The sequence below is a fragment of the Phragmites australis genome, chromosome 7 (assembly GCF_958298935.1).
Source record: "Phragmites australis chromosome 7, lpPhrAust1.1, whole genome shotgun sequence".
NCBI classification, from domain to species: Eukaryota; Viridiplantae; Streptophyta; class Magnoliopsida; order Poales; family Poaceae; genus Phragmites; species Phragmites australis.
This window is the reverse complement of record NC_084927.1, coordinates 5,889,881-5,961,969: the sequence shown is the minus strand read 5'-3', so window position 1 is coordinate 5,961,969 and position 72,089 is coordinate 5,889,881. Positions and strand designations below refer to the sequence as shown.

At 46.9% G+C, this 72,089-nt stretch overlaps 1 protein-coding gene, 1 long non-coding RNA gene and 2 other non-coding genes across 4 annotated transcripts; all 4 read left to right on the top strand.

Moving 5' to 3' along the window:
- Positions 1 to 34,946: 34,946 nt before the first annotated feature.
- Positions 34,947 to 38,639, top strand: LOC133923919 (LRR receptor-like serine/threonine-protein kinase EFR). Its single transcript, XM_062369230.1, has 2 exons — positions 34,947 to 38,013; positions 38,103 to 38,639. The coding sequence occupies exons 1-2, from the start codon at positions 35,025 to 35,027 to the stop codon at positions 38,447 to 38,449; spliced, it is 3,336 nt and encodes a 1,111-aa protein (XP_062225214.1). The 5' UTR covers positions 34,947 to 35,024; the 3' UTR covers positions 38,450 to 38,639.
- An 18,021-nt stretch (positions 38,640 to 56,660) lies between these two features.
- On the top strand, positions 56,661 to 58,423 carry LOC133923918 (uncharacterized). Its single transcript, XR_009910688.1, has 2 exons — positions 56,661 to 57,199; positions 57,897 to 58,423. It is a non-coding gene; the product is annotated as an uncharacterized LOC133923918 (long non-coding RNA).
- Positions 58,272 to 58,357, top strand: LOC133925737 (small nucleolar RNA SNORD34). Its single transcript, XR_009911004.1, has one exon. It is a non-coding gene; the product is annotated as a small nucleolar RNA SNORD34 (small nucleolar RNA).
- A 114-nt stretch (positions 58,424 to 58,537) lies between the features above and the next one.
- LOC133925736 (small nucleolar RNA SNORD34) lies at positions 58,538 to 58,621 on the top strand. The gene has a single exon (XR_009911003.1). It is a non-coding gene; the product is annotated as a small nucleolar RNA SNORD34 (small nucleolar RNA).
- Positions 58,622 to 72,089: the final 13,468 nt, after the last annotated feature.

The following is a 72,089-nucleotide window of genomic DNA, read 5'->3' as shown; positions in this document are numbered from 1 at the left end:
CTCTGCGAGGGTAAGAAGCTCCACATTCTTCTTGTCATTGGTTTGGTCATTGCGATACAAACCAAAAGTGTACCCTCTCTCCATCTCATATATTGTCTCACGTTCTTGCTACTATATATATTTTTTCTTTTTCACGAGGATATTGTACCCCTCTGTTTGATCTAGTTAGTGGATACAGGCTGAAAAGAGGCTTTAGTCTCGAAAGCTTCGTTCAGTCCTACGATGATACAAGAGGTTGTTGGTATGAGAGAGCTTCTGCAACATCAACTACTCATCGACAAGCAATCAAGGAGTGCCATCAGCGAGCAGCATCAGCGCAAGGCCTGCAGCGGGGAGGTGCTGAGAAGCGCAAAGCTTGCCACACGGGAGGCTCTGCGAGGGTAAGAAGCTCCACATTCTTCTTGCCATTGGTTTGGTCATCACGATACAAACCAAAAGTGCATCCTCTCTCCATCTCATATATTGTCTCGCGTTCTTGCTACTATATATATGTTTTTCTTTTTTATGAGGATATTATACCCCTCTATTTGGTCTAGTAGTGGATACAGGCTGAAGAGAGGCTTTAGTCTCGAAATCTTCATTCGGTCCCTACGATGATACAAACTGAGGCCCGAGCATAATGATTTCGTCACTTGAACTAGGTCCTCTATGTTAGATACAAGCCTAGGGTGTTCAATATTGTTCGTTCTCTCTACATTCATATGCATATATGATATTGTTATGCATTCATATATGATAAAGTACGCTTTGGCTGCCTCCATGCGTGGGTTCGAATACTAGGTTATGCATGGCACCAAATATTATAAAGAAAATTGCATCAAGTTAGTCTCTTAGGTCACACTACATGCATACATGCTACACTGCGCTAGTGTTAAAAACAAACATAAAGAAATAACCTTATTTTGGTCATGCTACATGCAACGCTCAACGTTCATGCACGATATACATGTTGGCAAAAAAAAAAAAAAAAAAAAAAAACGTATGCGAGATCAGTCATTAACAAATCATGCATAAAATCGCAAAGAGTTGTGCGCATGGTTTCTTAGAAAATGAATACCATGTCACGTTTTAAATAAATGGTAGATAAAAAATTATGGGTCAAGCATCCTGCATCTCAGTTTGCTAGGCAACTAAGCAATGCTGACAACGATACATGCGGTGCGAAACTTTAATAAATCACACATAAAGCACACAGACTGCATGCATGGGTTCTTTGACAAGGGAACACTTTGTCGCCCCAACATCTACATGTGCGAAGAGAAATTCTCTCCAAGTGACCGAGCATTCTTCATCGACGCCAAGATTGAAGACCAATTTTCTTTTACATCTTTGTAATAGCCATATGTTATAATCTTTCTTTTATATTTTCATGTTGGAATTCTTAATCAGGAGTTTTCTCTATAAAGATGTAATTAACTGAATTTCTATATAAATGTATGAATCCAGGAAGTAATGTACTCGCAATACCTGATTTCCTTTAATTTTTGTCTATGTTAAATTTGAATTAAAATCAAACTTGTCTCTTTTGTCCCCATCATCAACGACTTGTTACACTCTGAGCAAGAAAGAGAAACTCAGCATGTGTCGTTGCTTGCATAAAGTCAAAGTTCCGTCCGGTTACTTCGTCAATGTAAAGAGAATAGTATCGATAAAAGATTTAAAATTAGTGGGCATGAAGTTTCATGATTACCATGTGATGATGACACAGTTGCTTGCAGTTGCAATAAGGGGCGTTCTGTCAGAGAAAGTCCAAGATCCGATCATAAAGTTGTGTTCATTCTTCAACGTGATCTCACAGTAGGTCATCAATCCGTTAAAACTAGAAAAGCTGCAGGATGACGTGGTACATACTCTATGCCGGCTTGAGATGTGTTTCCCTCCATCTTTTTTTGATATCATGACCCATCTCATTGTTCACATCATAAGAGAGATAAAGATCATTGGCCCCATGTTTCTTCATCACACTACTACAAAAACTATTTTCAGAGGTGGGTGGTAACCCGTTTTCATAGACATTTAGCGCACCCGCCTGTGATCGAAGGCCTGTGGAAATGGATGGTTTCCACAGGCGGTTCCTTAAGCAGACCACCTGTGATAATTGATCCCCGAATCGCAAGTCACAAGTCACGCGTTTTTTCGCGCGAAATACGCACATGCGGTTCTTGGCACTCGAGCTTGAAACATCTCAGCTCGCGCGAACCCTCCTCACCATCCCACTACAGAACTATTACTGATCATAAGCATATGCATTACTTTTGATATCTTCTATCTGAAACTTCAAACGATTATTTGGGCATCTGAATGACTTCAAATGAAAAAAAATTCAACTCAAAGTTGTATATCTCGTCAAGGGCTACAATTTTCATATAAAGTTTGTCCACATCCGAATATGTATTAAAAAGTTATGAAGTTTTTAAGATAACATGTCATCCATTTTCAGAGGTGGTTCCTTATGTGAACCGCCTCTGAAAATAATCATTACCATATGCGGTTCCTTATGTGAACCGCATGTGTTAATTATCATATTTTCAAAGGCGGTTCATATAAGGAACCGCCTATGAAAATGATCATTTTTATAGGTGGTTCTGTCGGTGAATCAGGAACCGAGGGTCCCCGAACCCCGAGGCCGGGCCAGCATTCCGCCACGTGACGCCCTCCCGTGGGGTAATCTCCACGGGGTAAAAAAGACTAAGTCCCGGGAGAGGGCGCTCGGGGCCACAGTCGGTGGCCCCCGAGTACCCGGGTTCCCCGATGACCTGTGAAGACTAAGTGACCGGGAAGAAGGTGCTCGGGGAGGTGAACAGTGACCCCCGAGAACCCAAGTCCCCCGACAACCAGGAGAACCGAGTGCCGGGAAGAGTGTGCCCGGGGCTGCGAGCAGTGGCCCCCCGGGCATCCGAGTACCCCGAGGACCCAGAAAAGGTAGTTCCAGGAGAGAGTGCTCAGGGCTGCGAGCAGCGACCCCCGAGCACTCGGTTCCCCGAGGATCCATACAGTCAAGCCCGGGAGAGAGTGCTCGGGGAGGTGAACAGTGACCCTCCGAGCACTCGGTTCCCCGACGATCCAGGAAGCGCCCCGTTAGTGGCCCCCACAGGGGTCCAACGATGAGGTGTCAACCAGTGAAAGGTACGATGCCGCATTTAAGAGCGCGCGTGACCTGTCACCTCCAACTGCTCCCGCCACGTCCGGTGTCAGTTCCTGCCATATTCTGGCAGAAGGGCGTGGGGACATTTAATGCACGGGTCCCATCCCGTGCCATCCGGCGCGCCTCGGGATAGCATCGCGAGGCCCGAGGCGTTCCGTCTGCTGCGCTGCCATGGCAGGCGAACAAGACCGGGCGGGCACGCCGGGCAACTCTGCGGCTACCCGGTGGGCCCTCTCCACGGCGCCCATTGCCAGCGCCATCATGACGACTGAAGACCGAATGCGGGACGCATTTTTCAACCCCTGTCACTTCGCGCAGAGGCCATGATGATGCCCTTTTCCATTCATGGCACCTTGGAACTCGTGCCCTCCCATTCGGGGCACGCTAGCGCCAGCGGGTATGTAAAGCGGCCAGCAGCGCGGACAAAGACAAGCTCTGAGGGTCTGAAGTCGGAAGTCTGAAAGGATGAATGGAAAAGGCAATGCTCGAACTCTCAGACAGAGTCCAACAGAGATCGAAGAACACCTTCGTACGAGCATAGAAACCGAAGAACAAGGAGCCCCAGGCTCTAGGATAGACAGACATCCTTGTAACTAGCATATTCCTGGGAGACATTCTCAGGGCATTTATAGCATCCACACAGGAGTAGGGTGTTACACGCAGTGCGGCCCGAACCTGTCTAAAAATCCCCCAGCGCATTTACTCTTCTCTGCATTGGATCATTCCTCACCACCTGCCATTGCATTCACATCCATTTATCTCTCCCGCAAACATATTCAGAATCATTCCCCCGGCCGAATCTCTAAAAAGGGGTCCCTCAGGATCCCTGCGACAGGAGCTAACCCTCCGACAGCTGGCGCGCCAGGTAGGGGGGTTGCATCCCTGAATTTGTTTGTTTGCTTTCTCCTGCAGAAAAAATGGCGGGTGGCCATCGTCTCCGGCGCTCCGGCTCCAGCTCCAGTGAGGAAATGGAGCCCCTCGCTCAGGAGGCCCCAATCGCTGATGCTTCTCAACAGCAGCCGCGGTCTGCACGCACGGTGTTCCCCTCTCAGGGGGACCATGGCGCTGGGCCCAGCAGGGCTGCCGCCGCCGTCGCTGGTGCACCGTCCAACCCTCAGCAGGTGGCCGAAACTCCTGCCGCCAGATCCACGTCTGGGCAGCGCCGTGCGCCGTTGCGACATAGGCTCGCCTTCGGCGAGGCTAGTCCTGGGAGCGCGCTGCTTGCGGCGCAAGCTCTCCTCTGGTACCCGCCAGTCCAGGCGGCAGGGAAAACCCCGGAAGGCCGCTGGCTCCAGGAGGTGGCCGCCTTAGTCGGCACGGCTCACCGTCAGGTGCTGGCCGAAAGTTCCCGTGCCACGTCACACCACGGCGCAGCTAAGACCTGCCCATCGTCAGGTGGCGGTCGCGCTGGCCGGGGGGCCTCCAAGCGGAGCACCGCCCCCCTGGCCACTACCGGAGCTCAGGACCTCCGCTTACACCTCAATGAGCGGAGGGCCGTCGAAGACGCACGCGTCACCCTCGAGCTCCAGCGGGAGACCCGGCATGAGGCTGAAGCCGAGGACCAGGCCTCCTCTTTGCCGGCCCATGACCGTCGGAGCTCCCCGGCTCGTCGGCGTTCACCGCCTAAGGGCGCTGCCCGTGCCGCAGGATACGGCACAGGCTGCCGTGCCTTCACCAGCGAGCTCCGCCGGGTCAAATGGCCCACCAAGTTCCGGCCAGAGCTGCCGGAGAAGTACAACGGGTCCATCGACCCCGTCGAGTTCCTCCAGATATACACCACTGCTGTCCAAGCGGCTGGCGGCAGTGAAAAGGTGATGGCCAACTACTTTCATGTCGCCTTGAGGGGCTCTGCCCGCTGTTGGCTTATGAACTTACCCCCAGGATCCATCGGCTCCTGGGATGATCTTTGCCACCAGTTCGTGGCTAACTTTCAAGGCACCTTCACGCGCCCCGGCCTGGAGTGCGACCTTCACGCCGTCAAGCAGCAGGAAGGGGAGACGCTGCGGTGCTTCATACAGCGCTTCAGCCAGGTCCGCAACACCATCCCGTGGATAACCCCCCATGCTATCATTGTCGCGTTCCGGCAGGGTGTCCGCGACGAGCGGATGCTCGAGAAGCTGGGCACGCACGAGGTCGAAACCACCGCGGAGCTTTTCGCGCTGGCCGACAAGTGCGCCAAGGCGGCGGAAGCTCAGGCATGGCATGTTCTGCGCCCTGAGCATCCCGCCGCCGATCAGCCAGGTCCTTCCCGCTCCGACAGGCAGGAAAAGAAAAAGAGAAGGAGGCGCGAGGCTGTCCCCGTCGAGCCAGCCCAGGGCCCCGCCCATGGGTCGGCCCAGGAACCCGACCGCCGGCAAGCACGCCAGGCGGCCGCCGACACACGGCCTGCGCCCGCGAGGGCTCCGGCCCGAGCCCCTCCTAGGGCTCCGGCTCCCGCAAGGGCTCCAGCTCCTGCAAGGGCTCCCGCTCCGGCAAGGGCCCCAGCTCCCGCGAGGCCCGAGCCGGGGAAGTGGTGCCAGATCCACCATACCAGGTGGCATGACCTCACGGAGTGCCGCACGGTCAAAGGCCTCATTGAGCAGCGCCAGAGGGACCGCAAGGAGCCCCGCAGGGGCGGCGACGACAGACCCGCCCCCGACAACCAAGAGCTGGGCTTCCAGGAGCCTGAGCACACTGTCGCCTTCATCGACAGAGGCGCGTATACGCCCTCCTCCCGCCGTAGCATCAAGGTCATGCGGCGCGAGGTGTGCTCGGCGACCCCGAGCGAAGAGGCCGCGAGGCCCCTGAAGTGGTCGGACGCCCCGATCACATTCAGCTTGGCCAACCACCCTGCCAGTACTGCAGGCGTGGGGCGACTACCCCTGGTAGTGTCCCCCACCATCTGCAATGTGAAGGTCAGCAGAGTGCTGATCGACGGGGGTGCATGCCTTAACCTCCTCTCCAGGGAGGCCTTTGAGAAGCTGCAGGTGCCCTCCAGGCGCCTAAAGCCGTCGCTCCCCTTTTACGGGGTGACTCCCGGGCACTCCCTGCCCCTCGGGCAGGTCGAGCTACCCGTGACATTTGGGAGCCGGGACAACTTCCGGACGGAGAACGTCATCTTCGACGTCGTGGAGCTCCCCCTCCCCTACAACGCCATCCTCGGGCGCCCGGCGCTCGCTCGGTTCATGGTGGCCACGCACTACGCGTACCTCACGGTTAAGATGCCGGGCCCAGTGTGCCCCATCTCCGTGTCCACCAAGACTAGCAGCGCCGTCTCCTGCGCCGAGCAGTTATTCTCGGCCTTGGTCTCAGCTCGGGCCGAGGTCGAAGGTCATCCAGGGGGGCCGGGACCCTCTTCATCCAAACCCCGACTCGCTGCCGACGCCTCCGTTCCTACGAAGGAGGTCGTGGTGGGCGAAGACGCCTCCCAGGTCGTCCGAATCGGCGGTGACCTGGGTGGCAAATAGGAAAGCGCGCTCGTCACCTTCCTACGGGCTAACGTCGACGTGTTTGCATGGCAGCCGTCCGATATGCCCGGGATCCCTAGGGAGGTGATCGAGCACCACCTGGCTGTGCGCCCGGACGCACGCCCGGTGAAGCAGAAAGTCCGGCGGTAGGTGCCCGAGCGCCAGGAGTTCATCTGGGAGCAAGTCAGTAAGCTCCTTGACGCCGGATTCATCCGAGAAGTCCTCCATCCCGAGTGGCCGGCGAACCCAGTCATCGTCCCAAAGGCCAACGGCAAGCTCCGCATGTGCGTGGACTACACCAACCTAAACAAGGCTTGCCCAAAAGATCCCTTTCCTTTACCCCGCATAGATCAGATTGTAGATGCAACCGCGGGATGTGATCTTTTATATTTTCTAGATGCAAACTCTGGTTATCACCAAATTCGCATGGCCATAGAGGATGAAGAAAAAACTTCTTTTACCACTCCAGTGGGGACTTATTGCTATGTATCGATGCCTTTTGGTTTGCGCAACGCCGGGTCTTCTTTCCAGTGCGCTGTGTGCATTACCCTTGACTCGCAGGTTGGCCGCAACGTTGAGGCCTACATCGACGATCTCGTGGTCAAGTCCCGAGACCGCGCCACCCTGCTTGAAGATCTTGCCGAGACTTTCAATAGTCTCCGCACTACCCGCTTGAAGCTCAATCCCGAGAAATGCGTTTTTGGGGTACCTGCGGGCAAGCTCCTCGGTTTCTTGGTCTCCAGCCGAGGGATCGAGGCTAACCCAGAGAAGATCCGGGCCATCGAGCAGATGCGACCCCCGGCTCGACTCAAGGAAGTTCAGCGTCTCGCCAGCTGCATGGCGGCCCTCGGGCGCTTCATTTCCAAACTCGGGGAGCGAGGACTCCCCCTCTTCAAGCTCCTGAAGAACACCGTTCGCTTCGATTGGACGCTGGAGGCCGAGCAGGCCTTCCGCGATCTGAAGAAGTATCTCACCTAGCTGCCCGTACTGGTGGCTCCCTCCGAGGGTGAGCCACTACTGCTCTACGTCTCGGCCACTCCTCAGGTCGTGAGCATGTTACTGGTGGTGGAGCGCGATGAGTGCTCGGGGCAAGGTGCTGGGTCCCAGCTCCCGGCTGCCCCCGGGCACTCCCCAGTCCTTGCGGCTCCTCCCGAGCAGGGGGTCGAGCCCAAGCACTTGGCTCCTCCCGACCAGGGAGTCGAGCCCGAGCACCCGGCCAGCCCCGACCTCATCGCCGAGATCAGGGGCTGTGACAAGCCCTCGGGTGATGCCGCAGTCCAGGACCGCCGTGTGCAACAACCGGTGTACTTCGTCAGTGAAGTCCTCCGAGATGCCAAAACAAGATATCCCCAAGCCCAGAAGCTGCTCTACGCCGTGCTCGTTGCTTCTCGGAAGCTGCGCCACTACTTCCAGGCGCACAAGGTCTCGGTGGTTACCACTTACCCACTGGGGCCCATCCTCCAGAACCGAGAAGGCACTGGGCGCGTCGTCAAGTGGGCGGTGGAGCTGGCGGAGTTCGACCTGTACTTTGTCAGCCGCCAGGCGATCAAAAGCCAGGCGCTCTCTGACTTCGTGGCAGAGTGGACGCCCGTTCCCGAGATCGATCAAGAAGAATTTTCCGCATATCCCGGGCACGATGCGCCCGGGTACTGGATTATGCACTTCGACAGTTCCCTCACGCTGAAAGGCGCAGGGGCCGGAGTGGTTCTCACCTCCCCAACGGGTGAAGAACTCCGGTACGTTGTGCAGCTGCAGTTTCGAGCAACCAACAACATGGCGGAATATGAGGGCCTCATCACTGGCCTCCGGGCCGCGGTGGGCCTAGGGATTCGTCGCCTCCTGGTCAAGGGAGATTCCCAGCTGGTGGTCAACCAGGTGTCGAAAGAATACCAGTACACGGATCCTCAAATGGCGGCGTACGTGGCGGAAGTCAGGAAGCTGGAGAGGCACTTCGACGGCCTGGAGCTGTGGTACATCTCTCGCCACGACAATGCTCTGGCCGATGACCTTTCTCGCCTAGCCTCCTCCCATGCGCGCATCCCTGCTAGAGTCTTTGAAGAAAGGCACACACGGCCATCCGTCCTGCCTGCCGAACAGGACAAAGGGGAAACCTCGAGCCCAGTTTAGGGGACCCCGGCAACGCCCTCAGTGGGAAGCCTCGACAGGGTGCCACCGCCAGGTGAGTGCGCTGCGCTTGCTGGCTGTTCTCAAGATGCCTCGTGGATGGACGAGATCCGAGGGTACTTGAAAGAAAAGTTCCTCCTCGGGGATGATGCCTCTGCTGAAAGAATTGCTCGGCAGTCAAAACGCTATGCCATAGTAGATGGGGATCTCTACCGGCGCGGCGCAGGCGGCGTCCTCCTGAAATGCATCACCCGAGCAGAAGGCGGCGAGCTTCTCACTGAGGTCCACGAGGGCGAGTGCGGTGGCCATGCATCGTTCCGCACGTTGGTTGGGAAGGCCTTCCGGCAAGATTTCTACTGGCCTACAGCCCTCCAGGATGCTTCCGAGTTGGTTCAGCGCTGCAGGGCGTGCCAATTCCACGCAAAGTAGATTCACCAGCCAGTTCAGGCTCTCCAAACCATCCCCCTGTCATGGCCCTTCGTGGTCTGGGGGCTGGACATTCTGGGTCCATTCCCCCGAGCAATCGAGGGCTATGAGTACCTCTATGTCACCATCGACAAGTTTACCAAGTGGCCGGAGGCGGTTCCAGTTGTCAAGGTGATCAAGAATACGGCGCTTCAGTTCATCCGCGGTATCACCAGTCGCTTCGGCGTCCCGAACCGGATCATCACCGACAATGGCACTCAGTTCACAAGTGCCCTATTCGAGGACTACTGCGAGGACCTTGGCATCTAGCTCTGCTTCGCCTCTGTCGCTCATCCTTGGAGCAATGGGCAGGTCGAGCGCGCTAATGCGGAGATACTGAAGGGGCTCAAAACCCGGACCTACAACGTGCTCGCAAAGCACGGGAAAGGGTGGATCGACGAGCTGCCTGCTGTGTTATGGGCCAATCGGACCACGCCAAGTCGCGCTACCAGGGAGACTCCCTTCTTCCTTGTGTATGGCGCTGAGGCAGTCCTCCCCTCCGAGCTCACTCTAGGCTCCCCTCAGGTGCATGCCTACTCTGAAGGCGAACAGGAACAGCGAAGGCGCGATGATGTCGACTACTTGGAAGAGCGCCGACGGTGTGCCGCCGTCCGAGCAGCCCGCTACCAGCAAAGCCTGCGGTGCTATCATCAGCGTCACATCCGGGCCCAGTCTCTCGAGGTGGGGGATCTAGTTCTCCGATGCGTCCAACCGCGCGAAGGAAGGAATAAACTGTCCCCTATGTGGGAAGGCCCCTTTACCGTGATCGGTGTCCCGCGACAAGGCTCCTTTCGGCTGGCTGCAGAGGACGGGTAGCCGCTCCCCAATGCATGGAACATCGAGCATCTGCGCAAGTTCTTCCCGTAGATGGCATGTATGCGTGCTCAGGCCAACCAGGCCGGGGGCTCCCCCCCCCCCCGGCCCAAGTTGGTCGGGGGCTACCACTAACCGGGTAAGTCACCCAGTCTTGTAAAAATTGTCAATACAATATATATGTTATCAATGTTCAGTTCTTATGTCAAATTTTATTTTTTCTGGAAATCCATATGTTTAATCTATCTGGTGAGATGCTCAATTGTGTGAGAAAAACTTGCTCTCTCTTTTTCTCCGCTGATAAAAGAATCTCGATCTGTATGCGCGCGGGCAGTTGCCGCTGACCTATGTCTGTCGTGGTAGGCTGTGGTGTTCGGTGTCGTGGCAGTCCCCCGGGCATCACTGAGTCCCTGGGGTTCTCGGGTAATCCTATCGCTCGAGCAAAGAGTAGTCCGGAGCCTAGGCCCCAGGGACGGGCTATCGGTGCTCGGTCTGGTCTGTCATACCTGGGCGCCATCAAACCATAGGACCTCTGGGTTATGCCTCTGCCTGTATAGTCCGCCGGTCCCGGTATTCGAGAGGTCTCGGGTTGAAAACGAGAGCAGTCTATCATGAGTACCGCACTAACAGAGCGCACCAAGCAAGGAATCTTTCTATTTTCTCAAATCACAGATCAACAATCAAGAGCAAGAGCAGCTCGACCGCGAGGGTCTCAATGCCCAGGTCGCTGCTCGGGCCTGGGGGTCCTCGGGTGGTCCTACCGCTCAGGCATGAGTGGTCGGGATCACCTGGTCCTGGGCTCCCCATCACGCTCCCCCGTGCTCGGGCGCTCCAACCGAAGGAACCAAGTTCTCGAGCACCCCGAGCTCGGAGCGCATGCCTCTCCTGGATTGGTTGGTCGGAAGGCTGACAACTGTCCGGTGAGTGGTTAAAGTTATATGGATTTACATTCAGTAATCTACCGTTCCCGAGTTATCCTCGGGGCCCTCGCATTCTAATCTGTTCGGCGAGATGGTCTCCTCGTGCACAAAACCCTGCCCACGTGTCCGCTTTTCTCGGAACGACAGAACGGACAGTAGAAAGGTGTACCGTACTAACGGCGATATCTGACCGAAGTCCTTCATGGTGGTCGTGGTGTTCGGTCCGCTTAAAAGGCCCCGGGCACTACTGAGCCTCTAGGGTTCTCGGGTAATCTCACCGCTCGAGCAAAGAGCGGTCGGGAGCCTAGACCCTGGGGGCGGGCTGTCGGTGCTCGATCCGGTCCGTCCTAGCCTGGGCACCACCAAACCATGGGGACTCTTGGTCGCATTTCCGCCCGCATGCGTCTCCGGTCTACTTGTCTGAGTGGTCGCAAAATGGGAAAGTGTTCACTGGTCGTGGCGTGCCCCGTGCTGGATCGACATATCTCCCGAGCAAAGAAGTTCATGCCCTTGTCTCTTGACTTAGCCGCTGTGGACTCGCGAGGGCTTGGGGGCCGAACGCGCGAAGAAGCCTCACTACTCGGGCGATGAGTGGTCGAGGCAACTACGTTCTCGGGGAGGGAAAGGTCGGGCCCAGCCTGACTGAGTACTCCTCGGGACATCAAGAGAAAAGAACAGAGACTTCATCAAGCATTTGAGAGAACACTGGAGTTGCGACCCCAAAGAAAGGCTTCCATTATATTCAAAAGAAAGGACAGCTATTCTGAGGGATCACTCGCATATTTACATCAAGTCAAAGAAAAAGAAAATTACAAAAGCCTAATCTAAGTCTGAGTCATCGGGCTCGGAAGGTAGCGGGGACTCCTCGCCGCTGCTGCCAGCATCTGGCGACGGCGGCGGCTCCCACATGAAATAAGCCACCACCTCGGCGGCGACGCCCCGGACAGCTTCCCGGGCGGCCTCCTCCTCGGCCTCGACCACCCCTTCCCGAGCTGGCTCCAGCGAGAAGTTCGGATCCCGGCTCTGGTAGCAGGCCAGGATGTGCTCGGCCACCGCTTGGGCCAGGCCACGCCCTTCCCAGGCAGCTAGCTCCTGCACGGCCTGGGGAAGCGCCTTGAGTTGCTGGCTAATCTCCTCGAAGCCGAGGGCGATGTGGCCGATGGTAGCTCGCTCCATCCCCTTCTCACCCACGTGGACTCGCCCGAGCCCGACCACCCTCATGGACCTCCATGCCTGCCGAAGGATGTCTCCCATCATTAGCTTCACATTGGTCTGCTCGGCGCTAACGATCTCGAGCTCGTCCTTCAGGATCTGCAGCCGCTCCTCCAAGCTCAGTCCCTCGGCCGTGCTGGTCGGGACGACGCCAGGCGCCGAGACTTCGACTTGCTTCTTCACCTGCTCGGAGAGGGCAGAGAGGGCCTGCTCCCGAGTATTTAGGTCTGACTCCCACATGGTGGCCTGCTCCTCTCGAGCAGCTAAGGCCGCCGATGCCTCAGCAGCCTCCGCCTCCCGGCGAGTCAGTAGCTCCTCCCGGGCGTCCAGAGCCGTCGCCGTGATGCCGACGTCGGTCTCGCGAATCACGATGTCCTCCTCCCGACGCTGGAGCTCAGTGTGGCTCTGCTCAATATCGTCCTTCTGGCGGGCTATGTCAGCCTGGGAGGCCTCCACCGCCCTCTCGCGCGACAGGATCGCGTCCTCCCGAGCCCGCACCAATTTCTCCCTCGTGAGTACCTCGGCGGCCTACCGCCGCGAAATCTCACCCAGGCGGGCGGCTTCTTCTTGCTCAGTGACGGCCTCCGTGCGTATTTCCTCCAGGGCCTCCCGCTCCGCCTCTATCGTGCGCCGCTCATTCTCGTGGACGGCGCGCGCCGCAGCGACGCGGGCCTCCAAAAGGCGGCTGATCTCCGCCAGCCGCTCTCTCTCCTCAACAAGGGCGGCGCGGTCCGCCTCGAGTTGAGTCCTCTCCCCCGCCACGGCCGCCTCCAGCCGCTCGATCACCTCCCGGGCGATTCCTAGCACGTCTGGGAGTGGTTCTGCAGGCCGACTGGATGACGGCCGGGCGCTGGGTCCCCTTCGAGCCCTCTCCGAGGGGCTCGGGGTCCCCGAATACTGCCCCGCAGGCACCGCCCTCGACGAGGCCATCCGCCCCGCACTCGATGTGCTCAGGGCGGGCTCAGTAGGCGCCGGCTGCTCGGGCGCGGCCTCTGCCATCGGCTCGGGGCAGGGCGGCGCCTGCGGCTCTGGTTCGGCCGGCGCGCCCTGCGGCTCCGGCTCCACCGGTGCGCCCTGCAGCTCTGGCTCCACCTGCGCGCCCAGCTCAGGCGCGCTCAGCTCAGGGGCTGGAGCCAGCCTCGGTGCCTCCAGCCGTCCTTGGTCTCCAGCGGCGTCCTTAGGCGGCCTGCAAGAGAAAATAAGGTCAGTCTCCGAACTCACTCCGGGTAAGGCATGCTCGGGGAAAAGGAAGAACTTACGCAGTCTTCGGTCTTCGGTATTGCCATCGCGATCCCGGGATCTTGTATTCCAGGCCCGACAGCTTCGGCCTGGAATCTTCCCTCCTCCGCTTTGGTGGGGGGCTCTGCGGGGCCACCGTGGAATCCGTCTCTGGCGGCGGGCCGGCTTGGGCACTCGCTGTAGCCCCGCTCGAGTGCCGGCCTTGGTCTCCGAGTTCCAGAATCGCAGACCCCGCGCCGGACGATTGGCCGCCCCAGCCTCCCTCCTTCGCGCCGCCCGCCGGCGGCCGCTACCGCGGAGGAGACGGCGACGACGAGGACGTCGGTGCTTCCCTTTGTCCCCCGACGCTGTCGCCGCCCCACTGCCGGCGGCGCCTCCTCCACTGGCCTGGCGGCTGCTGCCTGCGGCTGCCCCACGGCCGGCCTGCGGCATACCGCCCGCGGCGCCCGTGCTGCTGGTCTGCGGCCTGCCGCCCGTGGCACCCGCGCCACTGGCTTGCGGCCCCCCACCCGTGGCGCTCGAGCCATCGGTCTACGCCGGGCTGCCTGCGACCCCCTTGCCGCTCGTCTGCGTCCTGCTTCTGGTGGCATCCCCGCCGGAGGCACTCGGAGCGCGGCCGGTCGCCTCATCCACCCCGGGAATCTGGATAGTCCCGGGGTTCTGGCGCCCTGGCTGGTCGACCAACCCCTGGGCGTCGAACTCGGGCAGCGTCGCTTGCAGCGCCACCCGGTTTGGGTCGACGCAGAGCGCCAGCTCCTTCCAGGGAAGCTCTGCCCGGGCCAGGTCATCCACGCCGGTCACCACCCGGAGCAGGCCCCTCAGCGCCGCCTTGTCCAGGTCCCACTCCGCGCCGATTTGGGTCCTGGTGATGTCCTGGGGGCCCGTGTACATCCAGCAGGGCCGGACCCACTCCAGCAGAGGCGCCAGGCGGCGGCGCAGGTAGTCCGCCACCACCATCACCGAAGTGAGGCCGGCCTGGCGCAGGAAGTCGATGCGGTCCAGGACCGGCTCCATCCGCTTGTCCGTCTGCGACGGCGCCTCCCAGATTGACCTCTGGGGCTCCGCCGCCGTCTCCGGCAGAGTAATGCGGTCGTGGGCACTGACGTCGACGTAGAACCAGTCGCGCCGCCAGTCTTCCCATTTGCTCTGCAGCACCTGGGGAATGTACTGCTCCGCCAGGCCGTCCCGCAGTCGGAAATTGCAGCAGCCGGCGACATCAGCGGTGGAGAAGCCCCTCTTCTTCCCGGCCGGCCGCAGCACGAAGAAGTGTCAGAAGAGTGACACCGACGGCGGCACCCCCACGAACATCTCACAGAAGTGGGCGAAGATCGCCAGGGCGACGACCGAGTTCGGGCTAAGGTGCGCCAGTTGGATCCCGTACGTGTTGAGGATCTGGAGGAAGAAGGTCGGGAACGGCGGCACCAGCCCGGCCGCCACGAAGGACGCGAAGAGGATGATGCGCCCCGGCTGGTCCGTCACCGACGGGAAGCTCGCCGGCTCACCACCGAGGCCTCCCGCTGGCCTTCGGGCACCATCAACTTCCGCACTTTATCCGCCGCCTCCTCGTTCAAGAACAGGGACTCCGGCAGCACGCTGTCGGGTGTCTTGTCACGACGGCTACCTCCCGCTCTCGGCATCTTGTCAGGGTGGGGGATGAGTTGGAACGATGGGGGAAGAGGGGTGCTCTGATCGCCTAAGGGAGGACGAGGGCTCAGGAGCGCAAGGAAGAAGAAGATTTGATCGCAAAGATGGCGTAAAGAGGGGGGCAGTTCGCTTCCCTCCTCCTTTTATACTCCAGGGAAATTCAAACGTTGCCTGCCGCGGCGCGCTCGGTGAGACGGTTTCCTCTGCCAGCGCAACCGCCAGGCGAATCTCCCTCCGACCGCGCGGTTGTCAGCGGTTGCCAGGCGCACTTTCCTCGATCAGCGCGGTTGCCACGCGCGCCGCCCGCCTCATTATCACGCGCCTCAGGAGTTGGCTGGACGCGCGTCTGCTCGACTCCCCGTTGGGCCGTACCAGAGGCCTGGGCCGGAGAGGCCAGCGCCTGGAAGCGCACCGCATGGCGTCGGTACTGGGTTCGGCCTCGATGACGGCGAAGGGCCCATCCGTAGTCTCTGGGCCATCGCCTGCCAATGGGCCCAAGGGCTGCTGTCGGTGAATTAGGAACCGGGGGTCCCCGAACCCCGAGGCCGGGCCAGCATTCCGCCACGTGGCGCCCTCCCGTGGGGTCATCTCCGCGGTGTAAAAAAGACTATGTCCCGGGAGAGGGCGCTCGGGGCCACAGTCGGTGGCCCCCGAGTACCCGGGTTCCCCGATGACCTGTGAAGACTAAGTGACCGGGAAGAAGGTACTCGGGGAGGTGAACAGTGACCCCCAAGCACCCAAGTCCCCCGACAACCAGGAGAACCGAGTGCCGGGAAGGGTGTGCCCGGGGCTGCGAGCAGTGGCCCCCCGGGCATCCGAGTACCACGAGGACCCAGGAAAGGTAGTTCCGGGAGAGAGTGCTCGGGGTTGCGAGCAGCGGCCCCCAGGCACTCGGTTCCCCGAGGATCTGTACAGTCAAGCCCGGGAGAGAGTGCTCGGGGAGGTGAACAGTGACCGCCGAGCACTCGGTTCCCCGACGATCCAGGAATCGCCCCGTCAGTGGCCCCCACAGGGGTCCAACGATGAGGTGTCAGCCAGTGAAAGGCCCGATGCCGCATTTAAGAGCGCGCGTGGCCTGTCACCTCCAACTGCTCCCGCCACGTCCGGTGTCAGTTCCTGCCATATTCTGGCAAAAGGGCGTGGGGATATTTAATGCACGGGTCCCATCCCGTGCCATCCGGCGCGCCTCGAGATAGCATCATGAGGCCCGAGGTGTTCCGTCTGCTGCGCTACCATGGCAGGCGAACAAGACCGGGCGGGCACGCCGGGCCGCTCTGTGGCTGCCCGGTGGGCCCTCTCCACGGCGCCCGTTGCCAGCGCCATCATGACGACTGAAGACCGGGCGCGGGACGCATTTTTCAACCCCCGTCACTTCACGTAGAGGCCATGATGACGCCATTTTCCATTCATGGTGCCTTGGAACTCGTGCCCTCCCATTCGGGGCACGCTACCGCCGGTGGGTATGTAAAGCGGCCAGCAGCGCGGACAAAGACAAGCTCTGAGGGTCTGAAGTCGGAAGTCTGAAAGGATGAATGGAAAAGGCAACGCTCGAACTCTCAGACAGAGTCCAACAGAGATCGAAGAACACCTTCGTACGAGCATAGAAACTGAAGAACAAGGAGCCCCAGGCTCTAGGATAGACAGACATCCTTGTAACTAGCACATTCCTGGGAGACATTCTCAGGGCATTTATAGCATCCACACAGGAGTAGGGTGTTACGCGCAGTGCGGCCCGAACCTGTCTAAAAATCCCCCAGCGCATTTACTCTTCTCTGCATTGGATCATTGCTCACCACCTGCCATTGCATTCACATCCATTTATCTCTCCCGCAAACATATTCAGAATCATCCCCCTGGCCGAATCTCTAAAAAGGGGTCACTCAGGATCCCTACGACAGGAGTTAACCCTCCGACAGGTTCCTTATGTGAACTTGTAGGATCAAGGATACCGACTAGAGGGGGGGGGGTGAATAGGCGGTTTTGAAACTAATTGCGATGCAATCAATAAAACTTGCGGAATTTAAACTAATGATCACAAAAGCAATAAGTAGAACAACTAGAGCTAAAGAGAAAGCTTGCACATATAAGAGACAAGCAACAATTCAATGTCTAGGAATAAGTTACTTAAGACAAATGCTTGAAAGAAGATATCACAACAAAAAGTAGAATTGCTCAAAGAACACAAAGGAATTTTTCCCGTGGTATCGGTGACTTGCCGATCACCCCTAATCCACGTTGAGGTGAGTTCAAGCTACAACCCGCTTCTCTATCAAGTGTCAAATCTCGCAAGAGAAAAGGCTCACTCCGAGCAACTTGATCTTAAGCCGAAATTGACAAGAACTACTCAAACCTCGTTAGCACTAGAGATGCACTTTGTCACTCCGACAAGGTGTGCTCAAACCTTTTACAACCACCACCGCAGCACCTTCACAATCTCCTTGAAGGGCTCAACGGTGCCACAACCTCCTAGCCGTCTAGGAGGCGGCAACCTCCAAGAGTAAAAAGCCGATGATGCTTGCTTGAAGATTCACTAGTGCCCAAATGCTCAAACCCTCAAGTTTATGCACTAGATTATCTCAAATCTCACAAGAATGCAAACTTAAAGCAAAGTGAGTTAGAGAGGAGAAACAAGAGCTCCAAGAATGAATATGAAGTGTTTTGAGTGCAAGAGAGAGGTCCAAATGACCAGCACACCTCATATTTATAGCCACCTCAATAAATTCGACCGTTACCGTACACTGACACGTGAAGGCTGACTCTGCCGGTCTGACCGAGCCCAATGTCGGTCAGACCGGCCGAGAAAACCGCTGACGTCCAACGGCTAACTTGACTTTGAAACACTGTGGGACGGTCTGACCGACAAAGTTCTAAGACAGACCGTCAACACTTAAAAGTTTCTGTACGCTCACGGTTAGACCGTGCAGTCCTTCCGGTCAGACCGAGCAAACAGAAAGGCTCAAAAGCTGCTCGGGGGGAAGACAGCGGTCAGACCGCCCAGAGGCGCGGTCTGACCGCCCAGAGGCACGGTCAGACTGCTAACAGAGAAAAATACAGAGATAGCCTTTTTCAAAGGATTTTTCTCTCAAACAGGTTTTTGTCGTATGTGTGAAAGCAAGTTTGAGCAAGTTGGCACTATAGAGGCTTCAAGTAACCAAACATCAACCCCTCTTTATAGTTCGGCATTTAACCTATAAATCCGGTCACTTTCTTCTCTAAACACCTTTGACCGGCAAAATTAAAATGCCCTAACATGTACCTTTGCCTTGAGCTAGCCTCTTACGCCTTCCATACATGCATCTTTCTAGCTCCGCAACGTCTTCGTGACTAACCTTTTCACAACTCAATTTAAACGAGTTAGTTCACAAAGATATATCGTCATTAATTACCAAAACCTATTTAGGGGCCTAGATGCTTTCAATCTCCCCCTTTTTGGTAATTGATGACAATATCTCAAAGAAGTGTTGTGTATAAGTTTTGAGCCCGCTTTTAGCATAAAGCATAAAGAAGACTCGAGGGTGAGTTTCCATAGCAAGAATTTCAAGGATGTGAGTTTTGAAGAAAAAGAAATACATGCTATACAAACTCATTGTAAGGTAAGCTCCCCCTACATATGTGCCCATAAGAATATGAGGAGAAAATGGCACATGACATGGATAGTAAATAGAATTTTGACGGAGTTTTACCTTACTTTCTTGGATCCGAGGAAGTGAAGATAACAAGGAGATTTCTAAGAAAGCATGTCAGCAAAGTGCTTCTTCCTCAAGATAGCCAATCAAGTATTGATGAATAAAAGATACGCAGAAGATTAAACGTAGTTCATCACATATTACAATAAACACATAGTTCAAACATAGTACTTATGCAATAATAATAAAAAAGAAATGCACAATGCGACTACCAAAGATATGTCAAATCATCACTTCATTTCTTCTCCCCCTTTGGCATCAAGTACCAAAAAGGTCTACTCATCACTCGGAGGAGGCCGTGGATATATGTTATAGAAGTGCTGGGAGAAGGAGGCAAAGCTGCTAGTAAAGTTATGAAGCTCATTCTGTAGATTCTGCTGCTCAAGAGACACATTGTTGAACATTTCAGTCAATTCCTTGTTCTAGGCTGCAATGTCTTCTCTAACAAGAGCAATATCATTCCGATTCGCTTGAATGACTGGCTGAAAGAAGGATGCAGGAGGATGAGCCTGAAAATCAGTGAATTGCTGTTGAAAACCTGTAAACTCCTGTCGAAAGTCCTGAAATTGCTGCTGGAAACCTAAGAACCATTGTGGTGCATCTGCTTGAGCTGCTTTGTGGACAGGATGTGCTGGAGGAGGGACATAATGCTGATGTTCACCGCCCTGTCCTTCCTGAGGTACATCTTGATCATCCAGGCCTCGACGAAGAATTTCTGGATTTACCTTGAAAGGCTGATAACCCAGATGTTTGCAAGTGCAAGATGATCCTGGGAAGTTAGTCTTTAGAAGCACAAGGGAAATAATATAAGGAGCAAAATATAGATTTAGCTTGATGCTCATAGTGATATGCTCAATTTCCTTTAGAATATACTTAACGACATTAATTCTATGCCTCTTCATGATATGATCAATAAGATTCCAATGTATATCCCGAATGGCTTCATTGTTCCCACTCTTAGGAGCAAAGGTGGCTCTCATTATTTTGTTAATTGCAGCCGGGAGCACTTTTAATCCTGTAACAGTTCCAAGAATAACTTTGGGAACAACTCCTTGTGCTTCATAGTAAATAACCCATTCATTTTCGGTTAGGACCACTTCTCTATGCACATCACGAGAATCAAAAGCTTCATCATAGGGAATTTTAGCAGCATTAGCAAACTCCTGAAAAGAAGCTTGATATTTGTTTGTCCCTGTCATCCATTCTATAAGCTGATGTTCAAAGGATATCTCGACTGTGGCATAAAACTGTTTGATGACACTTTCATTCCAAGGACATTTCAGATTTAGAAATTCATAAAGCCCTAACTCTTGAAAGATATTTTCTAGAGCCGCTAAGTTAGGTTGACTCCGAATGTATGTCCAATCAATCCATTTATGCTTAAACACTGGCTTTTCTTCAATAAGACCAAAGAAAGCATCTTGTTGGACCATGGTATAAAATTGAGGGATAGTGGCATCGTTTTCCAAGTCATACTGATATATACTTCGGGCTCTGGTGTATGCAGATGCAGTCCAATGTTTTCTATGACCAGTGTATTCTTTAAAGTTAAACTCATTATCTTCATCACTGGCATTTTCATTCATCTCATCTTCATAAAAATTACTCGCAAAGGAGGAAGCTCCCTCACCATATGTACTCTGAGAAGGCATTCAGTCTGAACCTTGATCATCATCATCATCATCTGTGGCCTCATGTCTCCTTCTTTTTACCTTGCTAGCCAAAACCTTCCTCCATCTTCTAAGTCCACTTGTTCCTTCACCTCTACTGAACATACAACAATCATAATGCATCAGAAAAACAAATTAGAACAAGCTAAAACAGAGACTTATTCAATGAAATTGTCATGGAGAGCACAGGAACACCCCCTTTGATTATGGAATTTTGAAGAAATTCGAACCCATTGAGGTTTCCATCGAACCAAAACATGAGAGTATCGTAGAATAGATGATAGATACACATTCCCATAATTTTTTCCCAAAATCCATTGCTGAAAATTGAATCCCCAATCTCAAACCCTAGGTATCAAAAATACCTTGAAATCCATGGCAAAGAGAGAGGGATTTGAGAAAATACCGAGAGGCCATGGAAGAGAAATCCTTGGTTAGACCGGAAAAGGTCTCGGATAGACCGGGAGCAAAGGGATTTGTTGTTCTTGGGTTTGGCTTTGGGCACGGTTGAGAGAGAAAGAGAGAGCTCGGTTTGGGGAAGAGACTAAAGAGCCCGAGAGGATAAGGTTGACCTGGGCTTATATTACCGTGGCGGTCAGACCGGGACTCCCATCGGTCAGACCGTGGTAGCGCAGAGATGAAATTGCTCTGACGGTTAGACCGTGATTCCCACCGGTCAGACCGTGGTGGCGCAGAGACGAAACTGCTCTGACGGTCAGACCGTGATTTCCCACCGGTCAGACCGTAGTGGGGCAGAGACGAAACTGCTCTGACGGTCAGACTGTGATTCCTACCGGTCAGACCGCTGGAGATACATCTTGCTGAATTCGACATTTAGGCATACAAACAAGGTTAGAAATATCAAAAGATCTTTAAGAAGATTTAAACGATGGATCCATATAAGTGGAAACATAAAGTATATGATCTTGAATTAAAAGATTAGAATAACCATATTTTTGAGTAAAAGAAATTTGTAGGATAAGGTGAATGTAGTAGCAAAGAAATACGAAAGGCATGAAATGAGACATTTTATTAGCTAAAAACAAGAATTATATGTGTTCGAATATTTCAAGCAACATTTGAGAAGTCGATGATGTTAAGCTCATTTCGCAATCTGCAAAAGCGACTTTCATCTAGAGGTTTGGTAAAGATGTCCGCTAGTTGATCTTCGGTCCGAACACTATCAACTATGATATCACCTTTGCTAACATGATCTCTGAGAAAATGATAACGAATATCTATATGCTTGGTTCTAGAGTGTTGGATCGGATTTGTGGCAATTTTTACAGCACTCTCATTGTCACACAAAAGAGACACTATATCGAACTTCACACCATAATCTAACAAGGTTTGCCTCATCCAAAGCAATTGGGCACAACAACTACCCGCAGAAACATATTCGGCTTCAGCAGTAGAAAGTGCTACGAAATTTTGTTTCTTGGAAGACCACGACACTAATGATCTTCCAAGGAATTGGCAACTACCGGAGGTGCTTTTTCTATCAACCTTGCAACCGGCATAATCGGAATCTGAATAACCGATCAGCTCAAACTTTGCACCTTTAGGATACCAAAGCCCTATGCTAGGTGAGAATTTCAAATATCTCAAAATGCGCTTAACAGCCATCAAATGACATTCTTTAGGGGATGCTTGAAACCGTGCACACATACAAACACTAAACATGATATCGGGCCTAGATGCAGTAAGATAAAGCAAGCTACCTATCATTGATCTATAAAGCTTTAGATCTACCAATTTACCTCCCTCATCAAGATCAAGATGACCATTTGTTGCCATAGGAGTCTTGATAGGCTTTGCATCTTCCATACCAAATTTCTTCAATAGATCCTTCAAATATTTAGATTGACTAATAAAAGTCCCATCTTTGAGTTGTTTGATTTGAAGTCCGAGGAAGAAACTTAATTCACCAATCATGGACATTTCAAATTCTCTTGACATCATTTCACCGAATTCCTTACAAAAATCTTTGTTAGTGGATCCAAATATGATGTCATCAACATAAATTTGACACACAAAGAAATCATTACCAATAGATTTAGTGAACAATGTAGTATCAACTTTCCCAATTTTGAAGCCCTTTGAAACAAGAAAATCTCTAAGCCTTTCATACCACGGACGTGGAGCTTGTTTAAGACCATAGAGGGCCTTAAAGAGTTTGTAAACATGACTAGGCTTCTTAGGATCTTCAAAACCGGGAGGTTGCTCAACAAATACAAGTTCACTAATTCTACCATTTAAGAAAGCACTTTTCATGTCCATTTGATATAACTTAATATTGTGAGATGAGGCAAAAGCAAGTAGAATTCTAATAGCCTCAAGTCTAGCTACAGGAGTATATCCTTGTGCAAACCAATCTTGCTTTGTTTCTCACAACAATTCCATCTTCATCTTGCTTATTTCGAAAAACCCATTTGGTGCCAATAACATTATGATCTCTTGGTCTTTCACCGAAATCCAAACCTTCGACTTGAGTATATCCTTGTGCAACCAATCTTGCTTTGTTTCTCACAACAATTCCATCTTCATCTTGCTTATTTCGAAAAACCCATTTGGTGCCAATAACATTATGATCTCTTGGTCTTTCAACCAATTCCCATACATCATTGAGAGCGAAGTTATTCAATTCCTCATGCATTGCATTCACCCAATCCGGATCACTTAGTGCTTCCTCTACATGATTAGGCTCAATAGAAGAAACAAAGGAGAAGTGTTCACAAAATGAAGCAATGCGAGAGCAAGTTTGAACACCCTTACTAAGATCACCAACAATTTGATCAACAGGATGATCCTTGGCAATGGAATGATGAATTCTTGGGTGAGTTACCAATTCTTGAGATGGAGTTGATGAAGTGGTCACTTGGGGCAATTGATTGTCCACATCTTCTACATTATGATCTTGAGCTTGATCATTTGTGGTAGAGGATGATGGAATAGCTTGAATAGAGATAGAGGGATCATCTTCTTGTTCGTCTTCTTCTTTTGGCTTGATGTCACCTATAGACATATTTTTTATAGCACTTCTCAAACCTTCATTACCTACATCATCCAAATTTTCTTGCTCTTCTTGAGAGCCATTAGTCTCATCAAATTCAACATCGTGTGTCTCTTCAACCAAGCAGGTATTTTGATTATAGACACGATATGCTTTACTATTTAAAGAATAACCAAGCAAGAAGCCTTCATCACATTTACTTTGAAATTTAGATAAGCGAGTGCTTTTCTTTAGAATATAACATTTGCATCCAAATACCCGAAAGTATGATATGTTGGGCTTTCTCCCAATTAGCAATTCATATGGAGTCTTTTTCAATAACCGATGACAATATAACTGATTTGAAGAATGACAAGCGGTATTGATAGCTTCGGCCCAAAAGTTGTCTGAGACATTATATTCTGAAAGCATAGACCTTGCCATATCAATAAGAGTTCGGTTCTTCCTTTCAACAACTCCATTTTGCTCTGGAGTGTATTTAGCCGAAAATTCATGTTTGATACCCTTATCATCACAAAAGTCCTCAACATTTGTATTCTTGAATTCGGAGCCATTATCACTTCTCACTCTCTTGATTTTGAACTCAAACTCATTCTCGACCCTTTTTGCAAAGCTTTTGAACACGTTAAATACAATAGATTTATCATGCAAAAAGAATACCCAAGTATACCTAGAGAAATCATCAACAATAACAAGACAATAGCTATTACCTCCAATACTTACATATGTAGTTGGTCCAAATAAGTCCATATGCAATAATTCCAATGGTCTTGAAGTTGACATTGAGCTTTTATAAGGATGTGAATTCCCCACTTGTTTTCCGGCTTGACAAGCGCTACATAACTTGTTCTTCTCAAATTTTACATCCTTTAAGCCAACTACAAGTTCATGCTTCAATAAACGATTTAGTTGACTCATACCAACATGACCAAGCCTTCTATGCCAAAGCCATCCTTTAGATGTTTTTGTAAATAGGCATGCGGTAAGGCTTGCATCGTTAGACGAGAAATCAATTAGATAGAGATTGCCATGTCTAAAACCTTTGAAAACAATAGTACTATTCTTTATGCTAGAAATAATCACATTACTTGGAGAAAAAGTGCATGTGAGATCGAGATCACATAATTGAGCTACAGATAATAAATTAAAATTCAAGGATTCTACTAGCAAAACATTAGAGATAGATAAATCATTTGAGATAGCAATCTTACCTAACCCTTTTACCTTTCCTTTGCTATTATCTCCAAAGGTGATCTTGTCATATTCCGATCCGTCGTTGCTCATAGAAGAGAACATCCTTTGATTTCCGGTCATATGTTGAGTGCATCCGCTATCTAGTACCCAATGTTTTCCACCGGACTTGTAGTTCACCTACAAAACAAAGTTAATTTCTTTTAGGTACCCAAATTTGTTTGGGTCCTTGGATGTTAGTAACCAAGGCTTTAGGCACCCAAATGGCTTTCTTTTTAGTACCGATTATAGGAGTGCAAATAAATCTAGCTTTAACACTACCATTAGAGCATCTTCTAAGAACATAGCATGAATCGAAAGAGGTATAAGAATTATCCTTAATATTTTTGCATTCCTTCTCAACATGCCCGGTTTTCTTGCACCTCATGCAATAGCTGTTACCTTTCACAAACATAGTTTTGTGATGCACAAAAGCTTTCCTACCCTTCTTGGGAACATACCCAAGGCCTTCTTTGTTGATGGAGAACCTTTGACTATCCAAAACTTGTCTAATTTTGGACTCTCTAACATAACATCTTGCAAGATCATGGGTTAACATTTCAACTTTTTCTTTCAACATGACATTCTCATTGATAATCAAAGAGTTATTGCAAGGTATGGCATTCGGCATAGCAAGAATATTATCATGCATGGTAGATGAGCTCGAAGTAGACACATCATCAAGGATATTGCAAGATATGCTCATATCTACTTTTGTTTTGTTGGCTTCATAAGCAACAAGAGAGTTATGAGCTTCCTTAAGCAACTCATGAGTCTCCTTTAGACCCTCATGAGCCGTCTTTAGCTCCTCATGGGATTCTTGAAGAGAGGTATACCTTTTCTTCAATTCCTTAAACTTAGCTCTTTCTTTGCTCATGAAATCATCAAAACCATTTATAAGCTCTACAAGATCATCATATGAATATTCATCTTCATCATTCAATACCTTTGAGTCACCTTTTGCCATAAGACAATGTGGAGTGGAGAAGAGTGAAGGCGCTTCTTTGATAGCGACACCGGCAAGGCCCTTTTGAGATGGCTTCTCATCTTCGGAGTCGGAGCTTGAGCTTGCATCCGAATCCCACTCAACATAGCAAGCTTGGCCATTCTTCTTCTTTTTGTAGTATTTCTTGAATACTTTCTTGCCATCACCTTCCTTCTTTTTCTTGAAAGATTTTTCTTCCTTGTTCTTGCAATTTGTAGCGATATGACCTTTCTCGCCACACTCAAAACACCTTCTTTCTTCAAAGGGGTTTCCTTTGGACGATTGCCCTTTCTTGTTGAATCCGCCTTGATACTTTTTCTTCTTCATGAATCTCTTGAATCTTCTCACGAAGAGAGCCATTTCTTCATCACTTTCATCGCAATCATCACTTTCTTCATGATCATTCTTATCTCTTGACGCTTGAGCCTTGAAAGCAACATTCTTCTTCTTGACATCCTTGGCGTCATCATAAAGATCTTCTTGAATATATCATGAGTAAGAATTTCGCTCAAGATTTGCATAGGTGATGTCTCCTTCAAATTTGACCTCACAAGCAAGGTAACAATTGTGTCATACTTGTTAGGCAATGCTCTAAGAAACTTATGAGAAAAATCAACATCGGAGACATCCATGCCAAGCCCCTTGAGCTCATTTATTATGTTATTCAAACGATTGAACATTTCTTCAATACTTTCGTTTGGTAGCATAGTAAATTTCTCAAGTTGCCCTTTATAAACAAAAAGCTTGGCATCTTTTACCATTGTAGTACCCTCATGAATCTCCTTAAGTCTTTCCCAAATCTCATGAGCGGTCTCAAGCTTGCAAATGCGATTGAATTCATTAAGATCAAGAGCACTATAAAGAACATTCATAGCTTGAGCATTAGCAAGAATATTTTCCTTATCAATATCGGTAGGATTAGTGGGATCAATAATCACATAATCATTATCAACAATCTCCCAAAGCTTACCGCCCATAGCCTTTAGGTAGACGGTCATTCTAGCCTTCCAATAGGCATAGTTTGACCCCTCGAAGAACGGAGGCTTCCCCACGTTAACATGAGCATCACTAGCCATAATCCTACTCCTGGATGGTTACTCCATAATAAAAAGGAGTCCTAGGCTCTGATACCACTTGTAGGATCAAGGATACCAACTAGAGGGGGGGTGAATAGGCGGTTTTGAAACTAATTACGATGCAATCAATAAAACTTGCGGAATTTAAACTAATGATCACAAAAGCAATAAGTAGAACAACTAGAGCTAAAGAGAAAGCTTGCACATATAAGAGACAAGCAACAATTCAATGTCTAGGAATAAGTTACTTAAGACAAATGCTTGAAAGAAGATATCACAACAAAAAGTAGAATTGCTCAAAGAACACAAAGGAATTTTTCCCGTGGTATCGGTGACTTGCCGATCACCCCTAATCCACGTTGAGGTGAGTTCAAGCTACAACCCGCTTCTCTATCAAGTGTCAAATCTCGCAAGAGAAAAGGCTCACTCCGAGCAACTTGATCTTAAGCCGAAATTGACAAGAACTACTCAAACCTCGTTAGCACTAGAGATGCACTTTGTCACTCCGACAAGGTGTGCTCAAACCTTTTACAACCACCACCGCGGCACCTTCACAATCTCCTTGAAGGGCTCAATGGTGCCACAACCTCCTAGCCGTCTAGGAGGCGGCAACCTCCAAGAGTAAAAAGCCGATGATGCTTGCTTGAAGATTCACTAGTGCCCAAATGCTCAAACCCTCAAGTTTATGCACTAGATTATCTCAAATCTCACAAGAATGCAAACTTAAAGCAAAGTGAGTTAGAGAGGAGAAACAAGAGCTCCAAGAATGAATATGAAGTGTTTTGAGTGCAAGAGAGAGGTCCAAATGACCAGCACACCTCATATTTATAGCCACCTCAATAAATTCGACCGTTACCGTACACTGACACGTGAAGGCTGACTCTGCCGGTCTGACCGAGCCCAATGTCGGTCAGACCGGCCGAGAAAACCGCTGACGTCCAACGGCTAACTTGACTTTGAAACACTGTGGGACGGTCTGACCGACAAAGTTCTAAGACAGACCGTCAGCACTTAAAAGTTTCGGTACGCTCACGGTTAGACCGTGTAGTCCTTCCGGTCAGACCGAGCAAACAGAAAGGCTCAAGAGCTGCTCGGGGGGAAGACAGCGGTCAGACCGCCCAGAGGCGCGGTCAGACCGCCAGAGGCACGGTCTGACCGCCCAGAGGCACGGTCAGACCGCTAACAGAGAAAAATACAGAGACAGCCTTTTTCAAAGGATTTTTCTCTCAAACAGGTTTTTGTCGTATGTGTGAAAGCAAGTTTGAGCAAGTTGGCACTATAGAGGCTTCAAGTAACCAAACATCAACCCCTCTTTATAGTTCGGCATTTAGCCTATAAATCCGGTCACTTTCTTCTCTAAACACCTTTGACTGGCAAAATTAAAATGCCCTAACATGTACCTTTGCCTTGAGCTAGCCTCTTACGCCTTCCATACATGCATCTTTCTAGCTCCGCAACGTCTTCGTGACTAACCTTTTCACAACTCAATTTAAACGAGTTAGTTCACAAAGATATATCGTCATTAATTACCAAAACCTATTTAGGGGCCTAGATGCTTTCAGAACTGCCTGTGGTAATGGTACGATTACCACAGGTGGTTCACGTAAGGAACCGTCTGTGGAAATGACCTTTACACAGGTGGCTTCTTATGTCGCCCGCTCTGAAAATCGCTCAGGCGGTTTGCCATATGACCCGCCTATGGAAAGACACCCTAGGTGTCTCGAAAAATAGTTTTTGTATTAGTGTCAGATGTACCCTTTCGAGAGGTTGATGGTGGTTCTGAAAAAATATGTTCGTAACTGAGGTCGGGCGAAAGGTTACATTGCTATAGGGTGGGGAACTGAGGAGGACGTTGAGTTCTGCATGGACTACATGAATCTCAATCCAATTGGTGTGTCTTTATCTCACCATGAGGGGAGGCTATAGGGGAAAGGGACGATATGTGAGAAATCAGTCCATACCAACAATTGTGTTTCATTCATTCAAGCACATTTTGTAGTTCTGCAACAATCAGCTATAGTTGGCCCATATGTTATTATGCACGTGAACATGCTACGCACCACAAATCCAATGAAGTCAGATGATTGGATCGCGAGAGAGCACATAGATCATTTCGATGATTGGTTACGTAGATATATGATGGGTAAGGATACATCAGATGCTCAGTTGAAACTGCTTGCCCATTGACCATCAACTACAATTTTGACATTCCAAGAATATGACATCAATGGCTATACATTTTATACGAGGGCACAAGAGATGACAAGAGCACATACCAAAATAGTAGTGTCCATATCAATGCCTACAATAGCAATAGCAATAGGGAGACCTACTATGAATTCATAGAGGAGATTTGGGAGCTGCAGTATGGACCATTGAATGTCCCTCTTTTTCAGTGCCAATGGGTCAGACTCCTAGGAGGGGAGAACATCGACAAGTACAGTATGACTACCATGGATCTCAAACTCATCGGTTACAGAGAAGAACCATTCATATTTTCCAATGATGTTACATGAGTCTTCTATGTAAAGGATCAGGTTGACAAGGAGCGCCACGTGGTTTTTTAAGGAAAAAGAAGGATTGTCGGAGTTGAAAATGTCATCGACAAGGAAGACTACAATAAATTCGATGACCTCCCTCCTTTTGGAGAGAGCGTCGACCTAAGTCAAATAGAAGATGCTAAGGAAGCTACTTACATACTCCGCGATCATAACGAACGTGTAATCGTTAACTGAAAAAAGTTTTGATGTATTCATGAAAGATTTAATGAAATTTGTATTATTTCAGGACATGTTGATTCATATTAATTAAGGATATGCTTTAATGTAAATACTATGATTTAATATACTACATGAATAAACTTCAAATATGGCTCTAAATACTATTTTAACCCTAGCTAAACTGTAATAAAAAATACAGCTGGTATCACTGTCAGTTGTAGAATAGAATCGGTAGTGATAACGTATCACTACCAGGTATATACTACAACCGGCGCTCGACCACCACCGTTGCCTCGATGCCCGAACGCTCGACGCCCCGACTCCCGCTACCCCGTGGCCCGCCTGCCGCCCCGACGCCCGCCCACTGTTGCTGCCCCGATGCTTGGACGCTCGATGCCCCGTGGTCCGGCCGCCGCCCCGATGCACGGCCGCCGCCGCTGCAGCCCTGAGGCCCCCCACCTTGCCGCATGGCCACCGCCTCGATTCCCGCCTCCCGTCACCCTGGTGCCCCACCACCCCGACGCCCGGCCACCGCCCTAGTGCCCTGCCAAGTCCGAGCCCCAAGGAGCAAGGAGGAGGCTACACCGAGCATCCCAGAGCTGCCGCCGCCCCAAGGTTTAGTGTGCACTCTAATTAGATCAGCACTGCACTGGCTTATCATTGTTGCTTCTAATGACTTTTTGTAAGCACTTGATTATCCATTGTCATAATATTTGACCAAATATGTTTGTATTCTTGTTTGAAATGTGGGTTGATTCAGCTCAGTTGGGATATGGTGGGGTTCCAGGCCATGTTTTAACAATGAGCTCAATTTTAACAATGAAATAATCCTTATGCATATGAGCTCAATTTGTTTATTCGGTTAACACCCAATTTTGTTGGTCTTGTAAAAATTGTACAGAAAATAATAAAAATGATTTAGAGATGAATTCACTTATAAAAATCTTCATTAGTGTAACCCTACACAGGAAAAATAATGGTTGGTATGTCATGTGTGTTCTTAACATCAAGTTTGTTAGTTCGCTCTCTTTTTAGGTAGATAGGGAGAAGGATGAGCTAGCCTTGGCACTGGGAAACAAGGAGCACCCTAGCCACACGCGAGGCAAAGGTTTGATGCCTTGGAAAGCCACCTTCGAAAAAGACTCCAAGAGTTATAGGAGTAGGAAGAGAAGTAAACAAGAAATGCAAGATATCTTGGCTCTTGTACAAGAAGAACTTCAACAAGAGAGACAGACAATGGAGGCCCGTATACAGCAAACGGTACAGGAAGCCCTCGGCTAGCAGCAAGTACAAGACAATATTGTTGTTCTTCACAACCCTGGTGCTCGTCGGAGTAGCTGCGCATCCACGGGCATTCCAAAAGAGGAATTATACCATTATCCCGTGGACGATATCAAATAAACCACACATTGCAAGCTTGTTGTGCCCACTTTGAACGTTACCCCAAGGTGGCTATGGGCTTGGCTTGGCCATGCGTGGAAGTTGGGGCTCTGTTCAACCTTCGCTTGATACCGCCGGGATATGCCAGGGTCTAAGTGGATAGCATACTTCTCAGGTACCGCAAAATAGAAATAGATATCCCCGGAGAGACGGGGCATAAGAAACTGGGAGCAAACATATGTAATTTTGTCCTACGGCGCAGACACTACATATTGTTTGATGACGAAAACACAGACGATAAAGAAGAGGAGCTGGACTACCGAACAGACCTCCCTTCACCAAGAAGACCTCCGACTCCTCAGTCGCCTCCACACAGAAGATCTCCAACTGCTCCGCCGCCAGCACTTGCACCAACTAGAGGTCCGAGTCCTCCACCGCCAGCACCCACACCATCTAAGAAGTTGATTTCATCTCACAAGCAGATGCCACCTAAGAAGTCGGCACCACCTCAGCAGTCAGAACTAATTTCTGAGGAATTGATGCAGATAGTGAACGCTAGTGTAACTGCACACTTCAAACCTACTGAACCAAAGAGGAAGGATCCAATCGATCCTTCAGTGCAGAATTTTTTCTTGTCCATGGCAAAACAAAATAGATGGGAGCGCCGGATCCAAAGCCTAAATCAGACTACGAGTGCATTAAGGGTAAGCCTTACCTTAAGCAGAGGGTGATCAATAAGTTTATTGCAGAAGCCGGACTTACATAATCCCAAGTTGCAGGGCAGGCCACGATTGAAAGTGCACCTCTTAAATGGCTATTTCAGTTGGGCAAACCGCTAGTCAAGGTAGATGTGATGGCCATCCTAACTTATCAAATGCGGAAATTCCATGACTGGTACATGACGGAATCGAGCCATGGTAGAACAATGTTTGCCGCCAAATTCAAACATGAAGATTTCCTCAACGGGGACGACATATTGTGGCTGAAATTCAAGGAAATTTATGACATGTACCAGCAAGACGCCCTCGACGTGTCTATCATGAGTTCCTAGACACTGTAAGTGTCTTATATGTATAACCCACGGTTCACATTCTTCTGCCATTAAATTGCGTCTCTAACTTGTTTCTAATGTAGAATAGAGGTACAAAATGTAGGAAAGAGTGCATTTTTAAAGTAGGATTCCTCGACCCAGTACTAGTCAATGAGAGGCTTGTCCAAGATAATCCAGACGAAATCAAGGACTATTTGTACAAGGTTATGCCCGAGCAACAATACAAGACATACATACTCCTATACTATAACTTTATGTATGTGTTTCCCTACATATAAGGTTGTTCTAATCTTTTATGTGCAACTTGTTGTTTGGACTAATTAGCTACGGTTATATATATATATATTGCTATTCTACACCCACACCAGGCCCAGCCCACCCCGTCACAGCAACCCACCCCGCCACAGCAGGCCGTTCGGCCCAGCCCGTGCGCGCGCAACCACAGTGCACCACATGACACCCTCACGCTCCCACGCGCTCGCGCTCGCGTGCCCGCGCGCCGGTGCGCGCCACGTGGCGTGACAACCGCACCTCGCGTGCCCGCCACGTGTCCCCACACGCAATTACTGACCACTGAAGGCGTGACCAGCTACTGAGAACTAATGAAACAACTACTGAAAAAACTACTTAAACTACTGAACAAATTATTGATACTACTGGCAACTACTGACAACTACTAATACTACTAAACAATTTTACTATAACTTGGAACTATGGAACAACTACTGACAACTACTGGCACTACTGAACAAACCTACTGAACAAAAACTACTGGCACTACTGAACAAACTACTGATACTACTGGTAACTACTGACAACTACTAACACTAATGACACAAACTACTAAACAAATGTACTATGACTTGGAACTCCTGACACTACTGACACAAACTACTTAACAATATTACTATGACTTGGAACTACTGAATATTGAACGACTAACAACTACTGAACACTACTGAACAATTTTTCGATGACTTAAAACTACTGGACAGCTACTAACATAACTACTGAACAAAACTACTGACAACTACTGAAGCATCAGAATCATAGTAAATTTAATTTCCGAGTCATAGTAAATTTAATTTCCGAATCATAGTAAATTTAATTTCCGAGTCATAGTACCCATAGCAAAATTACTGAAGAATCCAAGTCATAGTAAATTCTCACACTACTGACAACTACTGAAGCATCCGAGTCATAGTAATTTTCACACTTGTACTTGAAAGCATCCAATCCATAGCAAAAATTACAAAAAAAATTACTGGAGAATTACTGGATGATAGCTACTGGACAACTACTGAAGAATTACTGGATGACAACTACTGGACAACTACTGAAGAATTAATGGATGACAGTTACTAGACAACTATTGAACGTGCGCGGGTACGAGTGAGGTGGCGGCCACGTGGCGCGCATGAGCACGGCTGGGCGGACGCGAGCGAGGTGGGCGGCCATGTGGTGCGGCGCGGCTGGCCCGAGGGCGTGGGCGTGCAGCACGACTGGCTCGGCTAGCCCGCGGGCGTGGGCGCGCAGCGTGGCTGGGCTGGGCTGGGCTGACCCGAGGTGTAGAATACTATTCTACACCCCGGGTGTACAATAGCACTTATATATATATATATATATATATATATATATATATATATATATATATATTTGTAGATTTCACTGGATCCTCCTTGCCATCCAGGCCAAATATTAGCAATATTATTGTATGGGACTCACAAAGGAGACCACAAATATAATTTCATCCTGTCATAGACTTGCTAAATCGGTAAAGTCGATCATTTCGTTATTTGATGTCCAAACCAACTTTTCGGTACGTACGTACGGAAGTTTCACGGAAGATTGTTCTACATAATTTGTTATTTGCCATCCAGGCCAAATATTAGCAAGATTGTTGTACGGAATTCAATATCCAAACCAACTCTTCGGTACGTACATAATTTTCAGTGTAATAGGCAGGAATCGGGCAATAATTTATATGGCTTCTATGTATGTGAGTTCATTCATGGATTCACGGGAGACAATATGCTCCAAGATGATGTAGTGGTATGTAAATACATATTCATGCATGCCTACTTCTCAGTTTCCATACGTGTTCAAGGATTGATTTCTTCAATTCTTCTAATGACAGGTAATCAAGTTCAAAACAGTTAAACTCCTGCAACATTACATCAACGCACTTCAAGAATAAATCATCGGGTTCATCAATAATGAAGTCATAAGTGCAAACGGGGAGTTTTATGAGCCGTCATATAGAGCGAATCCTTCAATAAGCACTTGGGACTTGCCGAGTTTGACAGTTTCGGGTAGCAAGAGAGCTTAAACTACTTATCGTTCTTGTATATTCTTATTCCAAACTTGATGTAAAACTGTTGTCAATGACATGTAAATTATGTATGTATAAGTGATTTGTGAATGAAATGTATCGAACTAGAAAGATTTGTGATGAATTATGTATGTATATATGCTTTGTGTATATGTGTTGTTGTCGGCAATAGCCAAATTTGAGAGGGAATGGTCACTACCGGTTCAAGACATTAATTGGTAGTGATAATTCAATTATCACTGTCGGTTTATTACATGAACCAGCAGTGACAGTAGGGTTATCACTGCCGGTTTGTACAATAAACTGGTAGTAAAACTTATTATCAGTGCTGGTTCCCGAACCTTAGATTATCACTATCGCTTAATCATTATTGGTTCAAAAATCGGTAGTAAAACAGTTTTTAAACTGACGGTGACGAGGGGTTCTGTAGTAGTGCTGCACGCCCAGCGTCGTGTGAAAAGCTAATAAGCGCCGTGTGAAAAGCTAATAGAGTTGAAAAGTCTGTGAACGCGGGAGGGCAACCGGATATCCAGCGGATGGTTGATCCGAGCATAGATGCCGCGTGACAAACACATGCACACTCGAAATTTAGATTTTACCTATATCAAAAGTATGGAAAATAACCAATCCATTTTCTTCGTCCCAGTCTCTTTCCTGAACGGTGTTGGAAAGTGACCGAAACCAAGAACCTTTCCATGCCGGCTAAGCAAACCACATTGTCAACACAACAAATGTTTTGTGCGCTTGCCACTCAAAGATTTCCACGGATTCATCGAGTCAAGTCATCAATTCCTGGCCTGTTATCCTTTCAGAGTCGGAGCACAGGTACTAGTTGAGACCAGCTGTCCTGCACTCCTGCTTACACGGTGAGCGATGCTTCACTCTCTTGTTCTTGGTACTGCACCACACCACTCCATTACCACCAGCATGGCCATCGTCCCCATCGCCAAGCTGCTGCTTCTACTGGCCGTCGGCTTGCCGGCGTCCGGTACAAGTGCAGCCGCTTCTCCCCCTGTCAGAAGCTCCACCATCAACGGCAGTGATACCGATGTTGCTGCGCTGCTCGCTTTCAAAGCACAGCTCTCCGACCCTCTCGGCGTCCTTCGCGCCAACTGGACTGCCACCACTTCCTTCTGCCACTGGTTCGGCGTTTCATGCAGCCGCCGCCGCCAGCGAGTCACCGCCCTTGTGCTGAACGACGTGCCCCTCCGAGGACCCATCTCCCCTCACCTCGGTAACCTCTCTTTCCTTTCTGTGCTCAACCTCACCGGCATGGAGCTCACGGGCTCCATCCCATCTGACCTTGGGAGGCTGCGCCGCCTAAAATTTCTTGCACTGGGCAACAACACCTTGTCCGGCGCCATTCCATCGACACTAGGGAACCTCACAAGGCTCGAGTTCATTAATCTGTGGCACAATAACCTCTCGGGACAAATCCCCCAAGAGCTGCAGAATTTGCGCAATCTCAAGCACATAGATCTTCTAAAGAATTACTTAACCGGGCAAGTGCCGCATGATCTGTTCAACAACACTTCTCTGCTGAGATCTCTAAACTTTGGGAACAATAGCTTGTCAGGAACAATCCCGCATGCCATTGGCTACTTACCCATGCTCCAATACCTGAACCTGCAAGCAAACCACTTCTCTGGCCCGGTACCTCCGACGATTTTCAACATGTCCAGGCTCCAGTACATGTATCTTTTAGGAAACTATAATCTAAATGGCACAATCCCTGGAAGCAACAACAGCTTTATCCTCCCCATGCTACAAGTGCTCTCCCTCTCGGAGAACAGGTTCTCAGGTGAGATCCCATTGGGGCTTTCGCAATGCCCATATCTCTGGGGACTTTCCCTATCATTAAATTTGTTCGAGGGGCCAGTGCCGGCATGGTTAGGCAAATTGCTAAACCTCATTATCATTTACTTAGGCCATAACAATTTTGAAGGACCTATCCCAAGTGCTCTTGGCAATCTCACCAATCTTATGTCTCTGGACCTTTCAGCTTGCATGGTAACAGGACAGATTCCAGCTGAACTCAGCGGGGCGAGGCAAATCAACCAATTATTTCTCGACGATAATCAATTCACAGGACCTTTCCCAACTTTTGTTGCCAATTTATCAGATCTGTCCCTCCTCCTGTTGGGCAATAACATTTTCACTGGTTTGGTACCACTGTCACTTGGTACCGCTGGAGCATTTGAGATTCTTGGTGTTGAGGGAAACCACCTACAGGGGAATCTCAACTTCTTAGCCACTCTTTCAAATTGTAGGCAACTCCGATATCTTAACCTCGAATCGAATCAATTCACTGGCGGCCTCCCTGAATATGTAGGAAACCTCTCTAGTCAGCTTCAAAATTTCTTTGCCGCTCAAAACGAGTTAACTGGTCAACTTCCCGCTACCCTGTCAAATTTAAGCAACCTCAATGCGCTAGACCTTTCGGAAAACCAATTGAGTAGCACAATCCCAGAATCAATTCTGATGATGGACAAGCTCCTAATTCTTCGCCTCTCAAGAAATGCCATATCTGGCCCTATCCCATATCGGATTTCTACGCTAAGTAACCTAGAAAAACTAATCCTCAACAGCAACAACTTGTCTCATGCCATACCGAATGATATTGGAAACCTCACCAAGTTACAATACCTTATCGTATCTCAGAACAAGATATCATCAACTATACCAGCAAGCGTATTTCAACTTGAGAGTCTGATAGCCCTTGATCTGTCCCAAAACTCATTGGAAGGAGAATTACCGGCAGATATAGGCCAGTTGAAACAAATTAACTCGATAGATCTCTCCACCAACCTCTTGGTTGGTATGCTCCCAACATCCTTTGGACAGCTGCAAACGGTAACCTATCTTAACCTGTCCCATAACTCATTCAATGGTTCGTTTCCAGACCCATTGGACAAGTTAACCAACATGGAATCACTAGACGTGTCCTACAATGACCTCTCCGGTACAATCCCGCAGTACTTGGCCAATTTTACCTATCTCACTAGCTTGAATCTTTCTTTCAATAAATTTTACGGCCGAATACCCGAAGGAGGTGTCTTCCTAAACATCACCCAGCAATCTTTGCTGGGGAACACAGCTCTCTGTGGTGGCGTTTCACGTCTGGGATTTTCACAATGTCAAAGCAATCATCGTCCAACTAATCGTCATATTTTGAAGTTCTTGCTCCCTACTGTTATCATAGTAGTTGGAGCTGTCGCTACCGGCGTGTACATGATGACAAGGAAGAAATTCAGGAAGCAGGAAGAGAGGGTGGTTTCTCCTGACATAGTTGGAACGCTCAACCATAGGGTATTCTCGTACCATGAGATTGTTCGCGCCACAGATAATTTCAGTGAGACTAACCTGCTGGGGGCTGGAAGCTTTGGAAAAGTTTACAAGGGTCAACTGAGCAATGGCATGGTGATTGCAATAAAAGTTCTAAACATGCAGCTGGAACAAGCTGTGAGAAGCTTCGATTCTGAGTGTCGTGTCCTGCGCATGGCTCGACATCGCAACTTGATAATAGTACTTAGCACCTGTTCAAACCTGGACTTCAAAGCTTTGGTGCTTCAGTATATGCCTCATGGAAGCTTAGAAACACTCCTACACGCTGAAGGTAGAGTGCATTTGGGATACCATCAGAGGTTGGACATTATGTTGGATGTGTCCATGGCAATGGAGTATCTACACTATCATCACTTTGAGGTAGTCCTGCACTGTGACTTAAAGCCTAGCAATGTTCTATTTGACGAAGACATGGTAGGGCATGTGGCAGACTTCGGAATTGCAAAATTGTTATATGGAGATGACAACTCCGTGGTTTCTGCAAGCATGCCTGGGACAATTGGGTACATGGCACCAGGTACTTCGACACACTTGATCTAGTTTTCGGTATATCATCTACTACTATCGCTAATCATTTCCTTCTCTGTTTCGAAATTTGTGGGACAGAGTACGGATCAGTTGGAAGAGCGTCAAGAAGAAGTGATGCATTCAGCTACGGGATCATGCTTCTTGAAGTATTCACAGGAAAGAAGCCCACGGACCCTATGTTTGTTGGAGAGCTAACCCTTAGGAGGTGGGTTAATCAAGCATTTCCAACAAATTTAATGGATATTGTGGATGACCGGCTACCGCAAGATTCTTCTAATTCCCTCAATAACCTTTTAGTGCCAATATTTGAGATAGGTTTACTGTGCTCAAATGACTTGCCAGACCAAAGAATGACGATGACTGATGTGGTCGTGAGACTGACGAAGATCAAGAAGGACTACATAGCTTACGCAGAAATGATGTAGTGTGCCAGGTTGTAGATTTTGATAGAATGCTCGCATCTTGGTCAAATACATTAGCATCTTCTCTGATATATTTTCCCTGGCGTGCGTTTGGCTATATAACTCTGAGTGATGATAATTTGTGTATATAGCTCATGCTTGTGATACAGTTTAATTGATGTAGAGAAAAGAGCAGATGTTTTGATTGCCAAATAATGTGATAAACTGGAAGAATCACCTCGTGGATATAGCTAAAAGGTACGGATCATCCCAGATGGCCAGATAAGATTCAATGAAGAGTTTCTGGACGCTCACGAACCTTAAAAAATTGGTTGACTTTATTAACTGTTGATTTTTTTGTTCAACCATTGAACCCATTTCTCATGGCCAAAAATTTCTAAGGGTCGAGACCTCGAGAAGAGTTTTTTTTTTGGCAAGGGTAAGAGAGATGTATGGTTATGAAGCAACCACGAGGTGCATTACAATCTCTAAAGTAATTAAGTCACTGTATGTTTACAACGGCATGAATCTATTTTGCATTATATCCACTATTTATTCGTAAGATTAAATTCCACAGCAAATGTTACAACTTGCACTGTGAGTGTAATTAAGCCACTGTAGGATCAAAAACGGCGACTAGGGAGGGTGAATAGGTATCTCAACAAATTTCTTTCAAAATCGATAATCTTCTCCTATTTTAATCACCCAACGCATCTTAAAACTCAAGCGAAAGCAAAACACTTAGAGAGACTGTTCAAAAAAGAAAGTTCCGAGGCAACATAACTCCACGGATGGAATATGAACTCTAGGTTCCATTCAAGACCATTCTATGTGTCTTAGCACTCGAAAGCTTGCAACTTTGAAAAAGAACTAAAACAAAAGAGAAGATCACCGGGTGAAAAAACACTCCAAGTTGATAGTTTAAAGGTAAGGGAATTCAATATCCACTTGTACACATATGTGCGCGAATTTTATACCTCTAACAATAAGAAGAATCGCTCCAACAAAGTAAAAAATTTCAGCTCAAAAAGAAAAATGAAAATCACAACAAAAAAAGGAAAAACTTGCAAGAAAAACAAGAGAACCAATAAAAGGAAACTAGAAGGAGTGGAATTCAAGCATATGCAAGAATATTAATTTCATTTCTCGCAGAGGTCAACCTTATTTTAGACGGATTATAAAAATTTTACATATAAAAGCTCACACATAATACATAGGCTAAGTACCCCTAACACAAGGCTCTCATATGTGTGCCACAAATGGCTCAAATGCCTGGTTCAAACTCTCCCATAGTCCTACCCCTCTATTTATATGCTTAGAAAATTTGATCCCTAAGTTTCCTAACTTGTTACCAAAATACCGCTATCATGTAGTACACTCCTACCTACCACCGAGGACATTTTGGTCCATTTCTTGCTCCGTTCATCGAACGGTCGCGGCGCCTTCACGACTTAGCTTCGTCTTGATGTAAGTTTTGTGATGGTGCCACATACTCCTCCAATCGTCCCACGGTTTTAAGGTCCAACCGTGAAACCCTCTGCACGCTTCTCAAAGTGTGACTCGCTACTTGCTTACACCTTAAGCAAGTGCTCTGATGTTGACATGTGTACTCCGTCTTGCGATCCTGATCACCGGCAAGTCTCTCTCGCTTCCAATCCCTTGGGCTACCTTGTTACTTATACCGGCATCTCTTTCGCTTGACTTTGTCAACACGCCGTCTTCATCTTCCGTTTCATACTTTGCTTGACCTCCACGTGTACAGCTAGGATCACCCTTGACTCCGCCTGGCCTCCTTGATCGTCCAGCACTAAGTACCCACTTAACCCCGATCACCCACCATCGACCGTCAAGTTGCATCCGTCACCTGCACACCATGAGACAAGCAAACATATTTCTCCAACTCCAACTCCAGTTAGTTCATAATTAAAATGCTCAAACCAAGCTCAAGCAATCCAAAACTCGACAAACCAAATCGACAACCTTATCAATCACTCATCACATATAATCCAATGCACATTTCAACTTAATTTCTCAGTCACACTTCTTACCAAAATGCTCAAATAAAGTCACAGATATTGTTTAAGTTGTGTATTTGATTGCACCGTGCAAGGTTTCGTACCTGCCGTTTCATTTACTCTATCCGTAATCAGATAGTTAGATTGTAATCTCCCAAGTAAGAACTTTGAGTTAATGTTACCACATCAACTATCCTCACAATATCCAGATTTTGCCCTGAACTCGCAACCTCCTTCCCAACCGCATGCCAACGGCTTTTTTCTTTATTTCCCACCTCTTATTTTTTTCCCTTCCCTCTGCGGCTTAGAGCATCTCCATCAGTCTCTTCATCCCACCCGATAGCTAAAACTGTTGGCCACCAATCCTTTCCAAGCACACATGAGTACTACTCGGAGAACACACAGGACCACTCTACCAGCACTCACGACCAAACACGACCACTCACGAGCACGTTCGAGCACGCACGAGGACGTTGGAAGAACACGGGAGCACTCAGATGCGAGAAAGAGTTTTGCTCCGCCTAAAACCACCGTGACTTTTCTGTTTTCTTCACCGTTTATTTATAATACAAGAGCTCCTAAACCTGCCTACTTGGACTCCTAAACGCGCGGCACGACTTGCAGTTCGTGCGCATGAATGCGTGAGACTCGGCTGGCCATTTGATACACGTGACACGGCTGAAACTAACTGTGACACAACCACAACTTTAACTGAAAAACTGAAAAACCAGCGAACTACAAGCTTGAGCAACAAATTAAACTAACAAACTCCCCCTAATCCTGTTGCTCCTTCCTGATCTCGATTACACCGATCTTGTTGCGCATCTTAGCGAACCGAACTCGCCCAAGACATTTGGTGAGGATGCCCGCGACTTGCCGTTCAGTCTTAGTAAACTCGAGGTTGATCTGTCCTCCATTGACACAATCATGAATGAAATGATAATGTGTGTCAATGTGCTTACTCCTGTCATGGAGGACTGGATTCTTGCTAAGTGAGATGGCATACTTGTTGTCCACCAACAATGCCGATGCCCGGAGTTCTTCGCCGGTGAGCTCACGCAGCAACCAAACGAGCCAAACTCCCTAACATGCCATCATAGCTGCAGCTATATACTCTGCTTCACTTGTGGAGAGTGCGACCACTCTCTGCTTCTGCGATTGCTAGAAGATGGGACTATGGCCGAGGAGAAAGAGGACACTGGTCGTGCTCTTGCGGCCATCAAGGTCGCTAGCCATGTCACTGTCGCTGTACCCAGTCAGCGCTAGTGCGGCTCCTCCTTCCTTCTTGTAAATGATGCCATAGCCACGAGTACCATCCACGTAGCGAAGGAGATGCTTGACCACCGCGTAGTGATCTTCCCGTGGATCCTCCATGTACCGGCTGACATACCCCACGGCGAACGCGATGTCCGGCCGTGTATGCACCAGACAGCGTAGACCACCGACGATGCTCCAGTAGTGCGTCGCGTTAGCTAGTGGTGCTATGCTCACCTTGGAGAGTTTCAACCGCTCCTCCATCGGTGCAAGACACGGGTTGCACCCCACCATGCCTCTTCTCTTCGGGAGCTTTCTATCATAAGCACTCTAGCAGAGTGTGATGCCGCCCTAGCCCTGACTCACCTCAATGCCTAGATAGTAGGTGAGCAGGCTAAGGTCACTCATGCCAAACATCGATGTCATCTCGCACTTGAACTTGTCAATGTCACCATGGCTTGGCCCGGCGATGATAAAATCATCAACGTAGACGCTGACGATCAGCAGACCCAGTCCGGCATGGCGCGTGTACGGAACATGCTCGCTAGCGCACTTGACGAAGCCCAGTGTGGTGAGGCTCACGTCTAGTTTGGTGTTCCAGGCATGGGGCGCCTGATTCAGCCCGTACAAAGTTGTAACAGCCCAAATTCCTAAGAACAAAGAGAATTAAAAACTTTTCAAAGAAAATAAAAGAGTTTTCCAAAAACTAAATAAAATTCCTAAGTGTGTATGTGTGCCTTTATACATATACACATATATGTGAGTATGTGTGTGTTATATGTATAAATACATATACACATTGAGGGCTATTTTCGTATAAAAGAATATTTGTAGATATCTATGTGCATATATATATTTGATTGCTTGATTGATTGTATGATTATATGAGCTAATATATATATATATATATATGGTATATATGCTGTATGTATAAATATATATGTGTATATACATGAGAGGAATAGAATAGAAATAGAAAAGCCTTTTGAGTTATTAGGCCGAAGCCCATCTCTCTTCCGGCCCGCCTAGCCTTCCCCTCTCTCTTCCCTCTCCTTCCCTCGGCCTGGACCAAGCCGAGCCAGCCAGCTCTCTCCGCTCTCTCCCTGCCTGGGCTGGAGCTAGCCCACCGCTCCCGCCTCCCTTTAGGTCGCCCGTGTGCGCCCAGCCCTGTTGGCCCAGTGCAAGCCAGCCGCCTTCACCGCCCCGCCTTCCGCGTCCCGCTACCGAACGCGCCCACGCCAATCCAGCTCCATTCCGCGCCGCTGCCATGCAGGTCCCGCCTGTCAGATTCATCTCCGACCCGGAGTCTGCCGCGCTGCCGGAGTCTGAATAGAGCCCGAGCGCCGCCGCACAAATCAGCGCCTCACCCGAACGATAGACCATCTAGAAGCTCCCCGCATCGAATCCTTGAGAGCCCCGCGACCCATTGCCAGCCTTATCTCCAACCAAATCGTGATTAAACGAGGAGATCGAGTTCAGGATTTAGCCGCCACCGCCATAACCCTAGTCGCCTCCCTCCCGGACTCTCTAGCCCTCCTCGCCTATATATATCCGCCCCTACATCATCCCCAGAAGATCCCAAACCTTTTCCCTAACTCACCGATGCAAGAGCGATGCTGTAGTGCTCTAGCTCCGACAACGAGCCACCATTGCTGCTCCTCGGCCGAGCTCACTGACTCGTCGTCTCCGTGCCACAATGCCATCACCGAACCACTCCAGAGCATCACCCTCGCCCCTGGGGTCCAGACGTAGCCTCGCCCTTACTTCCCGGCTGCCGGAGCGTTGTCGCCAACGAGACCCAAAGGTCGTCGCTGTTGTACGCCGTTGTCAGGCCGTCTCTCCACCTCTCCGACCTCTCTGTTGCCCGAGGTGAGATCGTCATCTACTCCTGATGCTGTTCTACCGCTCACCGTCACCGCCGACGAGCCGGAGCTCAAGTCCGGTGAAACTCTGGCCGTGCGCCGCCGCACTCGAGCTTTCACCGCCGTCGGTCGCCCTCTCTCCGGCTACCTCACCTTCCCAGCTGTCCGATCTAGATTGAACAACCACAATTAGATGTATTGCATACTTCTTCACCAGCCAATCCAGAGTCGACACGTGTCCACCATATCCCAAGTCAGTACTGCTATGCCACCTTAGCCTGCCACATCAGCGCTTTCGTCTGATGTGTCAAGCCACGTCAGCGTTAGCGGCTGAGTCAGCAAACCCAGTCAGCGTTTCTTTTCTTTTTATTTGTTTTATTGATGTGCTGACGTAAATATTGATGTATATTGCGCAATAAATAGATTTTCAGTGTAAAAATAATTCCAAAATTAGGATAAACATTTGTAAAATAGTTTTCATGATGTTTATAGTATTTCTGTAATGTTATATAGTTTTATAATTCGAATAAATGTTTGTTAATTCTGTTTAATGTTTTTATATAGTTTAATAATTAAAGTAAATGATAATAAATACTAGTAAATCTTAGAAAATCCCAGAAAACTATAGATGACGTTGGAAAAATTATAAAAAATTCTTAGCAACATAATTTCATCTGTAGTTAATCTTTTTAGTTCTGTTTTGATCATTATAAAATTATAACTTGTCAACCATAGCTCTATTTTGACCATTTTTTTGCTGGATTATCTGGATAAGCGTGATCTTGTATGTGATGATGTTTGTTGTGTGATATTTGGTTCTTTTTGTATCTTGGTGTTTATAGGTTGCCTTTTTTCTTATTTTCGCGAGTAGATGCCGACGTTCCGGAGGAGCTAGAAGGACTTCAAGACCAAGACTTCGCTGAAGACCCAACTGAGTCGAGTGAAGGCAAGTTGTGTTCTTAAACATATTTATCCAAGTTTTTAAATATTTTGTTTTACAAACATGCATGGTAATAATATCTTGGGAATCCCAAGAGTTAGGTTTTACTCTAGTTTTCCCTTATCATCCTTGTCGCCATAGTATGGTTTTGGGTTATGAAAATGTAGGTGATGCTTAGCCTTGCTTTGGGATGGTAATCATGATAATTGTTCCACGAATTTGATAATGGTCCTATGCAACAATGATAAAATATGATGGAATAATTTTTGTAGCAACATGGTATATGGATTTGAGCAGGTGGTATGATGAGATGTATGGTTGGAAAAGTAGTAGTCTTGCTCAAATCTAAGGACCGGTTCGTAGGGTGACCTTTCTGTGTTTACAGTACAACCATAAGCCTGTTATAGGACGGGCCTAGCTAAGTAATTTGCTTACTCTCAGCATAGTGTAGACCAGGTAGAAGAGCGATGAATGGACGATGTCTTGGGATCTGAAAGGCGCAAAATGGGGCTTCCGTTGTTGAGGTGGAATCACGCGGCAGTGAAACCTTAGCGGGTAGATATGTGCTGAGAGGGGCATTATAAATGATTTGTAGTGATCTCCTGGCCACACACCTCAGTAGTGTGCAGTGTGCCTGATCAGCACGGACAAAATGGAGACTTAGTCACCCGCTTGCGGGAGATGAAATCACGACTTGTGGGTAAAGTACAACCTCTGCAGAGTTAAAACTGAATATTCAGCCGTGCTCACAGTCACGAGTGGCATGAAAAACCTATCATGATTATAATTTTATATTTTGGTTAGTAGGGTCAACTGTGGTGGTGGGAACCATAGTTGAGGTGTGGGTCAATCACGATGGTGGAAAACGTGGTTGAGGCTGGTTTGTCAGTGGTTCAACCTTGGCGGTGGGAGCCATGGTTGAGGTGATGGTTGTTCAGCCTTGGTGGTTAGAACCTTGGTTGAGGTGGTCAGTTGGTTAAGTCAGGATGGATGGAATCTTGAGGTGGTTTGTCATTCACTTAATTATTACCGCTTTTCAAATTGTTTTACTTAAATGCTGTTTTATGCAATAGAGCTATTTTGCCATATTCTTGTTAAAGCCTTCATATGCATACTATTTCCTTCACAACTTGCTGAGTACGATATGTGCCCATACTTGCTATAACCAAACACTCAGTTGGGAAAGAATTCGAAGATCTCGTGGAGGGTGCATTCTAGGGAGCTGTTCTACATCGATTTTCCCTGTGGAGTTATCGGTGAAGATGAAGACTACGTTTAGGATCTGCTGCAGAGTTTTATTTGGTTCTTCGACCTTTGGAGGTCTTTTGTAAGATGATTTGTCAATTAAGGTATGGATATTGTAATGATTATCATCAATGAAATCACTGTGTGTTGAGATTGATTCCTGAGCTCAGCAGATAGATGAGATTGATTTGTTTCTTGAACCGGTCTCGACAGAGGTGGTATCAGAGCTTTATCGACCTAGAACGCAACCCTAGATAGTCTGTTCAGCCCTAAAACAAGAGAAACTTAAATCTTAAAAGATATGCTTGAAGACTCCTCTTCCTAATCCTTCTTTCACTTCCCTAACCCTCTTTACACCTGGGAAGCCAGAGCTATGCTGCTGCTGCTTTAGGGAGGAATGACGTCTTGAAGACTCGAGAAGATGCCACTTTACAAGATTCCAGTATGAACCTACCTGGTTGCGGGGGACAACCGTGCAGAAGAGGCAAATGCAAGAACACCAGCTGAAAGGAGCCCCATCATCGCCACTCCCTATCCAGAGCAACAAGGATCTAAAGTTAAGCCTTCCCTACTTCTGGCATTATCACCTTAGGCTTTAAAAGCAATTCACCCTTGGGTTATGCCCTATATACCCATACTTTTATGAGCTAGGTTGGACCTTTAAGCCAATGATCGATTAGTGAACGCTTTAGGTCATTTTGCTGCTTTTGGTTTCTCTTGGTTTCTTGATAGTGAGTGATAGATGTGGGTTGTCAGAACGCCTGTGGGCACTCTGTCTGCAATCGCATCTTAGAAGTTAGGGAAGCAAAGATAATAACTGAACAAACCGAAGTTTTGAAAATCAAGTTTATCCAATCCTTCCCTCTTCAAAATTTCATATCCCTATACCTAGCCCAAAATCCCCTACCTAAACCAAATGGTGAACACAAGGAAACAACTCCAGGAACAACAACAAATGCGCTTCACCTCCACCCTAATGAGCATGGAGCAACTTATAGTGATGCAGACTCAGAACTCTCAAAGAGTGTCACAGACAATGACCAACAATCGGGAACCGTCACAGTCTCAGCCCCAGCCACAATCACAATCACACAATCACCACAACCAGTCCAAGTTGGAGGAATTCATGGGGACAAAGCCACCAATGTTCTCCTACACCACTAAACTACTAGTTACTGATGTTTGGAGAAAGAGCTATTGAGAAGAAGCAAACACTATGATAAGGAGGAAGTTCCATAAATGGAGGAAGGGAGTTAAGTTAGTCAATGATTACAGGAATAAGGTCAATGGGTGGAGAAATGAGAACCACACTTGTTGCCTCAAGGAAAACCTTAAATAAGGGAGGTAGACTTCTCTGCAAATCTGGCAATACAAGAACCTGTTATCCTTGGAATGGATTGATTAGCCAGGCTCAAAGGAGTGATAGCGAGCACCTGACAAACAAACACCATGATTAAAAAAAAATAGTCAAGGATGAGCTTATGGCAGACAAATCAATAATAGCGGGGACAATACTAATACGAATGGAAGGATCAACATTGGAGCAGGTTTAAACAGACTGAGAATTCCCTGACGTATTGCCTGAAGAAAGATGGAAGTCAAAGGTTGCACATAGATTGCAAAGCACTTAACGACATTATCATCAAGAATAAGTGTCCTACACCAAGGATTGAAGATTCGTTTGATCCACTCACGGGAGCCTGAGTCTTTCAAGGATAGATCTATGGCCAAGTATCATCAGTCAAAGATGGGAGCATCGGATATACTCAAAATAACACTTATCACCCAATATGGATTATATGAGCTTGCAGCCATGTCATATGGATTGACTAACAACTTGGCTTATTTTCCGTACCTCATGAACAAAGTTTTCATGGAGTATTTGGATAATTTTGTGGTAGTGTCCATTAATGATATACTAGTTGCTCTAAGAGTGAAAAAGAACATCAGGGTTATCTAAGAAAAAAATCTGGGGAAAAGCTTAGAGAGCATCAACTGTATGCTAAGTTCAGCCAGTGTGAGTTTTGGTTAACAAAGGTGCCATGTCTTGGACACATTCTATCTTCCGAAGGAGTCGCAGTAGATCCAAGTAAGGTGAAAGATGTGCTGAATTGGAAATCACCTACCAGCGTTACCGAAGTAAGAAGTTTCCTTGATCCAGCAGGCTATTACCGTCGTTTCATAGAAGGATTCTCTAAGATAGCCAAAACTTCTCACGGGGTTACTTAAAGAAGGAAAATGAGTATGTATGGACTGTTACTTGTGAGGCAAGTTTCAATGAGCTTAAGAAAGAGTTAGCCATAGCCCCAGTGCTAGTGTTGCCGAATATCCAGAAGAATTTTGACATATATTGCAATGCGTCCCGATAAGTATCTGAGTAAGTTTTGATGCAAGAAAGACAAGTGGTAGCGTACGCTTCGAGAAAGCTAAGGACTCACGAGAAGAAATACCCGACTCATGACTTGGAAGTAGCAGCAGTGGTACATGCTTTAAATATATGGAGGCATTATCTCCTAGGGAAAAGATGTGAGATATATACGGATCATAAGAGCTTGAAGTATATACTCAAGCAAACGGATCTCAGCTTAAGAGAATCCAGATGGTTGAGGGAATCCATTACCACCGGGAAAGGCAAACATGGTTGCAGACGTGTTAAGTCATTTTGTTGCGGACTTAGAGGCAGTAACCATGGAAGTGGAACCTACCTTGGATGAGAACATTCGAAAAGGACAGGCAAGAGAAGAAAATGTCAAGGAGATCAAGCAAAATAACAAAGTGAGAAAGGCCCAAAAATTCTTGGATGACGAGAAAGGCATAATATGGTTTGGCAAGTGCATCTGTGTACGAGATCAGAAAGGGTTTAAGGAGATAATCTTAAGGGAAGCTCATGAGTCGGCTTACTCTATCCACCCAGGCAGTACCAAGATATACCAAGATCTGAGGGACCGTTATTGGTGGTCCGGTATGAAGCGAGAAATAAGTCGAGTATATGGCAGTATGTGGTTCATGTCAGCATGTGAAAGCAGAACATCGGAAACTAGCATGATTGTTATAGCCTCTGAAGAGATTTAAATGGAAATTTGGAAGAAATTGGTATGGATTTTATAGTCAGATTACCTCGTATCAAATCAGGCTATGATTCAATATGGGTCATTGAGGATCGTCTCATGAAGGGAGTTCCAAAGAGAATAGTGTCAGATCGAGGAACCCAATTTACCCCCAAGATTTTGGCAGCAACCCAATGAGTCGCTAGACATGAAGTTGAATTTTAGCTTAGCATATCACCCACAAACAGATGGATAGACAGAAAGAATAAACCAGTTACTTGAGGATATGCTGCGATCACAATAGTTGGGACAAGAACGTGTCATATGCAGAGTTTGGTATAACAACAGTTATCAATCTAGTTTATAGATGACCCCATCCGAGGCATTATATGAAAGGAAGTGTAGAACATCTCTGCATTGGAGTGAGACTGGAGAAGGTCAAGTTTTTGGACCGAATATACTCAAGGAAGCGAAGGAACAAGTCAGGGCAATACGAGAAAAGTTAAAGATAGCCCAATCTAGACAGAAGAGTTATGCGGATAACCATCGCCGAGAGTTAACCTTCAAGGTAGGAGGTTATGTGTATCTCAAGGTCTCACCTTTAAGAAGACTTCGTCATTTTAAGATTAGAGGCAAGTTGGCACCCAGGTACAATGGACCGTTTAAGTGAGTGCTAAACGCGGAGAAGTGGCTTGCCAGTTGGAATTGCAACCTAAGCTGGAAGATGTGCACAATGTGTTTCATATATCACAGCTGAAGAAGTGTTTGCGAGTACCAGAGGTGCAGTTACACCTAGAAGAAGTGGAACCGCAAGAGGATTTGACTTATTCAGAATACCCGGTCAAGATTCTGGAAACAGCAGAGCAAGTGACTCGGAGGAAGGTCATATGTATGTGTAAAGCACAATGGAGTCACCATACTGAAGATAAATCAACCAGGGAATAAGAAGAAGAGCTAAAGGCAGAGTATCCTCACCTGTTTGGAGATCAACCCGAATCTCGGGGACGAGATTCCGTTAAGGGGGGTAGGTTTTGTAAGAGCCCAAATTCCTAAAAACCAAGAGAATTAAAAACTTTTCAAAGAAAATAAAAGAGTTTTCCAAAAAGTAAATAAAATTCCTAAGTGTGTATGTGTGCCTTTATACATATAATCATATATGTTAGTATGTGTGTGTTATATGTATAAATACATATACACATTGAGGGCTATTTTCTTATAAAAGAATATTTGTAGATATGTATGTGCATATATATATTTGATTGCTTTATTGATTGTATGATTATGTGAGCTAATATATATATATATATACATATATGTTGTATGTATAAATATACATGTGTATATATATGGGAGGAATAGAATAGAAATAGAAAAACCTTTTGAGTTATTAGGCCGAAGCCCATCTCTCTTCTGGCCCGCCTAGCCTTCCCCTCTCTCTTCCCTCTCCTTCCCTCGGCCTGGACCAAGCCGAGCTAGCCGGGTCTCTCCGCTCTATCCCTCCCTGGGCTGGAGCAGCCCACTGCTCCCGCCTCCCTTTGGGTCGCCCGCGTGCGCCCAGCCCTGTCGGCCCAGTGCAAGCCAGCCGCCTTCACCGCCCCACCTTCCGCGTCCTGCTGCTGAACACACCCACGCCAATCTAGCTCCATTCCGCGCCGCTGCCATGCAGGTCCCGCCTGTCAGATTTGTCTCCAACCCGGAGTCTGCCGTGCCGTCGGAGTCTGACTCGAGCCCGAGCGCCACCGCAGAAATCAGCGCCTCACCCGAACGATAGACCATCTAGAAGCTCCCCGAATCGAATCCCTAAGAGCCCCGTGACCCATTGCCAGCCTTATCTCCAACCAAATCATGATTAAACGAGGAGATCGAGTTCGGGATTTAGCTGCTGCCGCCATAACCCTAGTCGCCCTCCTCCCGGACTCTCTAGCCCTCCTCGCCTAAATATATCCGCCCTTACGCCATCCCCAATAGATCCCAAACCTTTTTCCTAACTCACCAATGAAAGAGCGATGCTGTAGCGCTCTAGCTCTGACGACGAGCCGCCATTGCCGCTCCTCGGCAGAGCTCACCGACTCGTCATCTCTGTGCCGCAATGCCATCACCGAACCACTCCAGAGCATCGCCCTCGCCCCTGGAGTCCAGACGTAGCTTCGCCCTTGCTTCCCGGCTGCCGGAGCGCCGTCACCAAAGAGACCCGAAGGACGTCGCTGTTGTACGCCATTACCAGGCCATCTCTCCACCTCTCCGACCTCTCTGTTGCCCGAGGTGAGATCGTCATCTACTCCTGATGTCGTTCCGCTGCTCACCGTCGCCGCCGGCTAGCCAAAGCTCAAGTCCGGTGAAACTCCGGCCGTGCGCCCTCTCTCCGGCCACCTCACCTTCCCATCCGTTCGATCTAGATTGAACAGCCACGATTAGATCTATTGCATAACTCTTCGCCAGCCAATCCAGAGCCGACAGGTGTCCACGATAACCCCAGTCAGCACTGCTATGCCACCTCAGCCTACCACGTCAGCGCTTTCGTCTGATGTGTCAAGCCACACCAGCATTAGCGGCTGAGTCAGCAAGCCCAGTCAGCATTTATTTTCTTTTTATTGGTTTTATTGATGTGCTGACGTCATAATTGATGTATATTGCGCAATAAATAGATTTTCAGTTTTAAAAATAATTCCAAAATTAGGATAAACATTTGTAAAATAGTTTTCATGATGTTTATAGTATTTCTGTAATGTTATATAGTTTTGTAATTTGAATAAATGTTTGTTAATTCTGTTTAATGTTGTTATATACTTTAATAATTAAATTAAATGATAATAAATACCAGTAAATCCTAGAACATCCTAGAAAATTATAGATGACGTTGGAAAAATTATAGAAAATTCTTAGCAACATAATTTCATCTGTAGTTAATCTTTTTAGTTCTGTTTTGATCATTATAAAATTATAACTTGTCAACCGTAGCTCTGTTTTGACCCGTTCTTTCGCCGGATTATCCGGATAAGTGTGATCTTGTATGTGATGATATTTGTTGTGTGATATTTTGTTCTTTTTGGATCTTGATATTTATGTGTTCCCTTTTTACTTATTTTCACGAGTAGACACCAACGTTCCGGAGGAGCTAGAAGGACTTCAAGACCAAGACTTCGCTGAAGACCTAACTGAGTCGAGTGAAGTCAAGTTGTTTTCTTGAACATATTTATCCCAATTTTTAAATGTTTTGTTTTACAAACATGCATGCTAATAATATGTTAGGAATCCCAAGAGTTAGGTTTTACCCTAGTTTTCCCTTATCATCCTTGTCGCCATAGTATGATTTTGGGTTATGAAAGGGTAGGTTATGCTTAGCCTTGCTTTGGGATGGTAATCATGATAATTATTCCACGACCTTGATAATGGTACTATGCAACAATGATAAAATATGATGGAATAATTTTTGTAGCAATATGGTATAGGGATTTGAGTAGGTGGTATGATGAGATGTATGGTTGGGAAAGTGGTAGTCTTGCTCAAATCTAAGGACCGGTTCGTGGGGTGATCTTTCTGTGTTTACAGTACAACCACAAGCCTGTTATGGGATGGGCCTAGCTAAGTAATTTGCTTACTCTCAGTATAGTGTAGACCAGGCAAAAGAGCGGTGAATGGATGATGTTTTGGGATCCGAAAGACGCAAGAGGGGGCTTCCGTTATTGAGGTGGAATCACACGGCAGTGAAACCTTAGCGGGTAGATATGTGTTGAGAGGGGCATTGTAAAGGCTTTGTAGTGATCTCCTGGCCACACACCTCGGTAGTGTGCAGTGTGCCTGATCATTACGGGCAAAATGGAGACTTAGTCACCCGCTTGCGGGAGATGAAATCACGACTTGTGGGTAAAGTACAACCTCTGCAGAGTTAAAACTGAATATTCAGCCATGCTCACGGTCACGAGCGGCATGGAAAACCTACCATGATTATAATTTGATGTTTTGGTTAGTAGGATCAACTGTGGTGGTTAGAACCATAGTTGAGGTGTGGGTCAATCACGATGGTGGGAATCGTGGTTGAGGTTGGTTTGTCAGTGGTTCAACCTTGGCGGTGGGAGCTATGGTTGAGGTGTTGGTTGTTCAGCCTTGGTGGTTAGAACCTTGGTTGAGGTGGTCAGTTGGTTAAGTCAGGATGGATGGAATGTTGAGGTGGTTTATCATTCACTTAATTATTACCGCTTTTCAAATTGTTTTACTTAAATGCTATTTGATGCAATAGAGCCATTTCACCATATTCTTTCTAAAGCCTTCATATGCATACTATTTTCTTCACAACATGTTGAGTACGACATGTGCTCACACTTTCTATAACTAAACACTCAGTTGGGAAAGAATTCGAAGACCTCGTGGAGGGTGCATTCTAGGGAGGTGTTCTACATCGATTTTCCCTGTGGAGTTATTGGTGAAAATGAAGACTACGCTTAGGATCCGCTGCAGAGTTTTATTTGATTCTTCGACCTTTGGAGGTCTTTTGTAAGACGATTTGTCAATTAAGGTATGGATATTGTAATGATTATCATCAATAAAGTCACTATGTGTTGAGATTGATTCCTGGGCTCAGCACATAGATGAGATTGGTTTGTTTCTTGAACCGATCTCGACAGGAGCCTTGCGCAGCCACAACACCTTGTTCTCTTGATGCTCGATGATGAAACCTAGTGGCTACTGCACATTGACTTCTTCGGCGAGCTCCGCATTCAGGAACGCCAACTTCACGTCCATGTAATGGATGGACCAATCCTCGTGTGCCGCCAGTGCCAGCACCGTGTGCACCAATTCTTCAAAGTCGATGCCCTCGTGTTGCATGTAGCCTTTCGCCACTAGTCACGCCTTGTGCTTCACCAGCTCACCATTCTCGTCGCACTTGACCTTGAACACCCACTTCAACCTGATCGGTCGGCATCCAATCGGTGGGTCGATGAGCTCCCATGTATCATTGTCCTCGATCGACCACATCTCCTCCAACATCGCGTGGCGCCAGCACGGCTCACACTCAGCCTCTGCGAAGGTTGTCGGCACCTCTGCACTCACCAAGTGCAGCTCGCGCTCGTCGAGTTCTCAGGCCACTTGCCCATGTGGCGTGGCGTCGCCCAAGATGCCCTCTACGGTGAAGAAACAGAGCGGTCCATCTTCGTGCTCGGCGTCGAGGTACTGGGATGCATCAGCTGGTGGGGTTTTGAAGCGAGTCGATGCTGGTTGCCCTGGTGTCGCAGCATGCAGACTTATTATCAGAGCATACGGCACCGCCTCTGATCTCCGGTACTCTGTATACTCAACGGTGAAGTTGCTATTGAGACCTGTGGTCATCGGCTTGTCTGTCATCTCCCAGTCCCATCACCCCTTCTCGTCGAAGACCACATCACGGGAGACGTGAACGCGGCATGTGCGCGGGTTGAACAGCCTGTAAGCCTTGGTCCCCAGCTCGTATCCGAGAAATACCATTGGAATGCTGCGATCATCAAGCTTCTGTAGGTTCAGCTTGGTTACCTTGACATGCATCACGTAGCTAAATGTGCGCAGGAATGAGACATCGGGCTTCCTCCCATGCCATGCTTCTAACGGTGTCACGTCGCTAAGACTCTTGGTCAACGACCGGTTGAGGAGGAAGACCGCAGTGATCACCGCCTGTCCCCAAAACATCACTGTCATCTTCTTCGCTTTGAGCAGACAGTGTGCCATCCCAACGATGGTCTGGTTGCACCGCTCCACAACACCATTTTTTGTGGCGAGTACGGTGCTGTGAGGTGGCACTCGACTCCCTGCTCGGCGCAGTACCGCTCGAACTCAACCGAGGTGAACTCACCACCCCAATCTTTCCTCAGCACATGAAGTCACCGCCCGGTCTCTGTCTCGACTTGTGCCTAGAACTCCTTGATCGCCATGGCCACCTCGTCCTTGCTGGTCAGCAGACGCAGCCACATGTAGTGGCTATGGTCATCCACTAGCAATAGGAAGTAGCACCGCCTGTCGTGTGTCACCAGAGTGATGGGCCCGCACAGATCACCGTGCACGAGGTCCAGAAGACCCTCGGTGCGGTAGTTCGCCTCCAGCGGGAACACAACATGTCGTTGCTTACTAGCGAGACAGCTATCGCGGTTGCTGATGTTGATGATAGAGCCATCCCCAAACTTGATCGAGCTGATGATGCTGGTGTTGAGCTCTGTGAACACGTCTCCGTTGCCAGTCATGTGATTTCTAACGCCAGTGTCTATATACCACACGTCGCTCCGGCCCTCACTTTCACAGCCAAGGTTCACCCGCGTGTGTGTCTCGTCGAGCTTGATGCACCCGGGGCATGCTAGCTTCATCGCGTCGGTGATGGCGCACACCTGTGCCATCAGCAGGGCTGGCTCGCCATCGTCACCTTGTGCGAGGTGAGCTTGCTCATTGCGCTTCGGCTACCGGCAATCCTTAGCCCAATGACCAAGTTTGCCACAGTTGCAGTACTTGTCATTGCTAACGTCGCGCCCAGACTCTTGCTTGCCGTCGCGGCCGTTAGAGTTGCCCTTCTTCTGGCTCGGCTTGCCGCCACGGTGTCCGTGGCCACCACCCTTGTTTGAGTAGGAGGAGCTCTCCCCCGACTGTTGATTCTTTAGCCACGCCATCCACTCTGCCTCGGTGAACAGGAGTTGCCCGCTCGCATTTGTAGGAGCGGCTGGTGTGCAACGGTCCTTGACGGCCTTCAAACGACCGGTCACCTCCTCGATGGATAGTGTGGACAGATCAAGCAGGGTCTCAATGGACAAGGCAATTTGCGCAAACCTGGGAGGCACCACACGCAGGTACTTCTTGACAACAGCCGTGTCATCGATGTCCTCACCGATGGTCGCCATCTTGTTCACCAGACTACTCAGGCGTAGAGAAAAATCCTCCACCACCTTGCCATCAAGAAACTCGATAGCCTCATACTCCTTGCGAAGCTGCTGGGGTTTCACTTTCTGCACGTGGCCGGTGCTAACGCGCATGGCCTTGAGGCTGTCCCAAGCCTTCTTGGCAGTGCGCTTTGTCGCCAATGTGGAGATCATCTCCGGTGGGACCGCACAGAGAATGGCCTCGAGCGCCATCCGATCTTCTTGCTCCTCAGCGGCGCCGATGTCGATGGTATCCTAGAGCCCACGAGCTTGGAGCATCACCTTCATCATCAGCGACAAGTCACCGTAGTCGTTCGAGTGAGTGTTGGATACGACGCCAAGCCTCTAACCTCTCGTATCGTCCGCTACACCACAAGCGCATAGCCATTGTCGTTACGGTTCTGTCCTCGGCGCGGAGGGGGAGAGGGAGACCCGCGACATCCCCATTGCGGTGGAGTCCGGGAAAGCCTTGAGCCTTCCAGAGCCCATGATTCCAACATGGTGCAGGAGCGGTTTACACCAGGCTCTGATGCCACTTGTTGGCCTCCAATCCTTGCTGAGCACACACGAGCACTACTCGGAGAACACACATGACCACTCCACAAGCACTCATGACCACACACGATCACTCCACGAGGACTTACAATAGCACACAAGCACGCATGAGCACATTTGAGCATGCACGAGCACATTGAAAGAACACGGGAGCACTCAGATGTGAGAGAGAGTTTTGTGCCACTCAAAACCACCGTGATTTTTTAGTTTTCTTCACCGTTTATTTATAATACAAGAGCTCCTAAATGTGCCTACTTGACTCCTAAACATGTGGCACTACCTGCAGTTTGTGCGCATGAATGTGGGAGACTCGGCTAGCCATTTGCTGCGCATGACCCGGCTGAAACTAACTATGACACAACCACGACTAACTGAAAAATCGAAAAACTAGCAAACTACGAGCTTGAGCAACGGATTAAACTAACAAAAACCAGCAAAAATCCATCTCTAGCAGATGTTTCATCGTCCACACTATTTTGCCTGGCACGCTATCCCCTCCCTTCCGCACACCAGTTCTAGCATGTCTCTCCCCCACACCATCCTCCAACCATCGCTCGCCCGTGCGCTCCCGCCACCATCCGATGCCCATTACTTCCCGCCGTTTCTGCTGCTCCTCCTCCATCTCCCGTCGTCCCCTGTCCCGGTGCCTCTCCTTCTCGAGGCTCGATGGCATGTTGGGCTGTGACGATGTGGTCCGCGGCCGTAGCCCAGCGGTGCTCCTGCACCTCCTCCCACGGTCGGAGCAGCGGCAGAGGCGGGAGGGATGCCGCCAAGGCCATGGCCATCGATGAGGAGGCGCTGGCCACCGTGGCAAGGCTCGTGCTGGGGCAGCGGGGCGTCGGTGGCGTGGGGGTGTTCGAGAGGTCGGCGTCGGTGCGGTACGCCGCGAAGTGGTAGAGCCAGGGCCCACCGCTGCCCAGGAGTTGTATCACGCTCCCGCGGTCGCTCGCCGACCCCGAGCTCCATCCGCAGCAGCTCCTCACCAAGGTAAAAACCTGAGGCCTCCCTCCCTCGCTTGCCCATCTCTGAAATTGCAGAGCAATGCTGTAGAACGGTGCGACCTTTGGTGATTTAGATTCCTTTCCTGGTTTGCTCAATTTGTTTGGGCTCGGTTGTAGAACTTAAGCTTGGAACTTGTCCATTCTCAATTTCTCCGGTCCATGTGGATGGGAGTTGAATTATTCCAACATTTTCACCCTCCCTTCCCCACCACTCACTTTATCTCCTGTGAAATGCATGATATTGCTGCCACTGTATAGCTAAGCTACCTGCATCACAGTCAGAGCACAAAGCAGGCCTCCTCCAAGTTCTGTCCTGTTCCTCCTGTTTAGCTAGCTGCCTCCTCACCCCAACAGCCACTTCTTGAGATCTTTTTCCATCACCAGGAGAGGAGAGGTGCAGAGGGCTTCTGCTCTGCATTTCTTGATTCGATCCAAGTGCCAGAAACCTATAAGTTCTGCTGCCTCTTCTCTTCCCTGTTTTCTTCCCTTCTACCACCATCTGTATGTATGTTATGTACTGTGTGATCTGTTCCTTTTCCATTAAATTAGATGGTGTTTTCTATGTGCCAAAAGCTATTTTGGGCTTGTGCTGATTGTTTCAGCTAGAGTTACTTGTGTTCTTTTTGTTTTTTGAAAGCCATGTTACTTCTGTTATTTGACGTGATCTTTTTTTTCCCTCTTAGGGTTTCCATTCAATCTTATGCACCCCTAGAGTTTCTGCAACCTCCATTGTTCTTGCTAGTTCTTGATTTCTGCCCCCCCCCCCCCCCCCGGAAAAGTTATTGCCCAATTGGTGGGATATGCTCCAATATGTTAGTCTAAGAAGTAGACAATTCCATTTCGTGGTGTCATCTGAATCCCCATTCTAGTTTGAGCAATGCTGACAGATCATGCAATTGGCTTGCTAAACTGTTTATTGATAGAGATTTGTGCAGTTAGCCAGTGCAGCAGGAACAATGCCTGAAATGGAGTTTGCATCGATCTCCAGAGTGCGTAATTGGTGAAGAATAGGTAGTTTTGTGGATAGAGATTCATCCCAGTTGGATAGGTAGTTTTGTGGATCCTTCAGATGAGTTGCAGAATTATTTGCCTACATTGTTTGAGTGAAAGAGTGTGATAGTATCCGCAAAATTCTTAGGCTACCTTTCTTTTTTTTTATCATATTGGAAAGACTGAATGCTCTCTCACTATCAATTATTTTGCATTTCTAGATATTTTTGTATGCAAATCCTGGATTGTTTCTTGATTTTTCCTTTACAAATGAAACATTTGCTGTGCTGTGCTGAAATATGCCACCTCATTTTCGCTTACCGCTGCCTATTCTTTTAGGCTATGATGAGTTGCAGAATTATTTGCCTACATTGTTTGAGTGAAAGTGTGACAGTATCTGCAAAATTCTGAGGCAGCAAGCACAGTTCACTTCCATCGAACATTATAGTGATATTTTCACAAATACCAGCTATTAATTTCTAGAGCGGCTGAGTACCTGTTTCACAAATACATTGATTATGCATGAACCCGTTCAACAAATATTTGACATTTGTTGATATTTGAATGCAAGGTGTTTCAATGGATAGTTATATAAACTTGTTGAATCCAGGAATGATGGCACAACTTGGGAGGACACTCAAAATTTTAGCCCAATTAGGAGCAACCACCGCGAATTGAAGCTACTGCCTCCGTGAGACCAAACAATAAGAGATCAATTTTTTTTTCCGAGAATTAGGACAATCTACTGGTGTCAACATGGCTAAATACCAGTTTGAATGCAGCAATAGAGAATGAACAAACTCGTGATTCTTATTTTACCAAACAATAAATTTGTCCTCGATTTGCAGGACGTGATTGCAACGACTCATTGCGATGTGGTAGAGGAGACACAAATATATGTATAAAGAGATACAACCAGGAATAGAGGGTGGACTTACATATATAGACCCTCGAAATATAGCCGATGAAAATATAGCCGTTAGAAATATAGTCGTTACAAATATAGCCATTAGAAATATAACCGTTACAAATATAGCCGTTAGAAATATAGCCGTTACAAATGTAATGTTAGTTACAAGATATTGTTAAAATATAGGAGAGTAGAATATAAAAGATGAAATATGAATAGTCTTTTGAAGTGCAAAAAGATATAGAGATAGTCCTCTATATAAAAATATAACAGATATAATTTAGCTAGTCTGTTAGAGGTGATCTTATATGATTTTTTTTCCTTACACAAAGGCTGCACGTGAAGCAGTCTTACATTTTCCCCGAGAAGCTATAGGCCCAGACTGCAGCAACCTTTTTACTTGTTCATCTTACTACTATTCTCATGCAGAGCAGCACCTGCCTCTAATACAAAACGACAAAGACTAGGCTACTAGATACAAGCAGTGTCATGTCTCAACAAATTTGTTTTTGTATTTCGGTTCGGGATGGCCCTATAAATTGTTACACACAAAGCGAAACCTAACTCCAAAATTTAAAAAGATTTGATTCAACAATCTATGAAAGCTTATTAAACAATTTGCAAAAAGAACAGGTTCAACATTTTAAATTACTGAGTTAACAAATTGTTACATACAATAATATACACCCAACAATTTATTTTCACAAAAAAGCATTGACTCACATTTTGCGGAAACCTAATTCAACATTTTTGCGAAAATACATTCGAATTTTACATGTGATATTCTGAAGCACTTTTTGTATGCACTCTACAATTTAAAAGACCCTATCCAATAATTCATCATTTTGCAAAACATGTTCAACATTTTATATGTGATTTGTTGAAACACCTTTCATCTACGCTCACCAATTTAAAAGATTTCATTCAACAATTTGCAAAACCTAATTATTAAACATTTTGAATTTCAACATTTTATTTGTCATTCTTGAAACACCTTTCAAATGCCCGCAACATTTTAAAAAGACTTGATTCAACAAAACCTAATTTGATATTTTGCAAACATGTTCGACCTTTTATATATGATTCTTGAAACATCTTTCATATGCACTTAAAATTTTAAAAATACTCATTTCAACAATTTACAAAAGTAACGAAACCTAATTGCGGCAAAACATATGGAAGAAAGTAAAGCCAAAGTAACGCACGGACCCTACATATTCTTGTTCAACTAAAACAGGATAAAAGAAGAAGGCCCAGGTCATGTGAACACAGTAAAACAAACATTTTTGTGCAGTTGTGGCACCACGTGAATACAAGAGATTGCTACCTTATCTACTCTACAGGAATGACCCAGGCCAAGACAAACACAAAAAAGACGTCATAGTTGGGCTGACGTGGGCTGGAGGTGGGATGAACTCACGCCCTGAGAAAAGAAAGAAACAGCATTTGTGAATATATTCAGGTTACATCTTAATCTGAAATGAAGTGCACAGAACAAAATTTAGTTTTATTCTGTAAAAAATAATAATAATTCAGAAAACAAATATGAATGCATGATACCCCACGCTAGATAATGGAGATACAAAACATTCATTTTTTTCTTTCAAAAAGGAGGTTCACACTCACATAGCTGCGCAGGAGCTGCACGAGCGCCTGGGGGGGAGCGCCGGGGCTCGAACCCACATCGCTCCCCCGAGAGCTGCCTCCAGGAACCAAGGGGAAACATTCATAGAACAGAATTAGCTTTACAGCTCATGTAGCTTAGAATAATATTAGCAGTGTTGTTTAATTAAGAAGCAAATCTTCTCTTCTTTAGTGGGACTTAACCGACAGCATAAATTGAGTCAACTGATATGCTTCCTGAAAGAACCTGCAAGAAGAAGGCCAGAGGAGGAGAAGAAGATTCGATTGTCAGAAAGACATGATTGAAAATTCAGCAAATTATAAATTTGGTCCCTAGGTAAATCGGGCATTGGCATCGACAAAACAAACGTTTGTAAAGTGGAGCGAAATATTCTGAAAATCCTAGTTTGCGGCACATCCTTACACAATTAATCATCTCCCTCTACCGTGAGAAAATCGCACCAGCATCCACCATAGGGGTCAAAAGCCATAGAACTAAGCATACATATTTATGATGTTATACTAGGCCAAATGTAGGATGGATTACGCTTTAATATCGTAGTTAGAGAGGAGTGAATTATTACGGAAGCATCCTAATAAAAAATCTAAATTAATTGTGTATTCCGTTCTAGATATATAAACTGCAATCATGTCACTAAAAATGATGTATAAAAAGATTCGCATATCTGATTACCCTTAAATTTTAATAGTATAAACCAGACAATGTTAAGAAACTAACACAACAAGAATCAGTTAAATTGGATCTCGAGAACAAGAGTTATGACCCTCACAAGCAGACTGTGATTGATGGTGATGAAAATTGATTAAACCCTTATTTCACGATTATATAAGAATTACGAAAATCAACCAATCAAACTTTTCAAAAACTTACCTAGATGTTCTAAGATGATTTTAGATGGATCAATATAAGACAAATTACGTCAAACCAAAAGATCCATTGAAACCTAAAACCAGAAGACAAGAATGAAGAATGCGGAGAAAAACGATATCAGTAACTCATCGATTTATAAAATTTGATTTTTATTACATAGATGAGTTTACAAGATACATCCATATAATATTCCTAGAAGGATTTTTATGAAATCTCAAAACCTAGATTTTCTCGAAATCTCAAATCTTAGATTTTCTCTAATCTCTCTCCTTATCAGAACTGTCTGTTGATCTGTTATTCTGGGAGACCCTCAGGATCCTTTTATATGGCAGCACCTCTGGCCATGACCGAGTCCAACACGTGCACAACAGACCAGCCCTCTTGCGCCTAACAAAGGACGTGGGCCTCACCTGCCTCTACGTGGAATACACCTTCGCGTCATACATCTTGTGACGCGATGTTTTCAGGGGCGAAGCCAGCATTAGAGAGAGGAGTCCAGGGCTCTTTACTGTTCATCGGAGCTACAGTAATATACTATTTATCAGAGCTAATTTTAGTAGTATTTTTGATAAAAGGGGGGGTGCATGTGCACCCACACTCCATCACGTAGCTCCGCCCCTGGATGTTTTACAGCATAGACTATGCATCTCTCGTATACTTTTCATTGTACAATCTATCTTCATCACATCATAACCTATACATCTCACAGTGTGATGGTCTTCATATGCACAGTTTTCTAGTCTGAACGTCCCGCATAACCTCCTGACCGCCTTGACCTCAGTTCCTTCCTAAATCTAGTCTCGGTCCACTACAACAGAAACAGTCATCCAAGCTGGGTTATCAGTACCGGCTAGGATAGAACCGGCATTGATGAAGGATCAGTGCCGGTTCATACCTTCCCGCGCTCGATCATCGATTAAGAAGGGTTGAACAGGCGCTGATACTCAGTATCAGCGCCGGTTCATGGAACAAACCGGTATTGATTCTTCAGTGCTGGCTGGTAACTATGAGCTGGCACTGATACTCGATCCGTATATACATGAGGACTTAGCTGCAGCCTCTCAATCCCTTGCGCGCCTGCCGATTCCACTGCCTCCTCGACGCCGCCATCCTCGGAGCCCTGCTGTCTCCCCAACACCGCCGTCCTCATTCCCGTCGCCGTCCCTGCCCCCATCGCCATCCCCAGAGCCCCGCCGTCCTCGTCCTCGGAGCTCTGCCGTCCCCATCCTCGTCCTCGGAGCTCCGTCATCCCCGTCCTCGTCCCCGTTGCAAACGCTGCCTCCCCACCGTCCCTGACGTCGGTGAGCGCTGTTGCTCCTTTCTCCCTCCCTGCCGTAGCCCCTGCAGCCGCCGCCGTAGCCCGCACGGACTTCGCCGTCGTAGCCCGTAGCCCGCACACGCAGACGTAGCCCCTGCCGAGTCCAAAACGCCCCCCACGCTCCGGGCCTGCTCCGCCCCTCCTCGGTTAGGGCCACGACCGAGGGCCGCTGGCAGCCCGTGCCCCAGGGCCGGCCTCCAGAGAAGTAAAATTTGTTGGTTTACATATACCTTACTCTTTGTAGATGCCACGTGGATCTAGCAGGTATCGTGGATGTATCTGAAATAGCGTCGACATCCCGCCGTGTGGTGCCCCCCCGCATCCTCCTGGCGTATTCCTCTACGAACTCGACGCCCCACCCTCCCCGACGCCCTTAGGGATGATCAAAATGGTATACCTCGCATCTATTTTGGTTGGACAACTGATAATTGAAAAATGTGTAGTTGTTAAATATATGCATGCATTGATGTAGGTGATTCATCCTCTAGTTTGGTTAAATGGAATGATTGCTCACATAGGGGGTTGTTCATAACTTGTTGTGACTACCACTATAGGTGATAGTGGTACAAGGAAGATATCAATTAGTTTTTAGATGTCGGCAAATGAAGAATCTATCAATATTGTTATCTCTGGCATCCAATCATCTGAGATCCATGTGGCTAAAAAAAAAAAGTGGTGGTAGCGGTTTTGCAAGAGATTGAGGATCAAGTTGGGTACATTTTATCTGACTACAGCTATTTCAAATTGAAAGCGCTTGAGCAGAATGTGGAGGATATGACTTCAATGACTATCAGTCTATCGCGACTACATGCACTTGACATGGTTGGTGCCTCGAATTTTAGTCTATAGTATTGTTTCATATATTATCAAATTTTCTCTTTATATTCATACTCTTTGTCTGTAGGATTTTTACTGGAACAATAGGATGCATTTGGATGTTAGCTTGGGCTCACTCTTACATTATGTCATGGAGCAGCTGAGTTTCACAATGATTGGCCTGAAAGTCAAGAGAGTTTATGAAGGTAGGTATCAGGCTTATGTGGAGTTCGGTGGAGGAGGTTTCGATGTTTATGGAACTGTGATGTATCTGCCCTTTCTTGTTTGAGATAGTGCACTCGTTTATGCACTACGCCATTTTGATGAGATATATAGAGTTGATATCATAGATGTCAACTATGAAGACTATATAATTCGACGTGCACCGTAGAATTAGGGATGAGTGCATTTGCAATGTGTTTAACCTATGATGTGAACTATGATAATATTTATATGTGGATATTGATGATCTCATGATTATGTGCAGATGTGGATGAACTATTTGTGATCCATGTATATATATCTTCCTTTGATGAATGCCTACATATATTTGAATACAAATTTGAAATTGGATTTTGAATGCTGTATTATTGAATTCATAATTTATTTGTGCCTACAGAAGTATCAGTGCCGGCTTGTCACACTAGCCGGCACTAATACTCAGACTATCAGTGCCGGTTCGTTCTTGTGGACCGGCACTGATAGTCTGAGCATCAGTGCCAGTTCATAAACCGGCACTGATAGTCCGTGACTATCAGTGCCGGTTCAAAAACCGCCACTGATGGAATTTTTGAGCCGACACTGATGATTATTTCTGTAGTTCCTTGTCACCGACCACGTTCGCCCTCAAGAACCACCTGCACATGAACAAAACAAACAATCAATTCCAAGCATAAATTTCTCCAAACTTGACTTAATGTTAGTCGACACAACACTACTCACACGAGTGTATTGTATATACCAAAAACACAAATATTACTATGCTACCACGAGAATATCCAAGCAACATATTATCAACACATGTACATCACCAATGTAACAATGCTAAATCACTTTGCTTTTTCCAATTTCAACACTAAATCCAATTTTTCATCATACATGATCTCACAATCCCCACTTGATGAAAACATTAGCAATACCTCATGTGAACATTAGCAACACCTCTTCAGACATGCTTATTTATTTAAAATCAAGAAGCAAAGTGAAAACCAAAAGATGAATAAAAAGATTCAAGAATTCTTTCCTGTTTTTAAAAACAAAATTCTCCCTCCAAAGAGAAAGGAAAAGAAAAAAAATCTCCCCCTTTGATAAAAAGAAGAAGGAATAATATCCAAAGTTATCCCCCTTTGATAATGAATTCATCTATAATATAAAAAGAGAGAATAAAATCCTTTTTATTTTTGTTTCTTATCTTTATTTAATAATGAGCATCATATATCATCCACATATATAGCAGATTGTCGACCAAACCGAACTATCAAGAATATTTACACCAACCCGTCTACACATGTAAAAATGTAGCGTTGGCCCAACTCATCAAGTAAAATTAAAGATTTATTTACAAGAATATTTGCATCAACCCGTCTACATATGTAAAATTGTAGCATTGGCCCAACTCATCAAGTATAATTAAAGATTTATTTACAAGGCATGGTCTCACAATCTCAACTACTCTAAACCCCAATTTATATGCTATAAAATACATTGATATCACTTTGATGTCATCTTTTTGATTAAAAATAATTGTAGTACACTACTACAGAAAGGGTCATTCTCGCACCCCTTCCACTGCCGGTTCAGTAATAACCGGCAATAATAATATATCACTACTGGTTCGTAAGCACAAGGCGCACATAAAAAGCTGAGCCAGCAATAATCGGCAGTGAAATTCAAATTATCACTGCCTGTTTGTTGCTAGAACTAGCAGTGATACATCACTGCCGGTTCGTAACATGAACCGGCCGTGATATTAGTTCATCAAAAGATGTACCTTTAATAACTGGTAATGCTAATGCTATCATTGCCAGTTGTATTTACGAACTAACAGTGATACTCAAAAATTCGTACAACCTACGCTCACGCCTGCTCAGCTTCTCCCGAGCGCCTTTCAAATTGATTGCTCTTGCTCACTCTCGCTCACTCGATTGTGCGTTCTCTCTCACTCGATCGCGCTCTCTCTCGCTCTCACCCTCTCCCCTCCATTGTCGCCGTTACGCGATCGATGGATCCGTGCGATGCTTCTCCTCCTTCGGCCACTCCAACACTGCCTCCTCCACCACCTTCTCTGGCCACAGCTCCTACACCCACACCGTTGTCCGATGATGAGGTGGAGGCCCCACTGGCGAGGTCGTCGGATGAGGTGGAGACCTTGAACTTCGGTGACTCAGCTGGGTCCCCCTCCGAGGATGACGTGTGGGATTTCTTCCCCGACGAGCCGAAGACGAAGAATCCCCGACTGAGCTCAGATGAGGAGAAAGAGGCGGAGTAGGGGGAGGAGGAGGAGGAGGAAGCTGAGGCTGGGGAGGATGTTGATAGCAAAAAATGGCACGACTAATTTTTTTTTACACACTGGATGGTACGGTGCTTAAGGCCGTATTATCACCGAAAGATCCGATGGGTAGATAAGTGGAATTTTGCAGAGAGTTTAAAACTCCTGGGAAATAGACTGGTGAAGGTTTCAGTGTGATCATCGGATCATCTGGTGAGTTCATAATTTCTTGTAGTGAGGTTGCAGAGAGGTTGCATCTTCTGGAAATAGTCCGGTGAGTTATTCGATGAAGCGCCGGATCATCCGGTGAGTACAAATGAATTCTTGCAGAGAGTCTGGCTCTCTGGAAAATCCGTTCGGTGAAGCATTCGGTGAGCGCCGGATTATCTGGTGTGCACAAATACACGTTGTTGCAGAGAGCTCAGAGCTTTTGGGAATTGATCCAGTGAAAGTCTCCGGCGTGTGTATTTTATACATTGGAACATCCGATGTGCATTAAAATTGAGTTTAGTGTTCAAGCCTAATTGAACTCATCGGATGATCCGGTGATCACATTTTTGTTCTCACCGGACCATCCGGTGTTCAGTCCGAGTCTGGGTCGAGTTTGTTTTTTAGATCTGTTCGGATTCTTTTGGTAGTTTTGGCCAAACAAGGCATGTGTAGGTGGATTTTAGGGATAGAGTCCTATTCCATAGGGTCAAGTCCAACCCTCCCCCTATAAATAGTTGAGGGGGTGGAGGCCGATTGCATCTATCCACAATTGACATAAAATCAATCTATTATCATGTCTTTTTCGTTTTCCTTTCGTTTACCCTACTATTCTTCTTCCTCCTACTGCTGTCGCCCTTGATCTCCACGATTTGGGGCAAGCCGCCGGCCAATCGTGCCCTTACGAGGTCCCTCCCGGGTGCGATTTGTTGATGAAGATCCATCACCGTGGCGCCGGACTAGGCTCCCTAGGTGCTGCTCACCGAGTTAGTTATCCTTTGCTGTTTTGCTCGTAAATCAATTGCTCATTGCTGCGAAAATGCAATAGTTATCTCCGCTGTTGCATGCCCTGTGAGTGACGCTGTGAATTGCACACGAGGTGCTCGTGTGTTGACACGAGAGTCCATATTTTTGCGGCAACAAAAATTAGCGACTCAGCTGGGGAACAATTTGTTCAGCTATAGTACAACCAAATTCTTCTCTAGCCAATTGAAGAATCAATTTATTATTTTCGCCACCGTCGCATCTGCGCGCCGCCCTGTGCTGTGTGCTGCTGTGTGCCGCCCTGTGCTACTGCTGTTGCATGTCATCCTGTGCTACTGCTGTCACACACCGTCCTATGCTGTGTGCCTGCGCTGCATGCTTGCTGGTGTGTGCCACCCCTGTGTTGCGTGCTTGCTACTGTGCGCCGCCCGTGTCTCCAAACATGGCGCAATATGGACTCAGGATCAACCATAATATTATCATGCCATCCATCTAGGTCAAACCTGAGGTATAATTTGCAAATGCATTACCTATTTCTTAAGATTATTTTGGAAATCTAATGAATTGGCCTGTTGATGTTGCTATACCTATACTTAATTAATTAAGTGCATCGGCTAGAGATTCAGATTACACGTTAGGTAATTGTTTTAAATCTTCAGTTATGAAATTACAACGTGTTGGTAATATGCAACAACCAATGCAAAACAATATGCATGCTTCAATTTTCAATGCTATTAGCAACATACAACATGAGCCTACGTCTTTTAATTCATCGGCAACATACAACATGCCGATGAATGATCAACATGGCCGAGTTAATATGATAGGTTCGATAAATTATTATGAGTCATCACGTGTTAATAATTTTAGTAGTGTACAACAAGAAATTGTACCTTTTAATTCATCAGTAATGGTTTCACCGCTTATGATTACACAACAAACTATACCAATGAATGATGTGTACGGGCGCAATAATATTGATCATTCGGCCTATTGAACCATCATATGCTATACCACATGATACTAGAATAGATGTTACACCTTATACTGTTTCAGCATCATATGGAATACCTAATGTATATAATTCGACTTCATACGCTACCAATGATTATGACCGAATGAATGAGAATTCAGCAAGTATGCATGTACCTCCATCCAATATTGCAGCATATAGTTTGTCTCTTACATTACCCAAAAGTTCCGGTATTCTTTATAGTTCATTACTGGAAACCTATTTAAGTGTCTCCCTACAAAATACACCATATATGCAGCCCACAACCTTATATTCATGTGATACATCACAAGTACATGCTTTTACCCCAAAGCAACAAGTTGATTCCACGACTACTCGGCCTACACTCGAGCAACATGCAAGGCCTGAAATTAGTATGGAGGAAAAAGCTAGTATTTTGGGGGTGTATCCTAATGCAAATCATAGGGTGTCACAAAATTTGGGTGATAGTCATGGCATGCAACAGCACATAGCTGAACATGTAAACGGTTCGGGTGGAACACAATTTGGTGAAGAAGGGAATCTAGTAACTCTAATGCTAGTATAGCCGAACGGCATGCGAGTAGTTCGGTTCATGCAAAAATAAATAGAGGTCATCATAGCATTACCACAATAGCAAATATGCCACATATAGGGTCTAAAAGTGTCGGGAGGGGGGGGGGGGGAACCTGATATGGAAAAAAGACAAAGGCCGGCCCTTGTTGAATGGTCGGATACAGTTAAGGAGGCTTTTGTGTTACCACTTGAATTTTGTGCCAAAACAAATGAACATGTATGTGGTTTGGGTATTGGTCATAACATAGAACTGAAAAAGGCCAGGCATGTTTTGTGTTCGGTTGATGATCAAGACTGAGATAAAGGTGTTTCAGTCATACCCATAGCTGATATCGATAGTGGCAACACATATATGATTGATGAATTATCTAAAGGAGATTATAGCGCAATTGGAGAAAAATTGCAAAAGAAGCTACTTTCGTGTTATCGAAAAACAAAGCAAGGTGTCATTAAGATAAAGGAGTTTCCATCTATTGATACCCTGCTAAAAGAGGTACAGTCTAAAACTACGTTATTTTCTTCCCAATTTGATTTTATAGTTTCAATAGATAAATCTATTGATAATTCTATACTTAATGATTCTGAAAGATTGGCTAGAAGGTAACATAGGTAAATGATTAGGTTCGAATTCACATAGTGGAAAGCTGACTACTATTGCATATAGACAGTTGGATAGCGAAAAAGGAAGTTCGGGTAGTGATCAACTTGATCGATGGAAAAATTTTAGTGTCACAAATTCTGATTTGGCCGAACTAAAAAGTAAATTGATTATTGAGAGTAGAATCACCATAGAACATGTCAGCCAATTTATTGTGCAATTTAGAGAGGCCGGTAGTGACAGTTCATTTAGATTTAAGTTGTTTTCATTATCTTTGCCGGGTATTATGTCCATGAGGTTTATTTTACTTGTTCCAAATTCAATTTATGCCTGGTTACAAATGGGGAACAATACTCATGATTATTCTTCTATTAGAGATACAAAATTAAAGATTGATAAAGTTGAGAAGACCGATATTAAGGAAATAGAATATAATTCTAAGATATTGGACGAGCGAAATACAAACAAGTGTATAGCCGAATGGGTAGATGTCAAATCTGAACCATTCGTTTACTTAGCTTTAAGACCGTCTCCACAAAATAATCAGTTAAAGAAGAAATAATATACATTTGATTTTACTAAATGTGATCAGATTTTTGATATCTTATTACAAGAAAAACATATTAGATTATTTGATTATCATGTTATACCATCATTTGAAGAATTGAAAGTGTGTTCATATTGTAAATGGCATAATTTATTTACTCATAGTACTAATGATTATAATGTGTTCTGCCGACAAATACAATCGGCTATTGATAAAGGTCGATTGACATTTACAAGCCATCTAGAAACATGGGGACGTAAAGGACCCATTTGGTAGCGATTTTGGCAGCTGATTCGCTCCTGAAACTGGTGAATCGCTACCAAATGGCCTCTTTCTGCCACGCTTCACAGGTGGATCGTAGCGAATCGATTCGGCATTTTCTACTGGTAGCGTGAATCACCTGAAACCATGCTCTACCGGTGAATCCAACATCCCAGTTTTGTACCTCCCCCTAGACTTGGGGCATTATTACCCTCTATTGCCATCGAGTCACCCCCCTCCAAACCAGCGCCCCCTCCCCCTGCACCCATTCGCAAATGGCTTTGCCATTGTCTTGCTCGAGAGCTCACGCGACTAGGGTTTGGAGGCGCAGATGGCGAGGTCCCCGTTTGCCTCCTCCGCCGCTCCTCGCCATCACCTGGTCCCCCTCCTCCGTCTCTCCTCGCCATCGCTTGGTGCCTCTGCGTCCTCTCGCCGTGGAAACCACCGCCTCCACCTCTAGATCTAGAAGGTAAGCCATCGCCACTGGATGCCCCCCGCCGGACCTCTGCTCGACCATCCCTGCCGCAGCTCGTTGTTTGCAGCCAGTTTTCATCCACACCCGAGGCTGCCCGGAGCTCGTTCCCCACGGTGAGGCCTCGTATCTCCCTTCTTCTCTGCTGTTTTATTTGTGCCATAAATGGAAATGAAATTTTGCTGTGCAGATATGAGCTTATGCATATGATTTTGCCATGCCCAGATCTGATTTTGCATATACATGATTAGCATTTTCTAGATTGCTTCAAGGCAAGTTGTGATGTCTGCTGAAGTACTTGTGCGGTTCAGTTCTTGTGCAGTACAAGTTTTACTCTATAGTTGTGATGTCTGCTGCTTGTACGACATAAGCGAGGTGATGTTGAAAAGAAGCAGAGTTCTAATTTTGCATCTTCCTGATACAATAATGCCCCTATCTATCATTTTGCCTTACAAATACTAGTACTCCGATCTGTCAATTAGCCTGAAAATACTAGTGCTTCGATTTGTCATGTTCCCTTCTCAAGTTGTTTATGTTGTCGCATTCATTGTTGGAGCTAGCAACTGGATTAGCAATGGATTAGTCACTGGATTAGCTATGGATTGGGCAAGGTTGAATTGTAGAGTGTATACATTTTGTCTTCGGCTAAATTTGTTGTTCCAATCTTTGGCAAGCAGGCACTGTGCAGCTGAAACGGTAGAAGAAAATTGGAGATAGCTGGTAGGTTATTTGTCTAGCAAGCAACATCAGAAAAAGATGGCTGGTCCAAGGCCTACCTGTTCATGTTTGATGCATTTAGAGAATGTCGTGTGCACACATATGGTCGGTGGGCATGCAGTACCCCTTTTTGTATATTGAACTGAATCATGTATGCGTATTTGTGCACAGAATTGCAATGCCATGTTTGAAACATGAATGTACTTATTTGTGCACGGATTTGCTCAATCCAGATATTCATGTGCATTTGTACATTGAACTGAAACATGTATGCGTATTTGTTCACAATGAAGACTTCCTTAAAGATGCAAGGGTCAAAGAAGATCTCAGAGAGAGCTTTGTGTCATATAGTGCAAAAAGTATTTAACAAAACACGCGAAATACATCTCATATACAAGTTATGCAAAAATCAAAAGATTATACAAAGAGGGGTATGAAGGTAAATTCAGCCAACATCCTCTCTTTCAGGAATCAGAATCCAATCAGACAACCAAACGATTTCAGAGCTGAATCTGATTCACTGTAGAAACGTTTCCAGGGTGAATCGGATTCACTTCCAGAATGAATCAGAATCTGAAGCTCTACCAAACGGGTCCAAAGTAGATGGACAACTCCTCCCTGTAAGTATGCTTAATTGAGAAGGCAAGCAAGCGTTGATTCGGCCAAGACAGGCTGATTCAATCAAAGCAAAGAAAGTGGTGATAG

Coding starts and splice junctions, on each gene's coding strand:
- LOC133923919 (XM_062369230.1), top strand. CDS start 35,025: ATGCTTCACTCTCTTGTTCTTGGTACTGCACCACACCACTCCATTACC. Junction 38,014..38,102: donor AATTGGGTACATGGCACCAG/GTACTTCGACAC, acceptor TTTGTGGGACAG/AGTACGGATCAGTTGGAAGA.